Here is a 71,350-nt window from a genome sequence, read left to right as displayed (position 1 = left end):
CAGCCAGCAATGTTGCTGGACACCCATACCTCAGGTTTTCCTTCCTGCTGCTATCCTGTCTGCTTATCAGAGAGCATCACCTGTTTATTTGAGACAAGACAAACAGAGTTTGCTCATCAGAAGCCTCTCAGAGACATCCTATGAGCATCCTTTGTAGCTGAAACTGGACAACCTGCAAGCAACAGGCTCAGGCTGGTCAGGTTTGCCATGTTTTGAGCTGCATTGATGCGAATTTCCAAGCAGAACTGAAATGAAAGCTGGGCTGTGCTCCACCTGGAGCAGCTGACCAAATGTAAAGCTTCAGAGCAGAAGGAGGAAGGAAAAGCTGTCTTCCCATCAACGTCAGGGGGAACTGGTGCCTGTCCCACCTGACCTTGATTTTTGGCCATGGGAGTGGGCATTGTGGCCATGGGAGTGGACATTGTGGCCTTGTGTGCACAGATTGCTGCTGCCCAGATGAATTGGCTGGTAGTGCTGTGTGGTCCTTGGCGGGACTAAAGCCCAGCAGCAGCGAGGGGCTCTGCCCTGAGTGTGCTGAGCTAGATGCTGTGGAAAGGATCTGGGGAAAGAGAGAGAGCAGGGAATGTGCCACATCCACCCAACCTGTCCCCCTAATCCACATCCCCTTCACCTGCTGCCACCGGCACAGCCTCACCCCATGAAACCCTTCTGAGGGGTGTCAGGGGACAGAATGTATCCTCTGTGTTGCTCACCGGGGTTAGGACAGGGAGAGTGCTTTCAAGTGCAGACCAGTCCCAAGAAATTTATCTTGCCAGCTTCCCTTTCGTAACAGGAAGGATTGCAGGCAAACAATAAATGCAGGAAATGTGCGACTGACCCAGACAAAGGTAGAAGGTTTGCTCTGGATCAGCCTTGTGTGCAGATGGAAACAAGGAGAAAAGCCAGTGCTGGGAGCTTGTGAGTCTTCTTCATGGATGTTTTTTAGTTGAGAAATGTTAGTTTGTCACAAATTAAGTGTTGTGGAAATGTGCCTGTCTCCACAAATCTAGGGATGTAGCACTGACAGCGTTACATGTGCTAGAAACCAGCTGGAAAAGATGAGATAAATCCTCCACACCTCTGGATAAGGCTCTGCTTCAATCTCAGTATCATTTATCAGATAATTAGAGGGTTTTTTAAATTCAAAGTATTTTCCTTATATTTCCTTCTCTTGGAGACCCTATTAGAAATTCTCATTTAAGGTCCCAGAACAGGATATATGTTATACAGCATGTGATGAATTTCAGCTGCAGGCAAAATCCAGCTTTCAGCCGCCTCTAATCTCAGCTATCTTCAGTCTCCATTCCCCAGTCCTTCAGACAGATTGGACACTCCAAAAATTGGGCTGAGAGAGAGCCTGTGAGGTATCAGCCCTTCTGTAAGGTTCAGCATGTTCAGGGATGTGGGACTGAGGAGGAAAAACTCCAGAGGAGGAGCTCCACCTGCCAGTCCATAGGTGTAATTGTCATCTCTGTCCCCCTTTGTCAATGAAGGATTTCTTTTTGTGCCAATGAAGTTATGTTGGTGCAAAAGTGGAGTGAGAGAAAATTCAATAAATATTTCTGTCCTTTCTGTTCAGCTGGGACCAGTTATAAGGTCAAACCCACGCCCAATGTCAGCTGAATTTGCTGAATGCCCTCTGTAAGCTGAGTGGGTTTATTTTCATATACACAGTCCACTGTTGATATTTTTAATCCATTTGTGTTCTAACCATTCAGAAAGAACCACCTTTGTGTTGCACTAAGAAAAGGGCCAGGTGTGTTGGTTAATAAACACAGAGACCTTTTAAATCTATAAACAGCATTTTTGGGATGTGTTAACCTGATTGTTTGGTATTGCCCATCCTGCGTTCTTCTTTCTCCCTTGGAGAGGTTTTTTGGGATGTGCAGTAAGAGTTTCCTGCCCAGATCTGTTGTGTACTGAGCCACAATCCCACTGGCTTTTCGTCATTCCTAGAAGTGAGTTCTGAAAGGCTATTGGGGGAAAACAAGTCTGGAACGTGCAGCCCAAGGTATTTGGCTTGGCCAGGATCAGTCTGTAATCCACACTAATGCCTCCCTGCATGGATAACATCTGGATCTGGTGAAGCTCCTCAGGAAGGGACTCTCAAAAGCATATAAAGCTGAACCTGGATTTATCCAAATCAGTACTGAGCAGGCAGAGGTGTCTATAAGCTTAGACAATGGCTGATAAGGACTTTCAGAGCAATCAAGAGTGGCATCGTTGATAAGGGACACAGAACTTGGCACCTGAAGTGACAATTAAGTACTGACATCCCTATAGGCATTTAGTTTTGGCCAGGGAATTGTTTATTTTGAAAAGCACAAGCACATTCCAGCCAAAGCTGTTTGTTGGACGCAGCACCTCATCCCCATACCTGCTTTACCTCAGAAATACCAACACAGTGCAGTCCCAGCAGATCCAAGAGATGTGAATGAGTCTGTACCACCATCCTCATCTGGCCCAAAGCCTTTCAGGTTCAGTTTCAGCAACCCCTTCATCAGCTCTGCATGGCTGGCAGATGCCAGGCTTAACCTAAGGGGTCAGACTGGTGTGATTCCATACCACAGACGTGTTTTTGGTGCTGGCAAATGAGAGAAGGGCCAAGCAGAAGCCAAACTTTGGTCTCAGATCTGGGGAACTGAGTGTCAAATCAGGGCATTTGACCCCTTTGGTGTTTACTCCTTTGTTCTCTCACACTGAGATGAGTGTTTTCCTTGCTAATAAACTAATTTTTTGGCTGTTTTGATCTGTCTTTCCCCATCAGCCACTTTCCTTTTTTTTCTTACTTTTCCATTACAGAAAGTCTGGCAAATAAAAGCCCCCAGTGCAATCAAGGCCCCCACCAGGGGAAAAGCCTCTCAGTGGTGGTGTTGAGAGAAGGATCATGTATCTAGCAAGGTGTAAGTGAGTGGGTACTCAAATACCTGGTGTACAGCACTTTGCTCTTCCTTCAGCTGGATCTGAGCCCCAAAGCAGCCACCTCCTCTCTTGTATAGTGGGAAGACATGACACAGAACTGAGGGCAAAGTGTTGTGGTGGGAGCAAATGCTCAGAAATGAGGTGCTGCCTCTTGAGATGTTTGGTTTAGGTAACTTTGAGTTTTGCCACATAACTGCATCTCGATGCACTGAAATACCCTCAGTAGTCAGTTCCTACAAATTCAGATGTCTAAGAACTGTTGTGGCTCTGAGAACACTAATTTTGGAAACTCTATGTTCCCCTGAGGCTTCCCTCTGCCCAAGGTCAGCTCTGCAAGGGTACAGCTGTGTAACCAGGGAGGACACTGCTGGGAAGACAGCTAAGGTGTGAAGAGCTAGGAGACACCTCACTGGGAACCCTGCCTTGGGTTGGAGCCACATTTATGCTTTTCCTTGGTCCTTGGCCAAGCCACATTGCATGCCTGCATGTGCCCAGCCTTATACCCTGCTAATCCCAAGAGGGACTTGCTGAAGTGATCTCCCGGCTTTACCTTGGACCTGCAGCTTTGCTATGGGCTCATTTGGTGGGACTGAGGTCTAAGCTGGTCAGCCGAGCTGCTCTGTTTTCCTTGTCTGGGTGCCACAGGGCTGTGCCCATCTGTGAGAGTGCTGCCATCATGCAGAGCAGCCGGCTTCTGCTCCCTGGCGCTGGGTCTCTCCTTCCCCTGTAAACTGTAATCCAAGTTCCAGCCACATAGGCTGCTGTAATCCAAGTTCTAGGTCTCTCAGAAGATGCCTTTCCATTGGTTTGTCTGGGAATTTCTCAGGTGAAACTTCCTTGGGAACATCCTGTTGCAAGTCAACCAGGAGATGTGCTGGAGATTCCATGCCAATGGAAAGCACTGGAAGGTCCAGGGTAACATGTTGTCTAGAATTTGGGATATCTCTTGGTGGTTCTGATCTGCAGTAGAATTCAGTTTCTTATGGTTCATCTATCTTGAGTAAAAATCAGCAAATGGACTCATGAACATCACAGATCAAGTACAAAGCAAAGACTCTTCGTGGAAGTTTATCCAACACAAACGTGCCAGTGCAAAAATTCTACGAAGTGGTCCCCTCTTGTGAGGAGTGGGAGTGGTTTTGTCAGCATTCTCTTGATAAGCAGCTAAACTGTAACAGATTCCTTTACTCTATGAAGAAAATAGACTTTACCCTTCCTTATTGCTCTTACCGGACCAAGTTTCCTCATTTCATAGAGCTATAAGCAAACAAGGAAATCTGTTAGAAGATGGGAATTCAGGTGAACTGCCTCTTTACCTCTAGTATGCAGATCAAAATCTGCTTAAATTCTCCTCCAGGGGAGCCAGGGTGCCTTTATCTGCTGCTCTGGCTCCAGGCTCATTGCTGCACCCCATATTCTGGTTACTGGCCTGGGTATCTCTCTCTGGATTCCTTAGGGTGCAGGAGCATTTGGAACTCTTCAGCAATCTCCCACCTGCTTTACATAGAACTGTAAAAAGAAAAAGTTGTTTTGTGAAACATAGAAGTAAGGAATTTTTCCCCAGCTTTCTATCCAACACCTTCTACTGCAAGACCTTGGAGTCCCAGCAAATTCCCTATAATATTCCCCATAGCAACAGTCAAGCCCCCTCACCTTCCCTTGACTATGCTCTAGTCCTTTTGTGTCTCTAAGTCTCTGTTTCCAATTTTCTCCTGCATTTCCAACAGATCTATCCCTTACCTCCCAATGGTGCCTCCCTCCTAACATCATCACTCCCATGACTCCTGCCTGGCTCTGTCTGGCTGCTGGCCTGACAACTGTCTTCACCATGTAGTTGGCAACCACTTCACTGTGTTTGACTATCTGTACAGCTTTTCCAGCTGCTAAGCAGCCAGATAAAACATATTTGTCCTTTAGGCGTTTGTTCTTTAGCCTGGCCCTGGGAAGAAACGCATAGGTATTTATTAACTTTGAGATTGTGCGAAATGGCAAAGTGTCTGTGTGGTGGTGCATCCCCCACTCCCTCATGGGATTCACCATGGTCTCAGAAATGCTCATTAAAACTTGGCCTTGCCTAATAGCCCTTTGGTTGAGCTCCTCTGAACTTATCCGAAACACTGTCTGCTCCCAGGAACTTGCGCTGGCTAAGGAGCCCCCTGGGTTTTAACAGCCTTGGGAACTGATTTTTCTTCCCTGAATAACCACCCAGGTGGAACATTTTTGGTTTTGAACTTTCAAAGAAAGGTACCGACCTGAACTGTGGCCAAGATGGAAAACTACTGTGACCAAACCAGCTCTGTTGTGACTCTCTGAACAGTGCTCCAAATTGAGACCCTCTGAGCTCTCCAGGACTGCAGTGGGCTGAGACCAGCACCTCCCTCTGAGTGGGGCCTCTCTGAGCCACACAATTCCCACATTGGAGATACCTGGGGAACCACAGCTGAGGGACAGTGACAGATCCTGAGGTGAGATCCCCACTCCTTGAGACGTAACACTTCACCTGTTGAAAAAGTGCAAAGGTGTCTGGCATCAGTACTTCCCTGAATTCAGGAAATTTTTGCAGGTATGTACCTTATACACCTTCCTTCAGGTGTGTCTACTTGTGAGTGCGAATATGCAAACACACTTTGAATGTTGTGAGCGTGAATGTGCAAACACACTATGAATCACACTATGAATCTGAAGTGCTTCAACATCTCTTAGATGTTGAAGCACTTCAGATTTGTAAGCAGATTAGGCCTATAAGTGAGTTACTGTTGTGTCTGTAGGAAATTCTGTATGAATGTTTTGTTAAATTGTTCAAATTAAGCTATAGACTAGGTGCTGTTAAATTTAAGTGCTGTTAAACCTTTTAGGCCTAAACTGTCGGTCAAGTCTGGGGCTTAGTTTAGAAAGGGGATCTACTGTGAACCTTGTGACTCAGCGGGAAGCTCTTTCTTAGTCCTTTCTATCCTTAACCTTTTTCCTGTTGTGGTGCGTGTGCTGTTTGGTCGAGGGTTCACAGGTTTCCTTAGTTCAATGTTAAATGTTAAATGTTTTATACGTTTTTAGCTTATTTTATATTAAATTCTATATACCCAAGATGGCCCCTGTCCCGGGCCCCCCCTCCCCCATTTTTCCTCAGCCACCCCTGTCAGTCTTGCAGTTGCTTAGTTACTCCCGCCTTTTTGTTACATATTTTATATCAATCTTTTAACCCCTCCTATGTTGCTATGCCAACCCCCCTGTCTGTCACCCTCAGCCTACTGCCCTAGCCCCAGAACCTTCCATCTGGGGCCGGGGGTGATTGGGCAAAATCCCCAAGTCCCCACCCACGCTCTGCCGCGATTTGTTATTATATTTTGTTTATTATATTATAATATTCTGTTATTGGTCTAGGAGCGGGTTGATGCCTCCCCCTGGCCACCCTTTATAAGTTGCTTCAGTCTCTGACCTTTTGGGCAGATCCCTGCAGCTTTCCTAATTTTCTGTACCCCTCACCCCCCCCAATAAATCCCCCGCTGCTGTGACCTGCCTGCCTCCTGTCCATCATTACGCGACTCTCATCAGCTGGCGCCAGAAAGCTTCATTTTCCCCACACAGATTCTCCATCAATCTCCATGTAGATAATTTTTGGATGAATTTCAGGTTTAGATTGATTGATTTTTGGTTCTAGTTTGCTTTTTCTCTGTGTGCTTTAACCATCCAGTTAAGTAGAACAGTGAATATTGCCAACAAACTTTGTTGCACTTTCACTTTTTTATTAAATCTGCTTTTGCCGATACCTTTGGTGGTGATTCTTTAAGAGACCTTAAAACACTCATTCACCACACTCTGTCCTTCAGAGAAATTGTGAGATCAGCCTAAAAAGTGTTATAGAAGAAATTAAGAAATGTCACAATACACAAATCTAAAAATCAGTTTTCTTCTCCCAATACACATGGAGTTGTCTCTTATGAGTGCCAAGGATGTGTGGCCAAGGGATATTTGTGGCGTTGTTGTCTTCTTTTTGACAGCAGAAAGAGTGCTTCTTGTCCCACAGCAAGGAAAGACAGCAAAGAATAATTTGATTTAATAAAAAAGACAGGTCTGGGTGCTGGACCTATGTGTCAGAAGGAACATGTGATGGTCGCATTCATGTCTGCAAAGGAGAAAAAAGATGAGATTCACACAAGAAAACTGCCTTTCATATGGAATTGTACCAAATACAAGGTTTCTGTATAGCCAGAAGTTTGTGCTTTGCCTAGACATTTTCTATGCAAAAGAGTAATTGCCTTGATGAATCAGCGGACTATATATATATATATATATATATATATATATATATATATATATATATGTATATATGTATTTATTTATTTAAACATACTGACTCTGCAAGCTGGAATCAATAAATCCTTTCTGAATTTGCCTTTCTTTGTGCTCAATTACCTCTAGTCATCTATGTGACTCCAAAGATCCCATGGAGAGATCTCACCACCATGGACATTTGGTGTGGTGGACATTTGGGGCAGAGGAGTGACTGGAAAGCAGCTGTATGACCAGAATGCTCTTTACCAGCATGATCCACAAAGATGTTCTGACTGGGTCAAAAGGTCTCTTTTCACTGGAAAGGACATGCAAATCTAAATATATACACAATGCCCTGACAAGCACTTCAGTCAGTCTGATGGCAATCAGGCATCATTGCATGGCTCATGTTCTTTCAGCTTGGAGTCTCTCACAGATAGCCAATCCCTTCTTCTTCACCTTCTAAGCTTGGAAAATGCTTTGGAGACCTGCCCAAGGTATTGTAGCTTAATCTCATAGGTGACATTTGCTGTCAGAGCAAGGATTTTAAAGACACATCTTCCTAGACAAGTTTATTTTCCCAACATTTATCTGAGCAAGAGTTCCTCTCCTGTAAATAAATCAATACTATGTAAATTGAGTACTGAGTGAAAGGACATGAGAACATAAGGAAAGGCAGTTTACACATAATCTATCTCCCCACTTTTGTTGTGCCTTTCATGGGGACAAGAGGAGAGGAAGAGTTCCTGGAACTCTCTCCCTACACCCTCCCACCCCTTGCCCCAGGAGAAGAACAACATTTTCTTGAATCACAGTTGAACACATGAACTTTTCCACTATATTGGACTATGTGCCACTAAAAATGCAGGTGTTAGAATGGTGGACTGAGAGCAGAGGGTTCATGGGATGCTACATGCCATATATCCATCAGACTTCAAAAGAAAGGTCTTGGCCCTGAAAGCAATCCCAGCTGAGTTCTTCATGTGTGTGATGAGCTCCCATGCCAAAGTCTGTGCGCTGCTGGAGCTTAACACTTCAAGAGATTCCCTGCCTAAGTCCTGCAGGTTCTGCTGGACTCCAGCACCAGGAGATAGCCTCTTCCCTCCATCTCCATGGGTTCTGTCCATCTCACTGGTGGCACCTCCTGGTGATGACAACATTTTTCCATCTCCTTCTGCTGGTGTCTGCTCTTGCACACGTGTCTAGCCTGAGCATTGTCCCTTTGACATGTCAGGACCAGGACCAATCCTTATGAACACATCCTGTCCCATCTGTGTGTCTTCAGCTACTTGTCGCATTCTCTTGGAGCTCTGGGTCTGCACACCTTCAACACAAAGGTACCGTCCTTACAGCTGGGTTTCTCTTTGTTACTACTAATTCCATTAATTATTTAAATGAGCAAATAATTACAATTATAAGTGGGAATCCCACAGAATGCTGCATTGCATGGAGTCTTGAAGCCCCATGTTATGTAGGATACAGCTTTACAGAGCTCTCCACACCCAAGCCTCTAGGGTGATGATCATTTCTGCTTGGTAGCGCACCATTAAAAAAGCATTTTCTTCATTGTCCATTGTCAGATGAAACGATGGGAAAATAGGCCATTGCCTGCACCCATCCATTCTAAACAGGGCCCAGCTAACCCAGAGGAAGCTGCTTGAAGTTTCAGAAAGGGATGGGTGGGTTGTGCTTTGTGGGAAGGGACTCAGAAATCCCTGGAGGAATTACCGCATGTATTCTGCTAGGGAAATCCAACAATTGCACGAGCACAAAGGCTACCAGTAACAGGCGTTTTCCACTTCCTTGATGGGCTTTCACAGAAGCTCAACGAGTTCTCCATCATTCTCCACAAATCCCTGCTTTGGCCTGGGTCTCTGCACTGGGATTTCCTATCAGCTGTGAAGGCCCTTGGTTGCCTATTGTCAATAACTGCTTTTAGCAGATGAAGCTTTACATAACCTCAGACAAAATGTTGTTAAAACCACAGTCCACTGAGGCAGACAGAGCCCTAATTTAATAATTAAAGAGCTCAGTAAGTCTGAAGGCTGAAAGAGTATGTCCTTTATTGAGGATGTCAGGTAGCTATATCTCTATCTAAGCCAAAGAATGAAGAAAAATTAAGGAAAGCAGCCAGCTGTTACACAAATATGTCAAGTATTAGCGAATCACATTGAGGTTTACATGTAAGATTGATTGCTGGGATTATGAAAAATATGGACCTTTGCTTTTCAATTAAGTTTCTCAGCTTCAGTTTCCCACATTTTCTTTGTCTGTGCTTTTTTTTGCCCCCTAGAAGATTAAATATCCATTTATCTTTTTGGCCATTCACAACTAGATGGTTACATTACACATTATTGTAGTGATCATCCTGCTATAATGAAATTCATACAAGTGTGGCAACTAGCCTAAATATCCTCATTATAAACCCAAATCACCTCAACCTAAAAGAAACCCATAAAACTGAGTGATGGTAGTGTACAACCAAAGTACTCTGAGTACCCAAATTGGTTGTTCTGTCACTGCAATGAATTCCTGATTCTTCAGGAAAAAATTTAATCTTCAGATATCTTGTTCATGAACATAAATAGTTTCACTTGACCACTGCTGCAGGGAGACAGTGCAGGGCATGTTGCTCCTTTTGGAGACCATGCAGCCTTCAGCACTAGAGTCAGTTCTAAATATATTCCTCAAGTCAGATGTATAATGAGACATTTCATTACTTCCTTCCTTCTCGACACACTATAGCAAAATGAGTCAGGAATAAAGAATTAAACTTTGCTCTCCCCAATATGAGCAAAGTTCAATTCTTTGCCATCTGCCAGGATCACGAGGACAATTGAAATATCCCTTTATTGTCCACGTGCACATTAGAGCGTTGCTAGCCATGACATTCCTTGATGATGGGACAAGCTTGTGATGAAGGAAAACACCAGCTTTATCTTCTTTCTAGTGACCCATGGCAATAATGATTTCTATTGGATATAGGTAGTGCCATGCTCCAGATACTGAGGTTGCTGTTAAATAGAAGGAAATATGGGTCACACCGTTAATCAAAAGCACATAAGGATGGGGTGTGTTGCCCAGGCTCCCCCCTATCTCTTTTTCTCCTTTTCTGTTGATAGAAAACGTATATGTCAGTGAGCATGTAGGTGAGGTGTATTCAACAGTGAAATGTCCAAATGTTTGTTCTTGCTTTTGCAGTATGAGCTGGATCAGGTAGAGTAACTTAAAAGTGATCCTGAGTGGAGATATCAGGTTGCTAAAATAAATTCTTGCTGTATGCAGAAAGAAGGGTGCTATTATATGCAAAATCTGGAGTCCCAGATGCAGTTTTCCATCTTAAGACATCCTCAGAAATATGATCCATGCATACCCCAGTCAGACCCTGAAACACAGAGGGGCAAGCTGTTCTCAGCTACTTGTACAGTCAAGAGGTAGAATCTGATACCTCTCATCAGAGATGAGAGATGCCATGGGCCATCTCATGGGTTGATGCTGGCCCATGGGACTGCAGTTACCTTGCAAGAACAGTGGAGATGGTGTAAAGCCAGGAGAGACAACAACAAGGAGCACAGTGTCCAGGGAAGTGGTGGAGGAACTTAAAAGATGTGCATGTGGTGCTTAGGGACATAGTTTAGCACTGAGCTTGGCAATGCAGCATTAATGAATGGTTAGACTCCATGATCTTAGAGGTCTTGTCCAACCAAAATATTTTTATGATTCTGTGATTCTAAAGAAGCCATTACAGTATCCTTCATTTATCAGAATAACCAGGACTGAGCTGTGGGACACCTTCCCCACCTTCCAGCGGCGCAGTCATTTGGCTAATGCTTGAAAAATCCACTCTGAGAGCCCCAGCTGGAGGCAAAAGGACCTGCGCAGTGCAGTTTATGGACTATTCCAGGAAAAGTTGTTCTTCTTGATGCATGAGCCTGCCCAGATTTCCTCTGCACTTTGACAAGGAGCCCTTGTGGCACAGCTGCATTGCTGGGGTGTTGCTGAACACAAGCTCCATGTGGAATGGCTCTCCATTATTACTTTGCATAGTACCTCAGCACCTTGGGGAAGGAAAGGCACCATAGCTGAAAGTCTGAGGAGCACCTGTAGGCTCCAGATTATTCAATATAGTGAAAACTGAGGCTCTCAGAACAGCTTGCCCTGGGTTTAAAAAAAAAAAAAAGTAATTTCTTTTACTTTCACATCCCTGAAGACCAAAAAAGTGTTCTGCTCACCTTGAAATCACACTCCCCAAGCTCTGTTAGCACCCCCGCCCAAGTGTCCCCTACATCCACTTTCCCCCCAACAGCAGGAAATCACTTAGAAAATATTTCCAGGTTCCTTCCTGGCCAGAGGTCGCCTCTGTGTTTCAAAGCAGCAGGAATCACCATGTTCTCTGACAAAACAAACGGAGGAGGAAGACCTGTCCTGCCCTTCCAGCTTTCAAGCTTGTGCTTTTTAGCTGTAACTCCACCCTGCACTGGTGGAGAAGGGATCAGTTCCCACTGATCGCAGGAAAGGGAGGTCACGGGGTTTGCTTGATTAAATCATCACAAGCCAAAAGGTTTTTTCTCTGCTCACTGAGAACTGCTCAAGGGCTGTTTAATTTGTTCTGAAAAGAAAAGCGAGACAAAAAAACAAACCCCAAGCCCAAGAAGCAACAGCACACAGGGAAAAGCAGGTGTGTCTCCAGATCCTGGGAAAACAAAGGGCAAAGGCTGAGGCAGGAGGTGACACTTGGATGGGAAGTTTCCATCCCAGCACAAGAGGACAAGTTTGGAAAAGACTCGGAGGGGACCAGCACTTGTTGCCCTGCAGGTATGGATGCTGTGCGTGAAATGTGGCATTGCTTTTATGTCTTGGGGAGGGCAAGGGTGGCTTGAAGGAATTTGATTCTGACAGATTCTGACAGTGTAGTGCAAGCTTTGCATCACCAGTAAACCTGCTGCAGGTTTTTGCCAGGGGGACTGCAATCGTCACAGGTTTCATTTTGTGGTGATTACTTGGCAGTTTTCTGTAGGATGGTTTTGGCTGTTCAGGGTATGAATTAAGCCATTCAAGCTCCTGACAAAGTGCTACAGCCTGTTCACTTGGCTAGTGAGTGCTAATAGAGGTTATGATTGCTTTAGTTTAAGCTTGGGGCTGCAGAGGTAAAGAGGGACGTGCACGGAAGTGCTGTGCTAATCCTCATTGCGTTTATTACCTCCTAAGTTGTACTGCAGAGTTTCAGAGAAAAAAACTCAACTGCAATAGCATTTAGAATTTTTTTCTTTTTTTTCCACTTTGTTTTGTACTTGCAGTGGCTGGAATTTGCAGTGCAGATGCAAGCACTGTATTTTGTTAGCTGTATAGAACGGGTTTGTTTCTTCTAAGAGCAATCTCCCTTCAGTTTCATATTAGGTGAAACTTGCTGACAGGGGAGAGGGACTTGGGGCAACTAGGGCCACAGGCTGAGAAACTGCTGTATACTGTCTTTGAGCATCACATTTATCTTGTTTCTATTCTTTTCTATCTGTGTTTTCAGCTGCTTAAATGAAAGCAAATTTTATGGTGTTGTACTGGAGTGCTGCTGCCAGTGTTCAGTGTCAGGGGGGATACAGAGAAGCTTTCTGATGCTTTCACCTCCATTGATGTCTATATCCCCAAAAGTTCTGCTCCATTTCCAAACATCTCTGGCGTAGAAGTATCCACTTTGCTTAAATGGTCATGATTCAGAAAAAAGCAGTGCTGTGATGTGACCCTGTACAACCTTGTTTCTCTCTCCCCATCGTGGGAAAGCAATGCTCACCTATATGCATGAGGAGCTTTTGGATTTGGGGGAGAAAGGTGTTTTTGTTTGAATGCTGTAACTCACACTTTCAGTGGCAGTCAGTTTTACGAGGCAATGGGCTTGTGACAAGAAAGGAAATAGCAAAGCAAAGGATGTTGTGAATATGAAAGCCTGAGGCTCCATTTTTTCTGCTTCTATCACTTGCTGTTGCATGATGAAAATGGTATTTTGCAACCCATAGATTTTCCTCTCACCCAAAAAATTCCTCATCTATTTCTGTCACTTAACATGTCCAGTGATGTCTGGCAACATTGCAGAATGAAGTGATATTTAAATAAATGTAGAGGCAAGTCTTTAGCACCTGAGTAGCAGCGACACTTAACTGAACTCAGTGATGGGTCAGCCAGCTCAGCAGGAACCTGCTGTGACTATTTGGCATCTGTCACTATTTAGCTTCCCTAAATTCATCTGAGTTTGCCTCCGGTGATCCAGGTTTAAAAAACAAACACAGAGAACATGCGTAGGCACTGGGAAGATATCTTTGTCCTGATCTTCTTGGTTATTTTTATTTTTTTAACACCTCTTAGGCAGGCTTAATAAAGTTCTCCAACATCTGAATTGGAGACGTGGGAAATTCCTCAAACTAGGCAGAGCTTCCTCTCATTGTTATAACACAAAAGACCAGTGCAGCCTTTACTAGAGTTCCTTTTTTTAACCCATTCATCTTGACCAAGAAGCCTACCTGCTGCTGCTACTGTTCAGGGCTGTGATTCACAGTTTCCCAGTAGACAGCAGATAAGCATGGAAGTTAATTTCATCATCCACAAAGACGCCATTATTCTGGGGTTTCATTGCACTTGAAACTGAAATGGTTTGATACTGGAATGAATCTCAGCCTTGAGCAAGAATCATGGCTTTTCAAGATCAAATGGGATGAATCTACAGTAAAACCAAACTCCTTGCAGAAAACCATTTCCAGTTTTCCATGAAAGAGTTTCTTAGGACCGTGATCTTCAAAAGGGGTTCAATTGACATTCATGAGCAGATCCACCCTAATTGCATGTTTATACAGAGTTTATTTCTCAAATGATTCGGCATGTGGCTCAGCCTGCCCGGGGGCAGTTACCGCCCATGGGTTAATCTGATCCTGCACCTGCCCTGCTGGTAAGGAGCACTTACCAGCTCTACCCCTTATCTATGCTGGGCAGCATCCTGAGAGGACTGAGCCAGCGCTGGGTGAGGACAGGAACTGTGGGGCTGTGATAGTGGCCCTGAACTGGTTGTATTAAGAATATGGATGAGATGGACAAGGTGGGTGTGCAGGAACAGGTAAAACGGGAAAGAGATAGCAAAAGATTTGCAATGGCTTGTTTCTCTCTGATGGACGAATGTTTGATTCCTTGTTTGTTCAGTTGGAGTTTTTTTAGAAAATAGTAGCTCCTGCGGAGCAGATAATTCACTGTAGCAGGTTGTCTAGTAATTACACTGCTATATTTGCATGTTATAATGCTGCACCAGTGGACTTTGTTAAGAAGTTTTTGACTACATTTGCAGCCTATTCCAAGTGCTTATCTGCTGTTGATGGTGGCTGGAAGAAGTTTCCCTTTCACAGCCATCCCATGACATGACACGAATGTTGTAGCCTTAATTCACCATGTCTACACACAGTTTATATCTTTTCTATAAACTTCAGTTTATTCCTGTTGAAGCCTGCAATGGATTCTGCCCCAAAACCCTCCCCTCTCCATCATAATTCCCATCTGAGCAATCCAAACAAGATGGGTGTGATGGGATTGAATTAACTTTCCTCATAAAGTGCTTTGTTTGGATTTGTGGCTGAAACAGTGTTGACACCATACCAATGTTTTGGCTATGGCTGAGCAGTGCTTGCACAGTGTCAAGGCTTTCCCTTTCTTCCCACTGACTCTGTAGTGATTGGGATGAGGGTTGGGAGGGATTGCAACAGGGAAAGCTGACTAGAATTCACAAAAAGGATGTTTCAAACCATATAACATCATGATCAGCAACAAAAAAGTAGTGGTGGAAGTCAGGGTTGTCTTCCAAACCTGCCATTGCTTGGACATTTTCTGGATATACATCTATTTGTGGGACGTAGTGAAGGATTGCCTTCACATCACTTTTCTTTTTCTTTCCTCTTTCTTTCCTATTAACCTTTCTTTATCTCAATCCACTAGTTTTTTTACTTTTTCTCATCTTATTCTCTCCTCCATCCCTCTGACAGATGGGAAGTAAACGAGTGCCTGTGGGGGTGTTTAGCTTCAGACCAGGGTTAGCCCATAACAACAGGATATCTAGTCTACCCTTCAGACACCTTCCAATGGACCACTTTTGAATAAACAGAAGTTTTTTCCCAGCCCAGGAAAAGAATCTTTAAACTCCCTTGTATCATCTCCATTGGCTGATTTACGCAAAGTAATACTTGTTTCAGGAAGACCTCAAAGGTCATCTAATATCCTTCTCCTGGCATTGAATTCCTTCATTCTGGATGAAAAGGGAGCCACATCTCATTTGCCTTCTAGGTACTTCCACAAGTTTTGCTTTATCAGATCATTAGTGCAGTCACTGATGGGTTTTTCCTGTCCCAGGGTCTCTCTAAGCACCCTGTGAAGCAGAGACAGCAAATATCATCCTTGTTTGGCAGCAGAGAACTGAGGCACACTTATAGTCAGAGTCTGCTTACAAGGTTGGCTGCTGCCAACCCTGGGTCTGCTTAAACTCACCTCACCAGCATGGAGAATGCTATGGCATCCAGGTTTGAGGGTGCTTGTGAGCAGCAGAGCTGTATGCATGCCCCATTTAAATCTTAATATGAAATATTAATTTCCAAATGCCTTCCCTCAAAACATAATAGAGCTGTGATCAAGTATGTAATTTACTGTCTTCGGAAATTCCTCAAAACGACAGAGCTTCCCCCAATTGTTCATGCTCAGAGGAAAAGCTCTACTAGAGTTCCTGCTTTGGCTCAATCCTGTGAGCACAGGCTTGGTCCTCCATAACCATTAAACTGAGTGTGCGAAAGCCATCTTCATTCCAAAGATGTCCCTACGTGCCTTATGACAGGCTACTCACAGAATGCCCCTTGCTCCTGAAATTGTTTCACTGTGCCTTCTTGACAGAGAAATTCTTTAAATTCCTGCATATTGTCCCTAAAATTTGGGTTGGCTGATCCTAGGCCTGAGGTCTGGGATAAGCCTGTGCATGCCTCAAGTGTCTCTGGCAATTAAACAGGACTGATGGCACTTCCTTCCTTCCTTCCTCCTGTTATCCATCCTGTTTCAAGTCTGTGGCTTAAAAGGTTCAACTGCTGTTCATAAACACTGTCCCTTATTGCAGTTAGGACACACTGCATGTAAAATCATAGAATCACAGAATGCTTTGGGTTGGAAAGGATGTTAAAGCTCATCTCATTCCAGCCCTTTCCATGGGCAGCGACACCTTCCTCTAAACCAGGTTGCTCCAAGTCCCATCTAGCCTGGCCTTGGACACTTGCAGGGAATGGGCAGCCACAGTTTCTGTAGACAACCTGTGCCAGGGCTGCGTCACCTTCACAGGGAAGAATTTCTTCCTAATAATTAATCTAAACCTGTTCTGTCATCCATCCCCCCCTTGTTCTGTCACTCCAGCCCTTTTGTCGGCCCTTTAGGTACTGGAAGGAGCTCAAAGACCTCCCTGGAGCCTTCTCTTCTCGAGGCTGAACAGCCCCAGATCTCTCAGCCTGTCCTTTTAGGGGAGATTTCTATGTTACTATTGAAAATCTGCTTTAAAAGCTGCCTGCTCTTTTCCTGAACACCTTGTTTCTGAACAGCCTTGCAATGGTTCTTCCAGCACTGCTTCAGCATCATAGTACCAAACTTTGCAAATGCCTAATCCATCTGACAGCAGTTAATGGAAGCTTTCTTTGTCCCTAATGTAAGTCCAGGTGCTTTTGAGGGTGTTGAAGCAGAGGAGGTTCCTCCTGAAGCAAGGCCTAGACTGCCTGTAGAGTCAGCAGAGAGAAGCAAAAATGCCTCAGAAAATTTCTTGTGGGAGATGCAACCAAAGTTCAGCACCAACTTCATCCCGTTGAGCTGGGGGGTGGGAGAGATGGAAGAGAACTGGAGAATCTTCCTGTTCTTGAAATATGCATTTTATTTTAGGCCATGCTAGAATTAGGAGAAACAGTGTCACAGCAGCAGGGCAGGGTGTGTTAACCCTGAGGCCATCAGCAGGGCACGGCTTCTCTCCATGGGCCTGAACTCTCCTTTTCTCCCTAAACAAGGAGCCCAGGCTGTGCTGCTGACTGGGAACAGCCCCTGGCCCATGCTGTTCTTTGAAGGATTCCTGTGAGTCTTGGCGTTAGCACTGGCTGAGACAGGGAACATGGTAACTATGGACTAGGCCTCCTAATGAAAGGCAGAAAGAGACCTCAGCAGTTCATCTACTCAGGCCCTACATCTCATGGCAGGTGCTTGTTTAAGCTCTCCAAAGGCACCCTGTGGCTGGAGAAGTGCCGTCCCTTGGTGCTGTATCTCATGGTCAAACCTGCCATCAGTTTTAACTTGTCTTTGCAATGCTGTGTTTTTATGCCGTGTGAACCCAACAAGCACCACAGGGGTTCACAAGTCTGGATCATCCCTGGTCTCAGTCTGAAGATAAGCATCTTCATTCTTGGCATCAGGTGTGAGATCAAGCCACAGTATCATCAACACAGATGGGACTTGTTTGTTTTACTAGTGTTCAGAAGACTTCAATGAATAATAGACTTTAGACATGCTTATCTTCAGACTGAGAAAAATTTGAAAATATTATAGACAGGTGCAGCCTTCCAAGAAGTTAAATAGTAGCACTTTTTAGCCTTTCTGAGTTCTTCTGTGCTCTGAAAGACAGATCAGTAAAAAAATAGTAAGGCTGGAAATGAAATCAGAGGAACAAAATAGAAACAATTATTTTTTCTCTCAGGCTTCATCATAAGAGAAGGCAATTAAGAGATATGGACAACAGAGACCTGCCTTCACTGGTTTGAGGGATTTCCCTCCATTTATATGATTCTATGCGCCAAAGGTGGGTGCTATTTTGTACTTCCATCTTTTTGTTGCTAGGTGTGACAAGCCAGGCCCTCCGGCAGGAAACACCTTCTGTCCAGAGCATGATTGTACAAACGCCAAAAGGCTGACACCTACACAACTTACAGAAGCTTCCTACACAGCCAGCTGCAGTAATAACAGGAAAAAAATCAAGAGGTTAATAAAACGAAATGAGCAGGAAGCATGCCGTCATCAGACTTTCTAGTATTTTAGTCTATAGAAGTAACCCATGTCTGGCCTGACTCAGGGACCCAATCCAAAACTCATTGCAACCCATGGAAATTCCAGTGAAACGGATATTGTGAGACCTCACTCTTCACTACATTGATATGGGAGTACCTGGCAAGTTCCTCCTTCCCCAGTACTCCCACAGTGCTGAGCTTCAAATATCTTGTTGTGTTACCTCTCACTGTGAATCAGGACAGCACCCCACTGCAGATGCTCCAAAAAGCACAAGGAGAAGATAAGGTTCATGGGCACATCCCTTCTACTATCCCAGTCATCAGAGGTGAGCTGGTGTGTGCTTTTCCACAGTCTTTCCAAACATGTGGTACCCAGCTGCATACAAAGGGCTGAAATAGGAGGGTGGAATTAATTGGCTAGATTTTTTTTCTTTTTTTTTCTTTGTTCCTTATCTACAAAACTCTCACATGAAGGCCAAGGAGGAGGACTTAGCTGGAGTGGAGAAAAACCCAAGTGGAAGTGAGAAAGAACTGCTAGGAAGAAGACAAGAATTAGGCAGGGCTTTCTTTTTCCAGTAAAGTGGCAATTTAAATGCCATTTCACTTTTGTTGCAGCTATCACTGTTTTCAGTCTGGCATATTAACATGCCATGTGGCATGGGGAACATTCATCCCTTCACTTATGAGTGCCGTGACATCTATTTGCACAAAACCAACAAAAATAAGAATTACCCCTCTATTCCTGCAGAAAACAAAACCTCTGCTCATGTCTGAGAGATCCCTGAGCATCCCATCAAACTCAGCCCCCTGCACCATGCTGGGCACAGAGCTGGAATAACACAGCTCCACAAACATCACAAAGCATGCCACAGCTTGTTTATTGCCTGTTTGAATCCTTATCACTGAGCAGTTCAGTTTTGTGTCCTTGATTAACTTCTGTTTATTTTATTTTTGTTCTCATTCAGATGTGTTATCTAAGGTCAGTGCAACTTCCCTTGTCCCCCCTTTCCCTTTCAGCCAGCTCTCCCATGAAATATTGTTGTGCCTGGGTGTGTGTTTCTTAAAGGCATTGTGTGTTTTCTGTCTGAAACAAACATTGTCTGATCATCCAACTTATTACGCACTACCCAAAGGTCATGCTTTATGCAGAGAAAGGAAAGCTCTTCTGTTGTGGCTGAGGAATAACAAACTGGACAGGCACTGAAAACAAGGCTTTAGCCCCAGAGTTCAAGACTCTGGGAAAATGTTCCATAGTTGTTTGCAAATGGTAACCAAGGTTCAGCTGCTACAGGCTACTGGGCAGCCATAGAGCCAAACTGTGCCAAACTGTGCCTGTGCCAGCAGCAGATCTCCCTCTTCATACCTTCTAACCTGTAGAAGCTCCTGGTTCCTCTCTTCAGGCATCCTTCACCTCCACAGATCTCACAGCACCAAAGGCCTCATCCAAAATACCTAGAAGGAGGCAGAGTTGTTCAAGCCACGGGAAAATGCTGGCATGGGGGTAACTGAGCTTAACTATATTACAAAAAAAATACAGCCAAAGTGGAAAGATATAGAACAAGTACCAAAGAGGCAGGAGGACTGCTGTGCTAAAATGGCATAGGATTCTTAATCCTCAACAGCTGATGGGGAGTGTAAAAGAATCATACGGGGTAAAAGGCCATGGAAAACTCTGCACTATCTAGTTTGACAGTTAAGGATCAAACTTGACCCTAATGAGTGGTAGATTCAAAGCAAACAAAGGAATTCAGACCTCCTTGCTCCTGCAAATTGTGTATTCTGCACACTCTCGTAGATTTTCCTGTAATTGACTTCATTTGTCTTAATAGGCCATTGGGGTGGTTAAACACCAATGACCTGCCTTTGCCTCCAGAAATCCCTGTAGCTCTGATAGCCAGAAGTGGAAGTAACATTCTGAAGATGAGCTGCTGCAAACTTACCTCATTTTTGTAAAATTCTTCCGAAGGGCCTCTGCTATAGCCCTTGTTGGATAAGAACCAACTGGGCTAGACAATCCTTGGATCCAACCAAGGGCAAATCTGTTCAGGACATTAAGCTAGCAGAACCCATTAGAAAGGAGGGAGAATGGTCTCTCAGTGTGGACAAAGGAGCAAAAAGCACAGAGTTGAGGGCTTTTACAATGAGTCTTTAAAGCAGAATATGTCTGCCTGACCACACAGGGAGCTCTTGGCCTCAGTGGCCCAGGACATGTCCCACAGCCAGAGCAGAGGGCCAAGAACTGAGGCTGTGGACTAATACCCACCTCACAAAGAACTGCTGGTTGAAGATATGTTGTGCCTGCAAGGCTGTTTGTTTTCTTCTTCCTGCTGATGCCAAAAGTCTATTCACCTCCATTTCAGTACAAGAGGGGCAGCTTTCGCAGACACATCATGTAGAAAGGTTACAGCCAACAGGAAAAAAATACTTGTATGTGGGATGGCTGCATGGGGAAGCATAACTCTGTGTCTTCTAAAACAGAACTGCATGTTTCCACTTCTGCGTTTATAACCCCTTACCAGAGAACCCACTCCAGGGTGGGTGTATCTTTAGGTCCCCTCATTGGTTATTTTTAGACGTTGACAAGATCCCCCTGTGCCTTTCCTTTTCCAGGCTAAGCAGTTCTCTCAGCCTTTCCTGGTATGACAGATGCTCTAACTTCTTAATCATCTTCATGGCCCTTTGCTGGGCTCACTTCAGTGTGTCTCTCTTGTACTGGGGAGCTTAGGAGCTGGATATTGTGCTTAAGATGAATCCAGAACCAGGAAATCTTTTTCTTAAGTCTAACCTCTAATGAGAAATGTTGTCAGAAAGATTCTAGAAAAAAGACATGACGGGCAGGATAAGAAAAGCTTACAAATATGGCTGCCTGTGAGAGACAGAGTTGGTGAGTCAGACAGAAGGATAAGGTGGAATAGGCCAGGTCCCTCTGAGTGAACAGAGGTTGCCTGAGCAAAGGAACCCAGGTAAGGAGCCCCACGTCTGAGAGAATGTCTATAGAGGCAGCCGTGATGCAAGGGATTATACAGAATGCCAACAGCATGTTATTTCTGGTTCTGGTAGAACCCAGGTGTCTTTATCATGCTACACTGCCAAGGCCACAGAAGCCATGAGCTATCGCAGAATCACAGTAGAAGCTGAGTTGGAAGAGACCCACGGGGATCATTGAGTGCAGCTCCTGGCTGTGCACAGGACCATCCCCAAGAATTCTGTGGACATCACCACCCTGCCAAAGATGCCCTTTCTGTCCTAACACAGTGATCTGGCTGTAAGTGCAGATGTATTGTCACCCAGCCCCACGGGAGAGGCTGGCCACAGGTCTAGCCTTGGTGTGGTACCTTCCCAGAGGGGTCAGCTGTACAGCTGTACAGTAACCAGAGTGGTGTTCATGCCTCTCCAAATGTGCCAGGCTGTTTCTCACCTTTCCCCTTCCCTGAGACAGTGCTTAGCCAGTGACTGTGGCAGTTGATGCTTATGCATGCATGAATGCCCTCACTGATCTGGCCGATTGCTGTTCTCCAGTGACAAGCAGTAAGTCCAACTGTAAACTGTGCCAGAAGGGTTAGGAAAACATTGCAGGGCTGGCTGGCACTGTACAGAATGTGTTAAAAACACTCAAAAACTTCTTTTGGCTGCTCTCAGAATATTAGGAGTGCCTGGAGAATGTGATAATTTGGACATTCAGCTGGGCAGTGTTCTCTGTGCTCCCAGTCATACAGCTAAATGGTTGCTATTTCAGCTACTGTGCCCTGCAATCATGAGTCCTAGAGAGTTGTTCTCTCCTTGCAGGAAGTCCTGCATGGTTGTGGTATGATTTGAGCCTGATTGCTGGGTCTAAATTATTTTCATTTTCCATGTAGATTATTTGGCTATGTAAAAAGGTCATCAACAATTCACGGGAAGGCTGACAGAGGAATAGAGGAATCTAAAGTCATAATCATAGGTCAAAAGGAAAGATAAATACTGCACAAACAAGGATGGAAAATGTGAGCTGATGTGAGCTGATGTAGAAAAAGGTGTGAACCATAGCCCTCCTCTGGAAATATTGTTTTGGGGAAACCCTTGATAAGGCTGTAGGTACAGTTTACCTCCTCTCTGTTTTAACCTGTGAGAATATTGTGCTGCAAAGGTCAAGAAAGGAATGCCTAAACCTGGATAAGGTAGAATAACAGATTGGAAAAGAACTCTAAGCTCATGAGTCCAACCATTAAGCCAACACTGCTAATCCATCACTAAAACATGTCCCTCAAGCCCACATGCACACATCTTTTAAATGTCTCCTGGGATGCTGACTCCAACACTGCCCTGGGCAGCCTGCTCCACTGCTTCACCACCCCTTCCTTGAATAACTTTTTCTAAGTGTCCAATCTAAACCTCCCCTGGAGCAATTTGAGGCCATTTCCTCTTGTCCTGTTGTTTGTCACTTGGGAGCAGAGCCCGACTTCCACCAGGTTTCACCTTCCTGTCAGGGAGTTGTAGAGGGTGAGAAGGTCCCCCCTGAGCCTCCTTTTCTCCAGGCTGAGCTCCCTCAGCTCCCTCAGCTGCTCCTCACCATACTAGTGCTCCAGACCCTTCTCCATCTCTGTTGTCCTTCTCTGGACACACTCCAGCACCTCAGTGGACTTCCTGTCATGAGGGACCCCAAACAGAACACAAGATTTTTGATGTTTCACCAGTGCCAAGCACAGGGGAACAATCATTGCCCTGGTCAGTCCAAACACAACTCTGAGAACACAGATATGTGCTCTTACACATCTCCTCTGAATCTCTTCATTGCACGAATCGAAGTGTAGAGATACACAGGTAATTAGAAGAGATCAGCAAACAATCTTACCAATCACCCCACTGCCACAAACCCACGTGGAAGCAGTTATCAAAGGCTCTTCTCTATGTCAGCAATTGTATAGCCTGTTTTTAAAAACCTCCACTGAAGAAAACTTTGCAGCCACCCTGGGTAGGCTAATTTTGTGCTTCTAAATGTTATAATTACATATTTTCCATAATCACCAGCATATTTACTTTTGCTTCAGATTGTGTGACTTCAGCCAGCTGTCGCTGTGAACATCCATGTCAGTCCTTTTTCAAGGGACAAACTGTTATTGTGTCCATACCTGAGTCTTGTCCTATCTAATCTGAACAACCTTCAGCCTGTTCACAAGATTATGGCTTTTGTCACTGAGGTTATACAATGCTCTTGTCTTAGCTCTCCTTTGGATGTTCTCCAATACAGCAATATCCGGACACAGGGCTCCAGCCAAAACATCAACATCATCATACAGTGCACTTTTGTTACCTCCCAGGTCTCCAATTAAAAATATTTGCAAAAAAAAAAATTCAGCATTGTTACAGTGAGTGAATTTAGATAGCAACTTCTTAGGACTCCCTTCGGAATAATTTCTGCAAGACTGAGAGGAGCAAAACTATCTAAAACAGATAGAGATAATAAATGAAGCCCCAGGTATTGTCAGATTCACCCCAAAAACTGTTATCTCAAAGTAAACTACCTATTAGCTCCAATATACTTGGGATTCACTCTGTCCTCATGTTAAAAACACAGTTTTGGGTGTCTGAACACACAAAATTCAGACTCAAGAATATCAGATGGTGCAAGAATCTGCAGTGTTGCATCCAGTTTCTGAGAGTTTCTGGCATCTTTTTTCTGCATTTGGATGCAGTTGACAGTGGGGTTTGATTACACAAATTGCTGAGATTAATTTCTAGACATAAGACTGAAGTGTGAATGTCCAGGACGGGAATGAGGAAGGGTGAGTCAAGAGAGCTGCAACAGCTTCATTTCTAAGTTCTTTCCACATTTGCTTTCTCTTTGAACAGTATCTCCCAGGGTGCAGCTGTGTGGGAACCTTACCCTGGCCTGTCTTTCGTGACAGATGAAATGTGTTCACATGCTTTTGCAACAGCACATTTCCAGTGAATTACAGGATCCCTGTAGCTCTGCCCTGCTTTGGATAGAGCAAGTGTCCTCTAGCAGACCTCTTGCTTTCTTGAGCCTGTGAAGGTTAATTGTAGACTCAAATGTTTAAATAAAAATGTTGTGGGGTTGAGACTTTAGAGTCCAGGAAGTTCACAGTTTCTGGTGACATGACAGTACATGATGAATGAGTACAGGAAAAAACATCAGGACTATCAGGACATCCCCTGTGCTCACATACCAAGTTGATGACATACCTAATCCTCTGACATTGTATAATTTTCACATTCTCCCGCAAAGTAAACCAAGATTTCTCATACCTTTAGGCTGCAGCTTGATGATAAGCCTTGAGCAGAAACTCTCTTTTAAGAAAGCCTTGCTGACATTCTTTCCCATTCTCACACCCCAAGATGCTCTTTCTTAAAATTTTTTGAAAGAGAAACCAACAACAACAAAAAAAAGAAAATCACAAATAAAACCACCCAAAAAAACCCCAAACAAACCAAAACAAACCAAAACACAAAACAAAAGGAAAAAAAAAAACACAAAAGCTAAGAAAAAAAGAGGATGTTTGGGGAAAGCGGGTTTAACACAGGACCGTTTTCCAATCAAGGCCTGGCAATGTGGAAAGTGTGACTCCACCACAGGCACAGGTAACTCAGCCTAAGCCAATTATTCAGCCTCTTCATCTCAACCTCTGCACTGGCACTGCTGCTCATTCAAACCTACATGCAGTCAGCCAAGGGGGCAATTTTGGGAGCAAATGATCAGCTTTTTCTGTAGGGATAGAGCATGAACTCGTGTTGAGCAGCTTGCCAGGGCAGAAAAGAAGAGGTCCTCCTTGTCCTTACCCTCCTGCCCTGTCTGCCAACCCTTGTTCCATCTCCCTTCCCTGCTTGGGGCCGCTTAGGTGCTCCTCTTCTTGCTCTGGCTCTGGCACTAACTGAGACCTTCTCTAAGCTGATCAGACTCAGATGAAAGTGAGCTGCACACCTTATTGCTGCTTTAGTTTTCTGCAGGGACAGGGAGTTAAACTGAGTAAGAATCTGGAAGGCCAAGGCCATCAATAAAACCAATCTACAGAGAGAGAGGTGGTGGCATTAAGCGCTGTAGATGTAGCCTTGGTCTTCTCCTTGTTCAGATTCCTGAACCAGCTTGAGTGGGCAATAAATCAGACCGATGGCACCACAACAGTGAAGACAAAGACATGCTGTAAGGGTAACAAGGGCATCAGTCATGCCAATTTAATCACCTTAAAACTGCTGCAAACAGCTGAGGTCTGACTCACCACCTTGCAGGGAACAGCAGGTGAGCAGGTTTGCAGAAAAGGAAACAGACCTGTCTCCTGAATTAACCAGTGTTTAAAAAATAATTTCCCCACAACATGAGCTTAATCCCAGGGGTTTCCACAGAGCTCAGCCAGTTGATGCCTCACACACTGCTGAAGAAATAAATTCCATTGATAAACCAACTGTTATCAAACACTGTAGGGACAAGGGTTCCACTGTTACTTGGACAGATGTCCCCTGTTTGTGTGTTCTTGGCTCCAGATATGGTTCAGCATAGGAACACATATAACACATCAGAATTTCCCGTGATTTCTGGGAATTCCCATAGCCATCAGAGTCACAGGTCTGCGTCTCTGTGCAGCTTCTCCAAGGGCATAAATGTGTCTCCACAGAGCCTTCCAGGCCCAGCCCACAACAAGCATGCTGCCAGCTCAGGTAGGAAAATTTTAGGAATTTCCTCCTTTATAGTTTCAGTCATAGCCCACAGATATTATGCCATTGCTACAAAACATGATTTTGCTGCTTTCAGTTCTCAACACCCTCTTTTGTTAGAACAAAGAAGGTGAGTAACAGCAGGGGAACAAGTTAGTCCACTGTAATCTGCAGATAAGACACTGAGGGACTCAGATCAGTGCAGGGGGAAATAATGAGTACAATCTGATGAATCAGGAAATATCTCCTCTTAAAATGCCTTGTGGGTTTTCTGCAGTGGCATAACTGCTCAGCCTCACACTTGAAATTTGACTGCAGGCTCTAGAGGCAACTTCTTTTCTGGGCAGCAATAACTTGTTCAACTAATCATAAAAGTTCCTGTGGTTTAATATCTCTTTGAGAGAGCAGACTGGGCTATGGTAGAATGCAGATGATGTTTAAGATGAATCTAATTAGAAGATCTTCTCTTTGAACCACCTGAGAAGGTAAATCATACTAAATCTCTGGGTGTTATCTTTATTTTCTAAAATGTGTGATGGTGACTATTGTGCTGGGTGGATTTACAAGAGAAGGTGTAATTATTTTACAGCATTCATGAAAAAGAGATGTTTAAAGAAAAATTAATAAGAAGGTCATGTATCTCCCTTATGTCCTGGGTTAAAATGAGACCTTACTATTTACCTCTAGGAATCCTCTGCATTTTAGTATTAATTTTAAACAATATTTTCCAGCCTGAGTGCTGTGGAGAATGAGCATTTTATAGCAAATCTGGACTTCTTTAGCTCTCTGGGTCTTTATAAGTTGAAGATACTTATTGTTTCCCAGGAGACAGTTTGTATGAGAAATGAGGAATTTGTCTTCACGTGTGCTTTGCCCACTGAAGGCAGACAGATACTTGAGAATTTGCTCACTAAAAGTTTTACACCAATGCTTTATTCATTGAGAAATTAAACAAACAAAGGGAACAGCCACATTGCTCGAGAAGAACATTTAATACTTTTCCCCATTTGTAACTTGTTTGTTGGTTTTCTGGCTTTCTAGATACTGGCTTGGAATGTTTTGGAGCTTTAAATAGCTACCAAAGCCTGAGTAGCAGCCCAGCTCTCATTTACATGAGTTGTCCTCTATATGGTGTCTGACACGTACAATTAACAGGGTGTTTGCTGTTAGCTGCATAAAGTCACACAGAAGATGTGTTTGAAAATAGAGGCTGACCCACAACATTTGAATATGAAGGCAAGTTGGGGAGCAGGGCAAAAGATAGATGCAAAACTGCACCAGATGTTGTTTACTCTCATCATAAATTTTGTTTAATGACCCTTTTGCCTTTCTATTATCTGTTTCATTAACCTGTTACCGGTGTAACACAAACTCTTCGTGCAGATTAAGTTTTTTTACCATATGTTGTGAGAATATGCTGAATATACAATGCTACCAGAGACCTTTGTTTAGTTAGTGCTTCAATTATTAAGTCATGTCACTATCTCAGGAACTTATGTCACAGCTTATAATGTTACCCTCATGATCCACTTTAATCAATTGTGATCTTGGGATCAGCCAGATCCGTGGAAGTCTTGAGTTTGTTACAAGTGGATGATGTCTTCAAAATAGGAAAATAATCTCAAAATAGTCTCTTTTGTAGAATTCTGGATGTAGTGACAGACATGCCCAGGAAACTGAAAAAAATTCTCCACATTTTTCCCCCAATTCTGTTAGCCATTCATTGGTTGGATTAAAAAAACCCTGTAACACTCTTTTATTTTAATTGATTTTGGAGTCGGGTAGGAAGATACTTTGAGTCACTGCGATGCCCTTTCTCGTTATTCCTGTATAGGGGTATAAGAGCAGCTACACTGTGTTAGCTCAGATGTCTAGATAAAAGAGGGGCTTTTTCTTTGTTTATTTGTTTTATTTTGTTTTTATTTACTCTTGTTTTGTTTTTGTTTATGTTGGTTTGGAGGTTTTGGGTTTTTTGTTTTGGTTTTGGTTTTTTCCCTCCATTAATATGCTAAAATATCTTAAAATTAATTTTCCTTCTTTAATTGCATCTCAGAATTCAGTTGACATTTTCTTCAGATCCCATTTCTGAGTGGTAATTGTTAGTTCAGAGTCCATCACAGAATGCAGACTGCCATGATAACTTCTTTCTACCTTACACTTATGAGTTCTGAATTTCATGATCAAGTCACTCAGTCTTCTGTGACCTCAATGCAGATCTTCACAGGCAGACTTTGCTTTTGTTAGTCTCAACCAAGTAAAATTTTCTACGGTATTGCATCACTGATCACTGCCTTTTCCACATCACTTGAGAACAGAGAGTAAGGTACAGGCTTACACCTCATTCCTGCCGAGCTCTGGTGATAACATCTCTGTATTGGAAAAGAAAATAATTTATCCCTCTTTTAAACAGGTCAGTACCCAGGTGAAGTCCCGCTCCAGATGGATCTCTCTAAGAACCACAATTGGTGAGAAAAGTCACGAATCCCTGCTGGGCACCCACCTTGGTGATATCAAATACATGCTTGGCTATAAACTCCTTGCCATCCTCTTCCAATTCACAAGGTGAGACCACAGATCATGTTCATATTGTTGTTTTCTGTCATGGACTCATCTGAGAACGAAAAGTGCCAGCAAAGCCCCAGCCTGGCTGGGAGCATCAGTTCTGATAAATGATGGTTGCAATAGGCAGCCACTGATCTCAGGAGGTGCTGATTTTTCTGTTTTCCCCTAGTGACTCATTGCCTTGCAAAACTTGAGTTTGGATGAACAGCCTTTTCAATGTGAAAAGACTGTAATTTTACAATAGTTCATGATTCTAATCAGGCTGACGTTATCCATTCAGGCCCTGTCCAGTACTGTGCTTAGAGTCTTTCCTCAGTGCTTAAAATTATTTTCATAATCATTTGGGTTCTGCCTTTTTACTCTTTTTCTTTAGCTCTCGACTAGCTGTTAATTGTGGAACTAAGAAAGTGCTTTGTTTGAAATAACCAGAAAGTGCATATTCACAGCAAAATATTTATCTTTTATGGATTCTTCACCTCCCTTTCTCTATTCCTCTTGGTTGCATAAATGTGTTAGCACTTGTTATAAGGGTCCATGAATGTTTTACCTCTCCCTTTATGTTTCATCATCCAGTCTGCTGTGTGACTAAATTAGCTCAGGAATTAATGAAGTAGAAAATGTTATTGGGGTGTGGGGGTGTGGATATGTGTGTGTGTGTGATTTCAGGCATCACATTATTTTCTTGTGTGACATTGTCCTTAGATTCTAGTTTACTTATTTGTTAACTTCAGTGCAATTAATGGAGAAGTTTGTTAAAACCTCAAGATAACACAGATTATTTCCAAGAGATGCCACTCTTCATTGTGTCCATTGCTAGCCAAGGGGTAACAAACACACAGATATCTGTACCTGAGCCCATGGTGATGCTACAGCCCTCTCCAGTGGGATACAGTCAGTAACAGAGCTCTCCCTGCTGCAAGAGGACAGGCCCTCACTTGCAGCAACATTCCTAATTGCTCCCTCATCTCCTGGCAGTGCATTTCCCAAGTACCACCAAGAGGTATATTTGAAGATCTAAAGTCAACTTTTCTCAAGGCAGATTTTTAGCACCTCCATTGTCCCTGATAGGAATTTGCTCAGGACTCTGCTTTCTTCAAACAACTTCTTTCTCCTATTTTGAGTAGGTACAGCTGACTTCAGGCTGCAGAGCGAAGTCACCAGGCAAAATGCCATCCCCAACCACTACAGGTCTCCACTGCCTCTTCCTGCTGGTCTCAGCCTGCTGCCAGATACCACAGAGCTCAAACTTCTATCCATTGTCCTATGTAGTGAGTATCCCTCTCTACCCCCACTGGTTTTCATTGGGTGTCTGCTTGTATCAGCCTGATGTTATCCTTTACACCCACAAAACCTTGGAAGGAGTCAGAATAAGATGGGAGGGAGGGGGGGAGGGGAGAAATCTGAACCCAGAGTGTGTAAAAGAGGTGGAGAAATCCAAAACTGGGCTCTTCATGTTTCCCAGTTTAAAGTCTCTCCAGTAGGCACTGAACAAAACACATCTTGTTTCTCACTATGTTGGTCTGCAAGGGGTTTCAATTGCTGTCCCTGGAGCTAAGTCTACATAACATATATGTGGGCACTGCTCCTGGATGGAATTCACCCATCCTAGGAGAGAGGAACCAAATATATCTAGAAGTGACATGTTTGCAGGTAGGTGACAGGACTGTCACAACAGCAGGACAAGTGCACATGACCAAAACTCCACTCCTGGATGATTTGTGTTTAGATATTGCCCATGAACTGAGATTTTACTTTCATCTCCCGCTTTTTCAATAATCCTCACAGATCCTTTCTGTTTCACCAACAGTATGAATTATGGAAAGCCATTTTTTGCTTCATCGTGTGTTTGTTAACAGACAGTTTCTGCACAGTTTTCCCTAACAAAAAAAGACAAATTTTCCCTAACAAAAAAGACAAAAGAAGAACAGAGAAACCAAGGTTCTAACCAAATGGAAGTAAATATAATCTGGTAAATCTACCAGTTCTTGGTCATCACAATTAGTATTAGACCAGACAATACTTCTTTTATCTTCTCCATTGTGAGCAAATGGAGAACCTCCTTCTTTGAGAAAGTTGAAAAAAAGGAAAGGAAATGTGAAGAGAATGGTGGGAACTCCTTAAGCTCTTTCTACCACTACCCACTCCTTTGGCAAAACAAGATATGTCTGGTTGCAGCAGGCCATCTGTGCTTCAGCAGATGTCTAACAGTGGCCAAATATCTAATTTGGTCAGATTTTTTTTTCAAGCTGAGTCTTCATCTCAGCACTTAGGAGTTTTCATGAAAAAAAGCAACACCTCTTTTTTTAGCACCGCTGATCATGGGACAGCCTGGAGATGAGTCATTACTTAATGGTGTGAAATATGTGAAGTATTTAGCAACCTAGCAATACCCTTTGGTTGTTTGGGAGAATAACTGAAAGAGGAAACTACTGAGTCCAAACCTGGAGGAGGATGTGGGTCACAGGGCACTTTCTGTAACTCCTGCAGCCAACCTCTAACACGAAGGTACATCCCAGCAGTGCAAAAAGTGCCAGCACTCCTTGGGATCCTCACCCCAGCACAGCTGTGATACAAAACCCAGCTCTAATCACACACCAGATGGTTCCTTTATGTAAAGAGATGACTCAAGAGTTGCCAAGCTATTCACCCTTCTTGTAAATAAAGGTTTCAGTAGGAACCAAGAAACTGGCAAAGCTGCAAATTTCCTGCCTGTGTCTTTGCTTGTTCTTTAGCCTTTCTTGCTAACAGTGGTGCCAATGTATTTTTAGGGCACAATTAAAAAAAAGATAAGATGGTCTGAATCTGACTTGGCTGCAGCCTGTGTAAACCCAGCCAGAGTGAAATGGTGCTAACCCCTGCCATGGTCAGCTGTGTCTTACTGATGGCCCCAAAATAGCTGACCTGGAAACTGAGCTGGAGCCAAGGCTTTTCAGTCCCCTTTCTTCTCCTGCTCAGGCTGGCTCTACTGCTGCAGAGGAAAGCAAAAGGTGATCAAAGTGCAGTTTCTGGATTCAAATGCTGAGTGGCCAGGTTTCCCAAGCAGTTCACAAGGCTGGCCCAGGACTAAGTACACTGTGACAGCCCCGTGGAGATCTTGAGGCTCAGACACAAAAATCCTCCTGAACTGGGACAGTTGGCTTGCAGAGATATGCAAAGAGGCATCTGCAAACTCAGTACATCCCTTAGCTGGTGCTTAACCTTTCCCTGCTTGGATGATAGAAATTTGCTGTTTAAAGAGGAAGATGGGGTGGGAGGTTGGAGACGTGAGGCCAAGTTTAGTGGGAAAAAATTATCTATGTCAGTATTTTCTTCCCTAATTTATTTTGCCAACAACAGCAGCTGAAGTTTCACTTTGTTATTGTCATGGAGCTTCACCATTTTATTTTATTTTTCCCACAGATTGACAGCACGCTAGGGCAAGAAAGCTTCTTCCCAGAGATGCAAAGGCAGAAGCGAAACAGTACGTACACAAATGTATGGTAACAGAGCAGGTTTCCTGTAAGCCCAGGGTGAAATCACTGTCAGGGACAGCATCTCCTGATGTACTGAACTGGGAGTATCAAGGACGAGGTGCGGTTGTTGTTTAAACCCAGCCAAGCACCACAGTGCCCCTCACTCACTCTCCTTCAGTGAGATGGGGAACAGAATCAGAAGGATAAAGTGAGAAAACTCACGGGATGAGATAAAGATAAGATAATTCTATATGGCTCAGTCTGTGGTTGGCAACCCATTAACTTACAGATTCTAAGGAGAGAAGGGATGAGACAGCTCTTCTATGAATATATTATGTCATTTGTATCAGCTTTCTGTGCTCTGACACCAGAGAAATCTGGCTTTTGTCAGACAAGGAGCACATAGAATAGAAGCAGAATATCTGTTGAGTGGGGAGCATGAAGATTTCCTAAGCAGAATGCCACACTAAGCTACCATTAAATAGCAACAAAGACCCCAAATGCTAAACTAGAGGCCATCAATTTGTGATTTACCCTCAAACACAGCTTTGCAGTCTCATTCTATTTCTCTTTCAGTGCTTATTCTTGACCTCCCCTTTCCGGAGTATACTTTTGACATTGAAGTAAGCCTGCAGGATTCATCTTACCTGGAGCCAATCAAAGATTATTTTAAAAACATTGATCTTCCAATTAATATTTCAAATGTACAAGCAACAGTTTCAAACATCAGCATTACAACAGGTGGGTTGGTTATTGATTTGTTTATTATGGATAACGTGGGGTCTTGTCAGTATTTGATGTCTCCCACTTTTACCACCCGTCATGTTTCAGAATCAGCAAAACTGAATCATCTGTGCTCCTGCTGAAAGACCCAGCAAGGCTGAAGCTGTAGCACAGAACAGCATATTTGTTATCTGTTTCTCACCACTCCTCTTTATATAATGTTGGCATTGGGAATAGCTCTGAATGCTTTTCCTAAGGAAAGGACAAAGCCAGAGGAAGCCTGACCCAAAGAATTTTGCTCCAGCTTGGCTAACAAGCAGTCTGAGTTACTTTCAAGTTTCAGGAAGCTGTGACAGCAGTTATCAGACTGTTTACTTCCCTCCTCCTGTATCTGGAACATAGATGGCTGCAAGAGGCTGTACTCTGACCCTGACAGGGAAGGGCTGCATGAGATAGAGCTCACTTCACCTATTCTTACAGGGTGAGACAGGTTTTATTATGAGTTGTGGTTGTGTAACATCACATCCAAGTAATACACCAGAGCATATACAAGCACACCAAGCATTTACAACAGCAGAGGAGATTTGATACCTTCTTATCACTGAGCCATAAAGCAGCAAAAGGAAGTGTTCAACAGTTTCCAAAGCAACATGCAAATGCATCTTATAAAGGCCTTCAGGCTCACATGTAATGTGTGAAAATCAATTTGTTAATATCTTACTTTGCAAATGACACATTAAGAGCAGAAAAATTTACAGTGATGTGCTCTGTTTTGCCTTTTTTTGGTGGGGGGGTTGGTTTTGTTTGTTTGGTTTGGTTTGATTTTTTTGGTTTTGGTGGTTTTGGGTTAGTTTTTGTTTTGGGGTTTTTTTGGGTTTTTTTTTTTTTTGTTTTGTTTTGTTTTGTTTTGTTTGTTTTTTTTTTATTGGTTTCTTCTTTTTTTTAGTGCTTTTTAAAGCACTTAGTGGCTATGCTACCTTCTCTCACATAGCATCTGCCAGGGGACAGAACAACCAGAAAAACACAACACCTCATTAGCCACTGGGACTCTGAATGATCTCACTCTTACAATCTCTAAAAGCTTATACACTTGCTTTCAGCTCAGGTGACATAAAAACATTCAGTCTGAAAAGTATTATGGGACCCTGGCCAGTATGCCAGGTAAACTTTTAGGATCAGACTTCACATCTCCATTCAGTTACTTGAAAGCAATTGATCAGACTTTTCTCTGTGCCAGTCTGGTTCCCATTTCCTATTAGTAATTTACAATTAGTAGAGTAAAATTTGAAAGCTGTCAGATCATCATTTTGGCATCATTTAAGTGAAATCACAATAAGGGCAAGCTTTTGAGATCCCTGTCATGAAGACACAGAAAGGTAGATATTTATCTTGCAATGCTATGCCCCATTTACCATTCTCATGGTATTTCTCTGTCTGACTCCAGTCTGCCTGCCCAGTGGTGAGATTAGCAGCTGCTGTTTCTGTGAAAATGGATATGCCTGGCCGAGCACAGTGTGCAGTGATGTGATGCCCTGCCATTCTCTGAGCCTGGATCCAGCCCTGCCCTGTGGCTACAAGCAGAAAATGCCTTTCTATGGACCCTACTGTGAGCCCCAGACTGAAGGTGAGGAGATACAGGGCAGAACTTTATCACTGTGCAGCTCACACACTGCTTAGAGGTCAGAATAGTGATGAAAGGTGTGATGAAAAAGCACATCAGGACTGAGCTGGCTACCACACAGCCTGTGAATGTGGAAAGTCTGCAGAGATGGTCTAAAGCTCTTCTCCCTGTGATATGGGCTCACCTTGACCCAAACACTTGCAGATATTTAGTTGCATTTGGAGCCCCAACTCCTGGAATCACTCCCATGCCTCTTTGGGACTTTCAGCTTTCACTGAGCCAAGAAAGTTTAATCTCATCAGAATTTAGACAGATTTTCACCTCATAAGCATTGTTTTTTATTATTTTGCATTTATTTTTCTGTCTTTGCTTACAGAGTCATGTGGCATGGGAGAGCCCATTGTAATGAATATGTCAGTCAGACTTGACTCAGACTTCCAGGATGATCTCAAGGATTCTTCCTCTCTGTTATACCAAAAATACAAAATGGACCTTGAAAAAGCAGTAATGACTTTATTTTTTTAATCTCTGAAGGTTGAGAGCCCCCTAAGTAATGTGGTGTTTACCCCAAGTGCCTGGGTAGTCAGTGTCTCTGTGGGGAGCTGGGAAGTGTGCAGCAATGGGAGCTGCAAAGTGGGGCAAAGCCGACTCCATTGATGGCAATGAAAATATTCCCATTTTTTTTAATACACTGGGAAGTATTTAGGAACCTTTTGTATGTAAAACATGAAAAAAATCTTATTATTTGTCCTCTCTTAAATCCATGTGGGTACACATGGAATGAAACCATGAACAGAAATGTGTTCCATGACACCAGGAGAGCACCAGGCCTGTTGTATCAGATTTGTTACATGTCCTTACTCACATCAGGAATTGAGAGTTTCCTATTTTAAGCACACTTCAGTAATACCCAGAGGACTTACACCATCTCACCTGTCTTTGTTTACAGTTTAATGCCAGCTACAGATGTCTACCAGGCTTTGTATCGGCAACAGTAACAGGTTTTAGGTAAGTAAATAATTTCATTTTTTCCTGGGAGACACAAATCTTCCTGTCCAGTCTCAAGGAGACACAAGTCAGCAAAGGTTACATTCACTCTGCCTAGAACCCACTTCCAGCATGCACACACTGAATAACAGAATAATACTGCAAAGCAAAGCCCAAGTATGAACATGGAAATGGGATTGTGGGTAGAATTCATCACTGTGCAAAAGTCCAAGAAACACAACCATTAGCCATCTGGAGCAAAGCCTTTTATGAAAAAGATTGAGCTCCACCCAAGGGAGAAAAGAATGCAAATAAACCTAACATCACTTTCTAGGCCATGAGGAAGGTGAATAGTACACTGACTCTGGATACAGCCTTGGATAAAAGAGACATTGCTGCTGTCCACACATATTTAAATGCAGCTGCATTTTAGATTTCTAAGGAAAGTTTACTAGAAATAAACATCAGACAAGGAAGGTGTCACATAAAGGTGTTCCTTTTCAGGGAAGAGCTGTAGCACAACTTTCTCATATAACAGAGCAAGTTTTGAATCCCAAGAGGAGTCTCCACAGGGGAGTCCTGTGAGGTCTTCCCATCCATGCAAGACGGGTCACCACAACAGAGAAAAGCACTAATATACAAGGATATTTAATTCTGGTGCTCATGTCTTTCTTGTATCTGTTTAGCCCTGGAAGTGTTTTTGTGAACTTTGAAGTAAGAACAGGAGCAGCAAGCTTCACTCAGGTTGGAGATTCCAACAGAGCTGTACCGCAGTTTCTGGATTCATCGTACCAGCTAAACCCATTTACCTTCACAAGAGTAATCACTAGTAAGTTCAAAGCTCTCAATACTTTCCTTCAACCTTTACTTTAGTATTTTTAGCCTGAATCATGTAGCTTCCCTATACTGTTGATGATTTGGTACTGGACTTTCAAGAAACATTTATTTCTTAGCTGTTTCATTTTATCCTGCGTCACCAAAGCTTAGGACCCTCATGAGAGGATCATGCATGCAGTAACTCCCATGAAAAACTGAAGGCTTCCAGCTACTCCACTGACCAGTTATTGGTTGGAGTTGATTATTTCAGGGGTCTTTTCCAGCCTAAATGATTCTAAATGATCCCTGATGTGGTCTGTCCAGGGGAGAGAGATTGAACACCCTTAATTCACCTCCAGAACCGAGACAGCTCTAAGAATGTCAGGCTGTCAGCACCTCCTACCCTTTAAAACAAAACATAAAACTCTTGCAGTTTACATGACAACACATTCCCCTTGGCTTCCTTGGCACATTTTCCGTGCTGATGCTGGACAGTGTGTTACAACTCAGCTGCTGATCAAATGCCCTGGAGGTGTTCTGTTCTCAGTGCAGCAAGTGCTGGACTGTCTGTCCCAGAGGATGACTTCAACCTGGTTTCTTCTCCTCCCAGCTTATCTAATTAGAAAGTAGTGGTGGTGGTAATAATATTTCTAACTCTGCATAAAACCTTCTGGAACTTTTAGCTGAGAAAGATACTAAAAGAATGTGTTGAGGGAAAATCCTGTGGCCTGTATCAGAGGTGGAACCCTGCAGCTGATGTGAAGCACCTGGGACCCCTATAAGATGAAAGACACGATAAAGATGTGAGCTGAAGTGACAGTAATGCAGAATGTTGCTCTCTGTCTTCCCAGATCAGACAAACTTCACCGTGAAACCCTCGAACATTTTTGAAGGGGACACAGTAAGACTGACCTGTGAGATAAATTCGACATTTTCCAATGTGACCTGGTATTACTTTGACCAGACCATCTCAGCTGGCTCCCGGTATTCAGTAGAGACAGTTTTAGCATCCAGAACATCAATTCTTAAAATTACCAACGTTACAACGAAGGATTCTGGTATGATTTTCCATTGTTAAAACAGCAGAAGTAAATCTTTATTGTGGCCAGTTCTATAAAAAGCAAAGATGAATGCAGTGGCTGCATTTTCTAGAGAAAATGTGAAAATTACACTGCCCTTCATCATTTTCCTGGTAATTTCATTAATGATCTATGTATTGACTGGCATTGCCAGTAAGATGTGAACTGACTGAAGTGATTGTACCTGACTGGATGTTCTAAGTGCCAGGCTTCATTTTCATATCAGGGAGATGGTGGTGACTGCATGGCTATGAGGCCTTCCCACCCTTTTGGCATGGTGACTGGAGGCTGTAGTTGAATTTGTCCTTTATGCCCTTGCCCCCTATATACACATGACCTAACTAAATCAGAGCTCAGAGTTACAGTTTTGCATGTTTAGGGATTTTTGAAAATCAGTAATAGGTGAACTGGTGGCATTTTTCTGGGAGGATCTATCAGGGGAATTAATATGGATTATCAGAGTTTGGGCTTAAGCTTCCACTCTGTTCATGTCTTTGAACCATGAATTCTACATTCAACTTCAATTCCAATACCTGAGACCAGGTATTTGGGCACATGTACGTGAGGTAGGAGTAGTGGATCCAAAATTCTTCGGTCTGAGGATGCCCTGAATCTGGGTGTTTCCACTCCTGTGTAAGTGGTCTGCTCATTTGGCTATCCCAGTGGGGAAGGAAAATCCACATACTTAAAATATGTGGGAAATTTGGAGCTCCTATTGCCAATCTCAAAACCAAGCCTGGCTGCATCCAGGGGACTCATGCCTGAGAGAGTGGCTGATAAAGAGAAAGGGACCTGTGGGTCCTGGTCAGCGGCAAGCTGAATGTGAGTCAGCAGTGCCCTGGCAGCCCGGACAGACAGCCATGTCCTGAGGGGACATCAGGCACAGCATGGGCAAGGGAAGGGATTGTCCTGCTCTGCTTTGGTTTGGGGAGACCTCACTTCAAGTCGTGGGGGCAGTTTTGGGCACCAAAATACAAAAAAGTCATCAAGCTTTGGGGAGAGTCCAAAGGAGGCCACAAGGATGGTGAAGGCCCTGAAGGGGAAGCTGTATGAGAAGGAGCTGAGGTCACTTGGTCTGTTCAGTGTTGAGGAGACTGAGGGGAGACCTCATTGTGGTCTTCAACTTCCTCATGAGGGGAAGCAGAGGGGCAGGTACAGATCTGTTCTCCCTGGTGACCAGGGACAGGACCCAAGGAGCTGGCACGAATCAGGGAGGGTCAGGGAAGGTTTTGGATAACTGAGAAAAGTTTTTCACCCAGAGGGTGGTTGAGCACTGGAACAGGCTCCCAAGGGCAGTGGTAACAGCACCAAGCCTGAGAGCTCAAGAAGTGTTTGAACAAAGATCCCAGGCACATGGTGTCACTGTTGGAGTGTCCTGTGCAGGGCCAAGAGTTAGGCTCAATGATCCTGACAGGTCTCTTCCAACTCAGCATATTCTGTGATTCTGAGATAAATACTCTGCTCTGTTTGGCAGTGCCTCTGAGCAGCTTAAGAGCCTCCACTCTGAGGCCAGTTCTGGTGGAGTCTACCCTGGGCACCTCTCTGTCATCTATTCTCTGTAGGAATCTTTTTACCGTGACATACGGCTGCCAGAAGGACTATGGGCTGTATACAGATCCCAAAACCACCTACTCAGCCGGATTTGAAGTATTTTGGTCTGAGAACACTGATCTCAAGTGCCCATCAGCAGTGAATCCTAATCTAGATATATTTGGTGCCAGGAGTTTCAGAAAGCATTCTGCAGGTGACCTGAGGATACATATTGATCAGCAAGTAGCAGAGCCACTGCAGAGCAGGGACATGTGAAAAACTACTTCCAGCTGTGGAAGTAGTTCCTAATTCCAAAATAAAGGCAAACTCAGCAAAAACTGTTGTTTATGCTTCACAGGTTCCTATAGCTGTGTATTCATAAGGAATGGTCTGTATCACACAGAGATACACAATGGCACAGAAACAATATCTGTCTTTCCACTTAATGTCACTCCAAACTTTGAGGACATCGATGTCACATGTAACAGTCCTGAAGTGCAAGCAAAGGGTGTTCAGCTGTCCTGTTGCATTGACAGACACTTGACATCACTTAAAGTATCCTGGAAATTAAATGGAACAATCAACATTACAGGTAAGATTAACAAAATTTTGGCTTTCACCTGCTAGGTTTGCTCACTGATCAAAAGTGTCCTCCTAAGTGGCTGCCCCAAAGTCCTAGGATGAATACAGGGTATCCTCCAAAGTGGCAGGGGGAAGGACAGACTCTGTATGTGTTGTGCAGGTGCCAGTGGGGTTTCAGGCATCTCCATAGGCTGATGCCTTAAACTGTGCCATCCTGGATGGAAACAGCTGCCTGGACCAGCAACACACCAGCTTCTCCCAGAAAGTTTATTTCTGCATGGTCTAATTTTGAGAGCAGGGATGAGTGCATCAGTCTGTACTGCTATCTCTGGAATCACCCTTGGGGTACAAAGATCTTTCATGTACCACATACTGAGATTTGGCAATCATGAAGTACAAGTGCTGCACTGTGAAACAGCTGCAATACGGATAAATATGAGCACTATTTGTCTCTCCACCCGTAGCTGTGATACTTCACATACCAGTTGAGTCAGAGGCATTCCGTAAGGCTTTCCAATATACAGAGTTAATAAGGCACCAAGTAAATGTGCTACAAAGAGCTACAAAGTAACATTAACAGAACTGCTCATACACGTCTATGAACCATCACCCTAAACGGTCTATTGCCCCTCTTAATATTTTATGAATATGAAGTAACTGTTTATTGTTAACTATTGGCCGTAAATGAAACTTTGCAGAAAGCAGGACAGCAAACTGAGATAAAATCTTCAAAGCTCATGCATGCAGCCACTTCCTCAGAGGACAGTTACCAGAGTGCAGCAGTGCTTGCAGGGAGAGGGGATCCTGGCCCACTGCAATGGGCTGTTTTACCCCTCATTCCCTGTGGCCAGGCTTTCCCCCAGGAATTCTGCTCTGCTCTCATGTCAACTTTGCTGTCAACTGCAGCATGGGACAGCTTTAGTGCTCGCAGCTAAACCAGCACTCTTGAGATTTTAAGTTGAATGACTGTCAAGTACCTCCACATTTTTATTTCAAAATTAGACAGCATTAAAATCTGCAGTGTTTATTCCTGTTTTACTTACCTTTAGTCACCCTAAATACCACAGATTATGAGGTTAAACTTAACCAGAATACTCTTCATTTTGATTGACCCTGAGATTTCCAAGCAGTGTGGCTGCGTTCTGGCTGGTTTTGGCAGGAGGAATCTCAGCACAGAGCTGTGTGCTGCCGCTCTGTGAATGTTACCACAGCAAAAGGTTTGAATGAACTTCAGTGATGATGAGTTAAAAGTGCCATGATGTCAATACATACAAACCCACAAGGGTTTCCATGGCTGGAGTAATTGCTTGTGCTTTCCAGAGGTATTTTTGGGCATCTGTAGCCCTTCAAACAATGTTTATTTCTCCCTAGGAGTAACCATCTTGAGTGGAAACTGCACTGGATACCAGCTCAACATCAGTGAGTCCCTGTGCCCCCCTGAGAAGTCAGGTGCAGTGACCACATACACGTGTGAGATGGAGACCGGGCATGGAGCCAGGCGCGCTCGAAGCATTGCAGTCACGTACCTGCGGAAAGGTGAGGGGCAGGGACTTGTCACAGAGCAACAGCTCTTTAATGCACAGATGGCCTCTGCGGCACACAGAATTTGTGAGAAAATGATAAAAAGTAACTCTCACTAATGTGACTTTTGTCCTGTGTTGTCTCAGCCCACATAACAATATCTTCAAGCACAAACTCAACAGTTTCTGAGGGACACGGGTTCAATGTAACGTGTGAAAGTGATGTGAGCAATTATGACAGCATCAGTTGGAAAATCCAGTCTGGAAATGACACAAAAACAGTAGACTGTGATATGTGCATCAAAAATAGCAAATTCCCAGCCATGTCTGTGCTCACAGTGAAGTCTGCCTCGCAGGACTGGAGAGGTGAGTAAATCTGGTCTCATTGGCTACAAAGGCAATGGAATCTCTGTACCAGATCATTTATAGCATCCCGAGCCCTGCAAATCACTATGCAGCCTGGCCACAATAAATAAAAAGCCCCCACGGTTAAAATTTTAAGTGTTGGAGAACACCAAGGCTTAATGTTGCCAACTGTATTTGTTCATCATTCATGACCATGCAAAAGCTGAGGAGCACTTCTGTTGACTGAGACATGGTTTTGTATCACTTCTTTTAGGCACCTACATCTGCACATTCTCCCAGAAAAACCTGGACAGTTCTGCCAACATTACCATCGAGGTAGTTTCCTTGCCCCTGAAGCAGAACATCCTGATAGACCCCATTGAAACATCGATACAGTGCCAAGTGCCACACGCCCTCGAGTGCTGCATAAGTGCGAAGACTGTGAGAGACTACAAGGTTACGTTTGTGGTTCAAGAAAATGAATTTCAAGTTGGTAAGACACAATAAACTTGCAGAATCATTAGTTTCACTCTGTGTCACAACCCAGTCTCTGGGTTTTTTGTTTTCAGTCAGGTCTGTGTAAACAAGTCGTGTTTACTGCTTTCATGGCAACCCAAGAGCACTTCTGAGGGTGCAAAAAAAAAAGAGAAGTGGACTTCTTTTAGGATGTTGAGCATGCCTGGGGAACATGTCTAGGATTAATACTGAAGTCGCTGCTATAGTGAAAAATACATAATAGGTAAACTCAACATTTGGTTTGACTTGCCAGACAGGGAGAAGTGAGCATCCTGACCCTTCTTCAGATTGGAAATTGTTGAACTCTTTTTATTTGCTTTTATCTTCCATTCTGTCACTTTTTAAAATGAATACTGAGAAAATGTTTCTTAAGAAAATCTACTAATTATTGAAAAATGTTGAGTAACCCATTAAGAATGCAATTAAAAAAAAACTACTCCATTTTTTTTGAAGATACAGGGAGCACATCTTTAACAATACAAAAGCCTATGCTTCTATGTCTTCCAATTTAGGGCAATTCTGCAATTCTGCAACTTCCCTGACATGGTTTTATACACTGTAAGTTTTCAAGCAAGTTGCTTTTTATACACCAGAATTTTTTGAGTGAGTTATAAAACTGTTACTTAGAAAAGAAAAAAAACAAACCAAATACAATCCATCAAAAATAACTCAGGAAACATGCAGGAGCACAAAAACAACAGGCTGAGTAGTAAAGCAGGTGGAGACTGAGGAGGCCTTCAGTAGCTAAGAAAAAGGCAAGGATGTCATTGGAAGAGACTGCAGCTGGAGACCCACCCTCAGGCACAGGCATTCTGAAGAGCAGTGGAGTGTGGCACAGATCCTGAGTTCAAAAGAACCATGTAAGAACAGCCAAATACTATTCCAGCCTAACTGAAACACCTGTGATAAAGGCAGGAAGAGTATTCTCAAAAATTATTTTCAAAGCAAAGTTTGGTCACTGCACAGTTAAGAGGGTTTGGGGAGGATTTGCTCACACAGCAGTAAACGAAAAGGTATTGATCATGCAGCAGCTGCCAGATTTATTACAGAGGGGCAGATCAGCATACAGAGAGGGAGCTTTTTCACAAAGGAAAGTTATTTTTTTCTACTACCCACAGAAAATAAAGCATTGTCAAGGCTTTCTGCTGGTTTTAATTGGCTGACCCCAAATCTGTGTTAACCTGTCTTCATCCATCCGTACAGAGAAAAGGAAAAAAGACAATTTGCTTTGCTACATGTACAATCACACGGAAAAAGAATGCAACAAAGAGAAAAAGTTCATGGCATATTGCAAATTTGTCAACCGCATCGGACAGGGAGTTGACAGTGAATATATAAGACTGCACTTGATACCTGGTAAGGAAAAAAGTTACTGCTTATAGCTGCTATATAGGACATTACAATATCTTTATTAAATCAGGTGCCACAAATTCATCACCAGTGACATCTAACAGAAACAGCTTTTTGTTATCCAAGAACTTTTTTCTCCTTTTCTCATGGGAAATTTTTACACACAGAGGAAAATATCAGTTTTTATGTAATTTAAAAAAAAATAGACAAGATGCGTTGTCTTTGCTGTATTTGAGAGTGGACCCAGTATGTTCCAAAACAGTGACAGTTTAATCACTACTGCAGGCTGCACCACCAAGCTTCATCCACTGTGTTGAAATGTGGTCATGCAGCTTCCAGCTTCCTTGCTAACAATTTAGCAAGGATCAAAGACTGTGGTGCCTCATCAGGCTCAGGAGGACAGCCTGTGGGAGTGCATTTCCACTTTGAACACAAGAAGGGCAGCCTCTGTGAGGTGCTGCAGAGACCAGGGCAGCTTCCAGTCAGCTCTGCGGGGAATGTTTTGCAATTAGAATTCAGCATTGCTAAATCCAGCTTTGATGTTTAGTTCTGACAAGAGTTTGGATATTTCAGCTCTTTTTATTCTAAACTGGAAAGGAAGAAATCTTGTACATCCCCCTGATGCAGAAATGTTCTTTTTTCCACAGCAGTGGTACCTACAGTTGAATCACTGTATCTGCCAGATTTCACTCTCTTAGGCAATAAATATGCAGACACTTTAATTACTTTAATCACTTTAATCAGCAGATACTTACTGATATGACTAAGCCAATCAAAGACAATTAGCAACACCCACGGTTCATCAAAAAGGTGTTGAGGCCTCACTATGAAGGTCTTAATGAATTTCCTGTTAGTGCTACAGCAGTACTGAGTACCTTAACAGAATAAATTTTGTATTAATTATTGTTCACTTAATGTTCAATATAATCCCACTCCAGCTCTGTCTAATCCTGTAGTCTAACAGATAAATCTAAGTCTTTGGGTGTTGGTTTGTTGATTGGATTCAGTACTCAAAAATCGGAGCTTTATTAGATTGCCTTTTTAATTTCCTGATTCATAAAAATAAGGAATGTGCGACATATACACCCTGAAAAATCATAATTAATGAAAACAGTAAACTGAAATCCTAATTTAAAGATCTTTGAACAGACCACAAATTTTGTGGAGGAAATTCATTCATCTTCCTACTTCTTATTTTCTATCTCTGTCTCCTCTCTCTACAGGTAAGAAAATTTCCTGCTCAGACAGCTTGGGCACTGGAACAGAAAGGGCCATATTAATAAAGCCATGCTGTGATGTAAAAAATCCAAAAGGTTTTACTCGAGGCAATATAACTTACCAGTGCATCAACAGCTCATGGAAGGTTGCAAGGAATGACTGCCTGTCTGGACCAATAAACGACCTGCTGAGTGGTGCTGAGGTAACCCTCATGGGTCTGTGGAGGTTGGGCTGGGGAGCTGGGTGGGAAGAAAAAGTAATGGTTGCATGATTTTTGCTTATCATAATCTAAGATATATGAAGCATTTGAAAGTTTCTTTTTAAAGATATGGAGAATGTTTGGCTTTATTTACACCAGCAGCAAAAGAGCCGAGGTCCCTCCCGGGACACAGAGGGCCTGAGGCACTGCATGGATAATGTCCATACACATGAATGCTCTGTTCCCAGGCAAGGTGACCTTGTCCATGGCATCCATAAGGAGCCGTTCCTGGCCTGGAGCGTTCCCTGAGCTGTGCTCAGGCACAAGCCCAGAGCATGTTACAGAGCACACCAACAGTGAGGCTGTAGGATTAACTCTGGACCACTACCCAGCCTCATCTGTAGGCCCTTCCTACAGTGCCCATACCCTTGACCACTGCACTTGACAAATGGGTGCCAGGCCTTGATTTTCAGCCTTGGTATCATCCCACAGTGCTTTTCCCATCCACAAACCATCCAGAGTCACCTTTATCTCAGCCAGGTTAGAGGATTTCCTATGTGATGTGCTGTTATCTTCTGTTCCAGTCCTTGGTCAGCAGCCCTGAGGCAAAAGCTCAACTACCCTCCTACCTTGCACAGCTTAAGGAACAGACAAAAAAGGAGCTAAGCACAATAAACAATTCTTCAGCAAACCTAGGTGCAATTGTTACCATCCTGGATATGGTCTCCTCTATCCCAGTTGAGGCAGAGGAGGTCCCTATGCAGGTAAGGCTTTATTTTGTCTTATCTACACCTACCAAGCCCTTTGGCCCCTTTTGTCAGAGAGGATGATGTTTTCCCTGAAGTTTCACACTTGCTTAGGATCAAGATCAGGACAGTGTTAAAGGAATGAGATGAAGTGACAGCAAAGATACAGAGAAGTTTATGAAAACTCAAAATTATGAGGACAAGGAGTCTATGCATGAAAGACAAGCTGCTGTAAGCTTAGCAACTAGAAATATTTTAGGAACACATAGATATCTCCACCATTCTAAGACAGGAAAGGACAAGTGATGATGGAAAAAAAATTGGACATGAGCCAGCAATGTTCTCTTGCATCCCAGACACCCAAACATGTCCTGGGCTGCTTAACAGGGAGTGTGACCAGCAGGTGGAGGAAGGTGATTCTGTCCCTCTACTCTGTTCTGGTGAGATCCCACCTGGAGCACTCCATCCACCTCTGGGGTCCACAGGGCAACAAGGATGTGGACACGCTGGAATGGGTCCAAAGGAGGGTCACAGAAATGGTCGGAGGGCTGGAGCAGGTCTCCTGTAAGGGCAGGCTGAGAGAGTTGGGGTTGTCCAGCCTTGAAAAGAGAAGGCTCAGGGAAGAACTTACTGCAGCTTTTCAATACTTAAAGGGGACTTATAAAAAGGCTTTTTAGCAAGGCCTGTAGTGACAGGACAAGGAACAATGGTTTAAACTGGAAGAGGGCAGGTTTGGATTATGTATTAGGAATGAATTGTTTGCTGTGAGGGCAGTAAGGCACTGGAATAGATTTACCAGAGAAGTTGTGGATGCCCTAAACCCTGGAAGTGTCCAAGATGAAGCTGGATGTCCCTGCCACCTGGAAGGGGCGTTGGACTGGATGACCTTTAAATGTCAAAATCATTCTGTGATTCTATGATTCCATGAGTAGAAGTAGGAATAGAAAAAAAAAGGGTGAAATAGGAATGGGGAGAGTAAATTCCAGGAACCATGATCAAGCAAGGAAAACAAGTTGGCTGTAACAAATTAACAAAAGAAACCTTAGAAATAATTGGGAGCCTTGATTTTGAGGTCCAGAGGAAAAGCACTGCTCTTCTGACCAGAAAAGTGCAAAAAGGTTTGATAGTCGTAGATAGAGAGCCCTACATGAGACACCAAGAAATCAAAGACAGCACGAACACTGAGAAAGAAAGGAAATAAGGCTGGAGATACCAAAAATGCCAAATAATGCCAAAATACCAAATAATATATAAAAAAATAGTCACACAGCTCTGCTTTTGGAAACCTTAACTTGCAAAAAGAGTATGCAGAGGGTTAACGACAGAAGACTTGACATGGACTGAGCAAAATAAGAAAATGCTGGGCTTTTTCAAAAGGCATTTCTAGGACCATGCATAAATTACCATCAGAAACAACAATTAATTGTGTGGGATTTCAGTAACTGCATTATTCTGTTATTGTTCCAGAATTTCTTATCCACAGTGGATTTAATTGTTGATGATTCCACAACTGCAGCTTGGGAAGACCTGAATAAAGAGAAGACACGACAAAGTTCTTTGTTACTACAGTCGGTAGAAAATTTTTCCTTGCGCCTCCAACCAGTTAATAACACCATTCCTTCTGTCTCTGCAAACACTGTTCAGCTCCAAGGGGTAGTTGTTAAGGAAAATAACAACACAGCTTATAACAAGGACTTCCGCAGTGCAGGAAACCTCACAGTCAACGTGCTCATTAGTGAAACTGAAATCCAGACTCTAACCCAAAATTCAACCATTGTCAGTGTGATGTACTCAAAACTTGGACATGTTTTGCCCCGGAAAACATCTGAATATGTGAATGGTTTATTGATAACAACAACTTTGAGCAGCAACAAAAGCCAGAAGTTTGATATTAATATGACATTTGCAAAGAAAGACTTGTCTCTAAAGATGCCCAAGTGTGTCTTTTGGAATTTCACACTCAACAATCACAGGGGGGACTGGGATAATCATGGCTGCACACCCACAGAGTCAGAAAATTATGTCATTTGCTCCTGCAATCACTTGACATCATTCTCCATCCTGATGTCACCTGATAGATCCTCTGAGCTAATCTTTGAAAATTATATTTCCTATGCTGGCCTGGCCATTTCAATAGTGAGCTTGGTGGTCTGCATCATAATTGAATCCTTGGTCTGGAAGTACGTGACAAACAACACAACCTCCTACATGCGCCATGTCTGTATTCTCAACATTGCTACATCCTTGCTGATTGCTGATGTTTGGTTCATTGTCACTGCCTCCATCACTGATCAAAACCAGCAGATGAACAGAGACATCTGTATCATGGCCACCTTCTTCATCCATTTTTTCTACCTATGTGTCTTTTTCTGGATGCTGAGCCTGGGCCTCATCCTTTTCTACAGACTAGTGTTCATCTTACACAACACGAGTAAGACTGCTCAGAAGGCAGTGGCATTCTGCCTGGGATACATGTGCCCCTTTGTCATTGCAGTCACCACCATTGCTGTCACACTGCCAAAGAACAGTTACACAAGAAAGGATGTCTGCTGGCTCAACTGGCAGGACAGCAAAGCTCTCCTGGCCTTTGTCATACCTGCCTTGATCATTGTGGCCACGAACTTGTTCATTGCCGCGGTTGTTATAATAAAAATACTTAGGCCAACTATTGGGGATAGGTCAAGCGGGCAGGAGAGGAAATCTCTGTTTCAGATTGGCAAAAGTGTGGCCATCCTGACACCACTGTTAGGCCTCACCTGGGGTTTTGGCCTTGCCACCATCATCAAAAACAGTCATCCAGCTTTCCACATCCTCTTTAGTCTGTTCAATGCTTTGCAGGTGAGTTGTGCGCATTTTTGTTTCCTCTATTATGATTTAACATGGAGACATTACTGCAGTGCTATGCTTGGCAGGGCATAAGAGCACCAGGGAAAAGCTTAAATTTGCCTAACACATCCTTATTCCAAAAGGGCTCTTTGGGAAAGCCATTCCAGGAATTCAGCAGTATTTCATATTCTCAGCTGCCTTAGCAGATGTGCCATATAGACAAAGCTGGCCTAAAGATAACTCCCTACTTTGCCAGTAGTTTTGGGATCAGCTTCACTGCTGAAGACCAGGAAAACAGCCCTGTTTATGTTCAGGTGGGCAAACTTCAGCATCCCTGTTTCCATTTATACTGCAGCTGGAGGCATCATGTTATGCTTTTTTGGGTTTCAGTATAAACCTCAAGGAAGTCACCAAGATCAGCTGAGAAGTACTAATGATAAAGAGAAGAACTGACAAAAATATATCCTTGAGAGTTTTCAGTCAATATGACTTTTGCCACATATTTAGGTGGTCAGTAGGATCCCAATACAAGGAAATTTCTTAAGGACAATATAGTTATGTGTACTCTCTCTTTAAAGAGAATTCTTAAGATTTCCCATTGTTAAGAGTGGCATCAAAACTGTTTTCTTCAAACCAAACTCACTGGCCTTTTTCTTGGAACCTACTAGTTTGTCTGGAGGGCACAGGTAGGGCACATCTTCCATACACACACATTCCTTTTTCCAAATACATTTAGTGCTACCAAACTATCTATGTCAGTTTGTAGACCAGATCAACACAGAATTTAAAAAGACCAGGCCTGGGGAGCTGCCAAATGAGCAGTCCCTATGTGATAAGCAGTTAGAAAAATGCTCTCTGTCAAAGAGTTCAAAGTTTAAATAGTTTAAATGGACAATGTCAGAGATATTTATGAGATATTGAAATTAAAGATTGCTGTCATCAAAATGAATGTAATTATCTGTCTCCTAGGGATTATTCATTTTGGTGTTTGGGACTCTCTGGGATAAGAAGGTAAGGATTCCAACTATTTCTTACATTATGTCAAAATACTGTTGGAATTTGAACAGAATTTCTGTATTTACTGATTTACTAATTTTTTTAAACAAATAGATACAAGAAGCCCTGTTGAAGAGGAATTCATCATCCAAATGGAGTTCACAGCAATCAAAGGTTAGAATCTTGACCTAAAAATGTATTTCAGTTACTGCTGAGTAGTCTAATTTTGTCCAGTGCACTTTAAATTCTGTATTATTTATTAGAACAAATCACAGAGGATACTAACAACATAAATATGATTATATCCCCTTTTTAAAAGTTCATTATTTTCACTATAATTGGTAAAAAGTGAGAAGGCAGTTAGAGAACATTTGATTTAAATTCCACTAGAAAGAAACTAGAAAATGTAACTGAAAACTTTTAGTTAGAAAACAGAAACATTTTTTGCACTAGTATTTATTCACAATCTGAGAGAAATGCAAGGGGAACTTCTTGGGGAATTATTGTTTCAATTTACACTTCTGCATTTATAAAACTCCTTAACAAAAAGGTGTGTAAGGATGTCTAAGAAACTTAGAATGCTTTGGGTTGAAATGGACCTTCAAGATCATCTAGTTCCAACACCCACCCACCCCCTCTTCCTGAGCTGCCAATGGTGCTGGCAGCACCCATATATGACAATAAAGCTTGATTTTATATTGGTATCTGAACAGGGTTTGTTCAGAAGAGCCTGTACAGGTATTGCTAAAGACCTAGGAAGCCGACTTAAAAGCAAGGATAATTAAGAAGATGAGAGCACAGGCTCAAAGGAATTAAGGAGTCCCTTAAGGTTGAACTGTCAGTTCAGAAGAACAGCATTGGATCCAATCACTCCAGTTTTTGCAGGAATTGCTGAAATTGGAAACTACTCTCAGAGATCATCTTGCACCACATTCCCATCAGAGCACGGTCAGCTAGAGCTCAGAGCTGTGTCCAGTTAAGTTTGAGTAGCTCCAAGAATGGAGACACCACAAGCTCTATGTGCATCCTTTTCCTGTGTTTGACCACCCTCACAGTGAAAGAATTTCATCTTAAGTGGGATTTCCTGTATTTCTATTTGTTCTCAAAGCCTCTTGTCCTTCCACTGGCACCAATGAGAAAAGTCTGGCTCTGCCTTGACTCTGTCCTAATCAGACAGCCCTGAGTATGTCCTGGCATTGGGTTTGTTCCTCCCCAGGGGCAGGAGGACTTTGAACTTCCCTTTGCTGAACTTCGTAAGATTCCTGTCATTCCATTTCTCTAGCCTGTTGAGGTCTGAGAATGAGCAAATAAAGCAATATCAAAGTCTTTGATTAAGCGTTTTACATGTGATTCATTTACCTTCTTTCTCTATCACCTTATGATACGTGACAATACACAACACTGCCTTATTTCCCCCACCAAAGTACAACTAAATAACGAAGAAGGACTGAACAGAAAAAGATGTGGCTTTCATGCCTTTTTTTTAATACATCCTTGGAGAAATCACGTTAAATTTTCCAACCACTCCAGAACCAAAAACGAAACTTAATTTTAGCAGCAAAAAGTTCCTTCCTTCCTTCCTTTGTATCTGGACTGCAAAGAGTTGTGTTCTAATGCCCTCTAGCGTGTCAAGTAAAATTTGCCTAGGATTATCGCAGGCTGCTGGCTGTCAGGAACAATCCCCATTCACATAAATCTTAACTATTGTGGCTACCTTAATGGCCATACTGGCACAGCTAAGAGAAGGAATCCCATACTGCCTGTTAGGACAGACTCTGGAGCCTAAACCATGCCCCCCTGGCCAAGAGTTAGAGACAAACAGGTTGTGCCCTGTAGTTTCTTTTAAAGTTGATCTCCTCCATCACCACCATAAACATGCAAATGTGTGAACTTGATACCTCACAAACATCTAGCTTTGCCTTCTGTGGATTGTTTGCTCATACTACTGAAACAAAGTTTATTGGAACCTTTTTTTTCCCCTAAAATGGGGCTACAAAGAAGGTTCTTTTGACAAAAAGTATTTTTTTCTCTTTCAGTCATCCTCCCTGATCCTGGTGACACCAATGCTTGCTATGAGCTACCCATTTTCAAGAACCTTTAACAACTTATGTGGGAAAACAGGTATGTGATAACAGGTCTCCCTTACTGAAGCACAAACAGGATTTGGCCTTCATTCTTGCTCTCAGGGTCTGTCTGTCCTGATATCCATTTATCTATTTGTCTCTCCATGCATCCATAGATTGTTCCTAATCTTCCAATGCAAAGGAACTGCAATAAGTCTATTGTAGCAGTAGCAGTGAAATTGTCTATCTCTAAAACAATTATTGGATGTTTCACCAATTCTAAATCCCACTAAGTGAGCTTTGTTTTGAGCTAAATGAGATCATGGCACAGTTCATCTGTTGTTCATGTACTCTTCACCACCTTGGAACTGTATTTCTTCAAATGTTCTCTGGTTGCCATTTTGTGGACATCACCATTTTAGTTATGACTTCATCTTGCAAAAACCATTTCTGGAAATAACATTTAATTTCTAAGTGTCCAATCTTTGTATCCACACATTGTTCAGAGAAGATAGTGACACTTGGGTCTTAGTTTGGAGCCTTGTGGACTCTAAGGAGGGAGGGAGCTGGGATTCATCTCAGGAGCCTGTGGATGTGTCCCTGTGCTCCAGGAGAAGCACTAGTGCCTTCATTTGTGTGAGAAAATCATTGCCCTGTGGCATGATTGGGAATTCGAGCTGACACATCCTGGCTGTGTCACCAAACACGCTGAGTTCTGTGGTTGCTGGTATTGCTGAAATCCTGGTAGTGCCAGGGCTGCAGGACAAGGCAGAGCCACCTTGGCCACCAGCGCAGCTGTCACTGTCCTTACTTTGCAGTGACAACTTGTCTAACCCCTGCGCCTTGTTTTGCAGGCAAATACAGAGTATCTTCTTCCGAGCCATCCACCTCTTCCACTGAAAATACTTCCAAGGCATATTCCTTGCTTAACTGAAGCACTGCCAGTGCTAAATCATGTAACTCTGAAAGGACCTCTTCAAGACACGCACAAAAAGTTCGAGAGAGTCACCAGGAACCAGCCTGCTTCATTTTGACTGAATTGTGCCTTGGTGAATTCTTCTGGAATAATCATTTCTGGTTAATGTGTAAGGCAGGGAAGCTGGGAGAGGAGCAATTTTACAAGGTCTGCCAAACCCAGAAGAGATTACAAGGATTTGAAGGCCTTCATGTGCAAGAAAGGGTATTGGGAGTGAAAAATTCTCAGCCCTTAAGTGGGTGCTTAGCACTATGCAGTACTGAGACATGAATTGCAGTGCTTCACACAGTTGTTGTCCAGTGGATTTGGTATTTCCCCTATCAACTCTCTGAATGATCCCAAAGGCCTGTGTAGATACACAAATACCTCACAGCTTCTCTCCTGCCCTCGTATTAGAGTCTGAAAAGGCCATTGTGGTTTCCACTTTCTATTTAAGACTTTCTGGAACTAAAAAGTTCCAACTGAGAAGGCCCATTTCAGATCTTCAATTTTGACTTACATAAAATGAAGACCATGATGATTCCTGCATGGTCTTCTTTCAGATGAAAAGACTGAAAGCTCCATGTGGCACTTTTTTGAAGAAAAGGAAGATTTATGCCCTTAACAATATTTTTCTTTCCCTTGATATGTAATGTGGTAAGACAGATATGGTTACTGCCCTCTGCCACAGAGGGGACTGCATTTATTTAATGCATACAATTGTTTAGAATGCAAGGAGTGCCTTGTGTAAAGTCTGTATGTTTGGGTCTTCTCTCAGAGGAGAAACACACTTGAAGGACTCAGAGAATAAGCTCTATAGTGAATATAAATCATCATGTGCCAGGCAGGATGAATGGTTTTATATAAATTATTGCTCTAATACTACATTTGTGGAACCATTTTTTTCAAGCCTGTACACCTTTAAAGGCAGGACCCCTGTCTTGAGAAGAACCTGAAAAGTATTTATAATGCACACAAATGTTGCAAAATTTAATATACAATATGGTAGAATCATGAAGATTTCCATTTGAGGTCAATATCAAATACTCGGCCACGTGGTACAGTTCTGTTTGTTTGTCAGGGAATCAGGCCTGTGTTTGCTAATGGTGAACCTGTTCCTGGAACTTTGGGGTGAATCAGATGGGAAACTGTTCTCTACAGTTAGAAGCACTTATGATGGCTTGGTATGGGCAAGGTGGTATGGGCAAGAGTTTTGAATTCTGTGTAATAGCTAATTAGCGTAAGTACGCCAACACAGCTCCAGGGAAAGTGAGTGATGATGTACTGACTTACATAAGTATCTGTACCCTCTAGGATTCTTGAGCAATTTTTGCCCGAACATTTCCAGAATCTTAATACAGGTGTTTTGGAGTGATTTTTAACAGTGTTTTAAGAGATTTAACCAGTTATTTAATCTAATTTTGAACCATGGCTGAGAGTAAATGCATAGGCTCTCAAGACTTCTACTTGCTATGGGATGAAAAAACAAAACTTTCAAAATACACAAAGAAAGGGAGTGTATGAATTTTTATCAGACAGCAGCTCTACTTGACAACACTTTAACTGCCACATCCCTCAGAAAAAAACAGATTGCTGCCAAGCTGTTGGCAGAGCTTTTCATCCATATGATGACTGGTTTTCTCCAAGTTGCATTCATCATTTTTCATTGAAAATGGGTGTCTTATGAACCAGGTTGAAATTTGTGCCCGCTGCAGTTCTTTATCTTCTAGCCATCATGGAAATGAGGACAACAGTTAAGACAATGGTTCCAGCAATTCCACCAATGCACATTCCCAGGATGTTCCCATGGACTTGCCTTGACTGACACCTCTCTCCAGTGAAGAAGAAGGCTTGTCCTGATGGGCACCTGGGAAAACAAAACACAGATTCAATGGATCAGGAGCCTGGTCATGCCCTTACCCCAAGATCCTCACAGTCGCTATCCCAGATGAGCAATTCCCATTGGAGGGGCTCATGTCACAACATTGCTGCCTTGTTAGGAGGCTATTTATACACCCTGGAAGCACCACAGAATGGGGCTTCTTTGCTATATGCTGAGAAACCTGCCCTCCTGGCTGCTAGTAGGAACTAGCAACTGTGGCAAAATATTTTGTTTCTACTACTCCTTGATGACCCGAAGGCTTAGACCTCTGATGTCTGTAGCTCTGAGTACTTTTTATCTGCATTACTTGAAGAAGAAAGCCAGGACAAGGAGGGAGGAGGTCTGTGGTACCTGCAGCTTGCTTTTCCTTTCACATTCACACAGACTCCATCATTCTGACAAGGGTTTGGGTCACACGGGTCTGGTAGATAAGGCATCTGGTCTTGGATGGGCTCCATGTCCTGGGCTGCTCTCTTGTGCCTTTCAAGCACGAGGCCTTCCATGAGGGCAGAGTGCACAGGTTCAACAGGAACTTCTGTGTTATTGAGGTGAATTATATCTTTAAAAAAAGGAGAAAGACATCAGAATCAATGAATGACGCTATATGTAGCATGCCTTAAATCAGGGGCTCACAGGATGCTTTCTAGACTGTGACGGTGGTCACAGGGGTTTCCAGGTGAGGGAAGAGACGAGAATGTTGACTCCATGTTCAGAAGGCTTGATTTATTATTTTATGATATATATATAACATTAAAACTATAATAAAAAGAATAGCAGGAAAAGTTTCATCTCAGAAGGCTAGCTAAGCTAAGAATAGAATAGAAAGAATGATAACAAAGGTCTGTGGCTTGGACAGAGAGAGAGAGCCAGCTCTGCCATGACTGGTCACTAATTCCAAACATCCACATGAGACCAATCACAGATCCACCTGTTGCATTCTACAGCAGCGGATAACCATTGTTTACATTTTGTTTCTGAGGCCTCAGCTTCTCAAAAGGAAAAATCCTAAAGAAGGATTTTTAATGAAAATATGTCTGCGACACTAGACCAGAGGATGCTCCATCTTCCCTTTACAGAGCTCTCGCTGTACCACCACAAGTTCTGGGTATTTAGAGCACAAGATAGAAAATAATATTGAAATTACAGAAACTAGTTAGGTAAATCTGTGATGTTCTATGAGGCTGCTCTATTTGGAAACAAACACAGTGGGGATGGCCTTTAGTATGTTCGGTGCTTAGAAAGGACATAGCTACCGGTCAGGGTGCTTAAAGGTGTCCAAGAAGTTCACATTTCAAAACTCACTGCCATTTAGATCCCTCTTAACTCACAATCACTTCAGTCAACCTCACCCACCTGACACTAAGACACAGAAATGCTTTTTAAAGTTGATCCCCATTAGAAGAGATCTTGGAGACAGGTGTCAAGAGTTATTTGAATGTATGAACATAGAAAGAATCACCTATTTTGTAAGGAGAATCAGGAAAGGGGTCCTTACCATTAAATTCTGCAAAAATAATAAGGTCATCATTTTTCAGGAAGCTTCTCCGCCTCAGCTGGCTGTGAGATATGAAATTACTCCAACCCCAGGCTACACTTCTGTTGCAATTGCATGACTCATCAAACCTTCCAGCAATGGATGGTTTATCCCATATTATAGTTCCACTATCTGCAAAGAGAAAATGAGAACCACAAAGTTGTGCAGCTCAAAGTACGACATGACTTTTTCCTGCATTACTGTGTTAAAGGCGATTCATGCTATAAAATAAAATTCAGGCCTGAAATTCCCAAGCAAATCCCAGAGGACTGACAAACTAAAGGTGCCAGGTGATCTTCAGGTTAGGTCTGCATGAGGATTCTTAGTCTATGTGATGCTGAAATTCCACAACTTCTGTTTCACTGAGAACTAAACAAACATAAATTGCCTCCTCATTGTTACCAGCTCAGAGTTCCCTCCTGAGTAAGGACACTCCCAGACCAGTTTGTAGGTACCTAGGGTTTAGAATTTAGCTGATTTTTGTCATGACTATGATTTTGTTAAACATATTCATATTTAGGGTTCAAAAGCTCCTACTGAAAAAGTATGTACTTAAATTCCACTAGAAAAAAATAGAAAGAGATGAAGATTCATGTGTAGTATTTTATTCTGTACCAAACTCAGTTTTGTCCTATTATTCTTATTTCTATCATAGAATCACAGAAAAGTTTGTATTGGAAGGTACTTAAAAGATCATATCATTCCAACCCCCTGCCATGGGCAGGGACACCTTCCACTAAAATAGATTGCTCCAAGTCCCATCCAGCCTGGCTTTGAGTCCTTCCAGGGATGGGGCATCCACAGTTTTTCTGGGCAGCCTGTTCCAGTGCCCCACCATCCTCACTGTAAAGTATTTCTTCTAATATCCAATCTAAACCTGCTCTCTTTCAGTTTGCAGACAATTCCCTTTTGTCCTGCCACTCTGCGCTTTTGTAAATTGTCTCTCCCCATTTTTCTTGCAGGCTCCCTTCAGGTACTGGAAGGCCACAGCTAGGTCCCCCGATTGTTCAGCCTTCTCTTCTCCAGGCTGAACAATTCTGAATTAACACATCCATGAGAAAGGGTGAATGTTGTGCATTCAGACCATGTAGGCTGAGGTTCCCTGAGTGTGTGTTGAAGTTGACTGAGCCTCCAAAATACAGTTTTAACTTAAATTATTGTTTAGTGACAGGATACTGCACCATGCTGGCATTCCCTCAACCTGTGGTGATATGTCACCTATCACAATGGACAAACCACAGGTAGAAAGGGAATTGCCAGCTCTTGGGAAAAATCTATATTTAGAGTCAAGCTAAGATATCCCAGGGGTTGTTCATAATAACATCAACCTTATATATATAATTTTTCCTGTTATACCATCCTCCACAGGCAGGAATTCTGAGTCCCACACAGGGAAGATGTGCACAGCAAAGTGTCCCAAATCAGGAAATATGGCCAAAGTTTCTCAGCTCTGAGTCCTACACTCATCCTCTAACTCAGATTCCTTGGCTGTCATTGTCAACATTCCTCCATGCATTAATGACACCCCTTACCTGAGCTAACATGGTCCTTGCTTGTGGTGAAGCTTTTGCTCGAGGACATCCTTTTCAGGACATCGGGGTCCTGGTCCAGCACTGTGAGTGTGACCTGGCGGTTCAGAGCCGGCCACTCCAGAACTGCATCATTCTCTCCACTGCACAGGTGGAAGGCAACACGAGCATAGCTACTGTTCTGGTAGTTGGGCAACACGCTGATGCCAAACCCATAACCCTCAGGGCTGTAAAACCGGGGGCTTTCAACAAGGCTGATGGATGAGTTCTCAAGGATTTTGCTGAAGTTGCGAATGACCCACACAGCTGTGGGACAGGGGGTCTCTGTCAGAGTCACATCATCAATAGCAATCCCACCCAGTGAAGAGCTGGGGTTGCCCTTCAGTCCTTGGAAGAGGTAACGGAATTTCTTCTGAGCATTGAGGGTTACGTGGGCAATCTTCCAGTTGGAGTCACTGTCCGCTTTGGTAAAAGGAAAGAAAAACATTTCCATCAGTGGGATTAGAGAAATTATGAAGCAACCTGCCCCTAACTGTCCATCCCAGCTGGACTTTTAGACAACTGGACCCCTCACAGAGTCCTGAAGGCCAGAGATCTTAAGTTGATACTGTGACTATAATATATCCACATTGTTTTGTCATCTAAATGCTTTGGACATGTTGTACAAGGAATTCCTCACATGTTAGGGAATGACAGCCTCCAATACAAAGGATAACAGCCTAAGGGCTAAGATTAAACAGGAGGATGGGAATCAATGACCCAATATGTTCCTGACAATTTTTCATGTATTTATCCTTTACTGTAAACTGCTGCAGCCTCATGTAGGCAGGTTATGACAGGCCTTTTGACCACATAAATCACATGGAGCTTCAGTGGCTGAGTTTGTCCTATTTAGCAAATCACCCAAAGTGGGAATCCAGTTCACATTTCCAAAACTGCATATGCTTTTCCCAACTATCTAAAAATCAGTCTGGGATTCTTATTGACTGCAAAGGAGCACAGGTATTTTACATCTGAACAGCCTACTCTTAGATCTTATAGCAGCCAGTGGAGACACAGTCAGTTGGTCTCCAGCATGGCCTGGAGTCCCTCTCAGTTACTGAGTGCAACTTAATATTAGGAATGTTGTAACTTTTGCCGTGAAGCACTAAAATTACATTATTAGAACCCACAGTTTCTCTGCTAAATGTGCTCATGTAATACCAAAATTCTTAGCTGTATTGCAAGGTATTCTGGTAACTTTGGGAAAATCTTTTGGTTTCTGAGTTAGTCATGGGCAGAGTAAGACAGCTCCTCCTCTTTACTCAAATATTCATCTTATTTCCAGAATTACCTTGAAAGGTTTGAATTTTCCTCATCTTACGAATGTTCCCAGTGCCATCATCCTCCTTCAACCAGATGATCAGCTTGTCAGAAGGGCTTCCTGTGGTCCTGTAGAAGAACTGGAGGCACTGCTGAGTTCTCTTTGGATAAAGGATTCGGGACTCTAGGATTGCCACCTCATCTGCCTGGCCAGAGTTGGTGCTGAAGTACATGAAGTAGCCAGCATCTGGGAATAAAGGGTAGTCTGTCACTGCCTGTTTACACATTTCCTGCAAAGCTGCATGGTATAAATTCATCATTTCATCTACACTCTTTTAGTAAACAGAAGAGCAGTACTTAACATGAACAATAAAGGAAATGACACATGACAACCATGCAAGACAGACTGGGATAAGAACAGGAGTAGCAGTTCAGCATATATATGGAACTCACTGTTGTCAGCTCATGTCAGTTGTGCATTTGTTGGTCTAATTGGAATTTGGATTCCTCAGGAATGTCAGAGATATATGAAGCAGAGAATTCAGTGTTGACCACAAGCAATAAGGAGATACATTTTTTTTACTTGATTTATACTGAAGATCATCTAAAAAGAGGATCTTAGAGGTCATGGGCTATATTACCTTGTAAAGAGTAAGATAATTTCTTATCTGCAATAAAGATAATAAACAGGGGTTGGGCACAAAACACTGTCCTGATCTTGAATATGCAAAAGGTCTTTTTTTACAGCTTGCCCAAACACTTCAAAAGTCAATGACTCACCATAAGAAAATTACTTTAAAATTCCTGCTCCTCTATTTCCCATTAACATTTTTGAAGTGTTCTTTAATTTTGAAGTGTATACTTTTATCGTCATACTTACAAGGATTCACCATTTGCACACCTATCATATCTTGGTATCACACAAAATTACAAGGTTTTATCTATATTGTGTTGCTTTTTAGTTATTCAATTTAGTCAATGATTAAATTAATAAGTTAATTTTTTTAGCTGTTGTGTGAAAGTTCCATGGACTCTTGTCCAAGATATCATATCTTAGAATCACCGGATGGTTTGTGTTGGAAAGAACCTTAAGATCATCTTGTTCCAACAGTTATACCTGCAGCTGCATAAAGGCAGTGCAGCTTCCTGCAGGGTTAGTGAAGGGTCTTGAGCTGCTTATCAGGTTCTCTCTAATCAGTCAGGTGAATTATCTTCATTCCCTTCCATATCGTAGCAATATTTTGAACTCATGTCCACAGAAACCTTGCTAGAAATTGTTCTATGCAATTATGACACTTAACCAACAGTTAAACTTATTTTAGTTTTAATGGTATTAAATCCAAGTATGATCACTCTTGCTCCAAGTGAGAAGCAGGGCTATGAGCCTATTGCTGCAATTGTTATAGTAACAAACATCCAAATGATCTAGACTCTACCTCCTTTTTGATAAGAAAGTCAAATAAAGGCAATATTAAGTACCTATGGCAACTAGAATATGGCAGAATTCAGCAGACTCCCTAAATGTTTAGCTGTACTTTCCCTCCTTCGGTTTAGCCAGCAATAAGTCAAATACCCAGAATATCAAAACTATGTGGGGAAAATAGTATTCATCTATGTTAGAAACTTAGAATTTTCCCCCACTCGAAATGATTGCAGAACCAGTTCTCAAAAATGTCAGAAATTCCTGACGGTGTCAGTGACCCTTTGGAGGTGCCAAAAGGAGAGACACTCCCTTCCCATGCAATTAATTTCTACACTCTGGAGATCCTCTGAGGTACCCACCCCTCTCCATTAACTCTTAAAAAAAAATTGATGCTTATTTTGTACTGAGTCACTGGATGTTAAAACCTAAGGGCACATTAAGTGCCCAGTTCAGGCAGATTGGATTTTATGTGATAATCTCAAAAACTCAGTTAAATTATCTTTTTCAGTTACAATTGTACTGTATGGGGTAAGAAAGAGGAGAGAAAGAATTAAGAATTCATAATGAGCTGAGGGTTAGAAGCATGTATTTCTAGAAAATATCAGGTGGTTTTCTTGAGTTATATTCTTGGGCCTGATCCATGGCTACCAGCATTATAAAAGGTTGTTAACAACAACAATTATAAAGACTGCTAATAACATCTGTTATTTCCTGTTGATGGGTCATTTGAGGGGAATAAACTGAGTGCAGCAAGACAAAGAGTAACAAAGCACAAGGAAATGTGCTTTAAGTCAGGAGTCTTTCCCCCTCTACTGAGGCAAAATTTACCACAGAAGTCACTTTTATCTTCGAATTGTGTAGTCGTTTACCCTGTCTAAACAATGACAAATTAGGCTCTTGCTTTTCAGAACTGCCTGTTGGGATTTAACCTTTATTCACAGCTGTAAACTAGCAGCCTGGGACTGGGACTAACAACTCTATTTTTAAGAATGTCTTCCTTAGAAAAATTGTGAAATTACCACATCAAAATAAAATTTATGCCTGAACTCCTATCATAAAATCTTTGCAACTCTCTTCTACTTCCAGAACTAGAATTCCACAAGCTTAACTTCCCATTTGCATTGCAAACACAACATTTATGAGTGGCTACAAGTGCTGTTTGATTCTTACCATGAGGTAATATAACTCTTACACAGACTTTGGGAGTTGCAGTAAATTGTTTTCCAGGTTATACTTAAAAGACCTCTAGTTCAGATTGTTCTTTGTCCACTTTGATCTTCCTGGTGTGGACAACATTCCACTACATTGAAAAAGTTTGGTGACAGTGGTAATGCAAACACTGTCTAGAGTCTTTACCAACTGCTCTGAACCCATTATCGTAGTCAACCCTGGGGAAACCCAGCTCAAAAAGTGTTTTGTTCCCTTCTTTTACCTCTACAGTGCCCAGAAAGTGTGTGGTCCTCCTGCCCCATCACACTGCCCTGTTGGTGGATCCAGTCTTGGTCATGCTTGGTGCCCTGGATCATGCCACAGATGTTTTCAAGCTCAAAAGAACACTGGTCCAAAAAGGTGTGAGTTGAAGCTGAAAAAAATACACACATGGTCACCTCAGAGTGAGCTTCTAGCTCATTAAAATCTCTTCTTTAATTTTGGGGGGGTTTGTTTACAGTAGTATAACCATCCTGCAAAGACAACCCTCAGATTAGTAGATGTGAGCCCAATGACTCAAAAGAGGAAACATTTGATTCCTGGAGGGATTCCTTGGATAAAGACAGCAATCTTTGACCTCTTTGCAGAAGATTAATAAGCTCCCTGTGGAAGTGACAGATGGTGACTGTCTTTGTCTCTCTTTGCCAGCCTTGGGGTATTTAACCACTCCTCGGCTGAGGTTATTGTTCTTCATAGCAGTTCTCTCATTAACTTGAGCTCCATCCTTCCACTCCAAGCAAAGTCCACCCAGTTACCTTGGGCTGGTTCAGATGAGTTTGCCTTCAAGGTGATGTTTCTGCTAGCAACACCAAGGGGACAATAACTTCTCATGAACAACCATGATCAGTGATAACATCTTCAACCAGCTCAGCAAATACCTAGGCAGTGTGGGACTCTAGACCTAGGCAATCTCAGGTGCAAAATAATCTGATTAAGTCCAAATGTCAGTAAAAGAGGACAAAGTGCAGTTACATTCACCTCAAAAAGTACAACAAGGCTGCCCACACACCACAGGCAGAACATAACCACAGGTCTGAACTCCCGGGAGCAGCACAGAAGAAAAAGTATGGATGGTTTGACTTTCCTTGACTAATCTTGGAACTTGACTAAAATAATGACAGTGAGAAGAGCCAAAAAGGGATGAGAAGGGAACAAACTGATTGTGTTTATCTGCACACTACAGGTCCTGTCCCATGCCGCTTCAAGCACATCTGAGAAGAGCTTTTGTGAGTTTAGAGACATAAGGGAGGTGAACCAGCCTGGCTCAAGTATAACCAAAGAAATTGTTTGCCATGGTTAAATTCTGACTTACTGCAGTTGTACATGCGGTTCAGTCTTTCCAAGTCAATGGCACTGAGGTCTAGACGTTGTCCAATAATGTCATCAAAGGCTGGTATCTTTGCTGTGATTGTGGGGACACTTTCATTTTTGTTAAATGAAAGTGGTGCATAGTGCATCAGTGATTCGTAGTCATAGGGGGTGTTCAGATCAGTGATGTAGGTGTCATCATACTTCACAAAATTGTGCTCTGTGCCTGGTAAAAGAACAGAAAATGAACATTTCCTTTCCATTTTCCTTTTTAGAGAAAATGGAAAGGAAATGGCATTACCATGTCCCCTTTGATACAGTTTTCTAAGGCACAAATTATATACCCCAAAGCAATTACTTTGCAACAAAATATTAAAACTTAGCAATATCTGTGTTTGTCATTTGGACAACAAAGCAGTGCCTTTGGATTGCACTTCCATTACTGAAATCACAGGTGACTTCAGTAAATTCAAAAATGAATAGCAATGAGCTGTAAAGAACGGGATACATAGGAAGTTAGATTAGAATTAATAGGAATGGTTTAACAGTAATGATCCTGAAGGATTAAGTTTAAGGATTAATGTACTCCATTCCAGAATCTGTGAATATTGATGCAAACATTTTCCAGGTATTAGATCATATATAGAGAAGGAGAGTCCCTGAAACTCATAAAGGAAACACATATGGAAAGCCCAGAAGTGTCTTCAGGTTCTGCTCTTCTTTGAAATAAATAATGCCCTAGCAATCTCTGGGAAAAAAGGAAGATATTTTTACCCTAGATTTAGAACATTGATATGATATTTCTACTGAAATGGCTTTTGGACACAGGTTTCTCATGGTTTCTTGGTGAAGTAACTTAGAGAAAGTTTTTCATTATGAAGGTGTCTGCTAGGGCAAAGAAAGGGAGCCATTTCACATGCTTTGGTATAGAAGTAAAAAGAGCTTGCCAGCATTTACAATTGCAAATAATGTTTTCAGAGTATTTGGCATTCTTTTTCAAAGACAAAACAGCACAGACTGTGCTGGTGGGTAATTACACTTTCTCTGCTTAATAGCTGCCCTCCCCTTCTGCAAATCACAAACGTCTTCAGTTGAAGGCTTGAGATTATATGGAGCTTAGAACTGTTTTCTTACAGAGACTTGCATTGCACCTTTTATAAAAAATTTTTTAAAATCCCTCTTCCAGTCACTGCTTTTCAAATATATCATTGTTATGTAATACAGAATCAGATCTCACAGGGAACAGCAGGAAAAACTGTCTAGGGATCAGGGGGGCTGTGAAGAGTTTGTTGAAACTCATAAAGCTCCTGAATAGGGTGATACTAAAACTGAAGGCAAGAGCCTGCAGACACACCTGGGTAGGAGAGAGCAAGACAGAGGCCTATTTCATATTTCTCATCCAATCTAATAATTTTAATGGTTTTTTCACGTACAAAGTGAATATTTTCAGTTTCAGGAAAGCCTGAATCTCTGAATATAAAACCTTTCAGAATTTGAAAGGATCTTGGTCTACAGAAGAGCTACCTCAAAACTCATAATCTAAATAAGTTTACAATTTGCATTACATGGTAAAAGGAAATAGATTCATAGAGGGGAAGTAATTTGTTTAAAATAAGAGAGCAGAACAGTCCAAGAGCCAAGGGGAAGTAAAAGTCCTGATTTCCAAGCACGGCCTCTCTGTTCTGGCCTTAAACATTGTCCAGGTTTGACCAGAGAAGTTGCACCAAAATTCCTTAATTTACAGTGGTCTCAGGTGTGGCTCACAGTTTTCTAAAATTCTATCCTTAGGAAGGTCTTTAAATCTAGAAGTGAAACTGGGATATTGATAAATCTACAGTTTGCAAAATGAAACTTGAACGTTAAAACCCACCTGCAATAATTTCATCCCACCAGATATTGACGTAGTCATCCCGGTCCATCCTCGACTGCTCATGGTAAAATCCCAAAGCGTGCAGGATCTCATGTTCCACAATTGCTCTGTAGTCACACCCTGACCCAATTGAGAGGTTCTGTCCAGTCTGCAGGTCCCCCACCATGGACCAACACCTGAGAAAAAGGGAGAGCTTACTCTCTGTCCAGTAGTTTTCTTCTCTGTATTTAACTTTTCAATCTGCTCACTGGATTTAGAGTAAGATTGTAAAAGTTTTTAATATGAAAGGAGTCGCATAAATCATTACTTGGATGCTGACCACATGCCTTGATATTCTAAAAATACTCCAGCCTGAAAGCAGACTAAGCCCTAGAAACTATCACTTCATTACTTATCCTCTGTGTCAGGGAAGATCACCCTGCAGTTTTGAAAGCCACAGAAGTTTTGTCCTGCATCAGCTGCCATTTGGCCAAGAAACATAAAACACACAACCTACGTGGAAACAGTAAATTCATCGAAACAGGCTGAGCATTTTTGCAATAACTTGGGCTAGAGAAAAGACCCAGGAATATTTAGAACAGCAACATTTGGTCCTTTTTAACAGCAACTATGCTTTGCATTGGCCAGAGGTGTGAAAATACATTTCTAGTATTAAGATCTTCAACATTGACTTGTCAAAAATCATGGTGCTTGTAAACTTGTAAGAGAAGTGTTGTAGGACACTCAAGGAAGAGTTGAAGGCAGAAACATGAACTTCTGGGAAAACCAGAAATATTCACAGCTGATACAGTGAGATTTTTTTGCTTTTCTACATTTTCTTCCAAAACATACTTAGCTGTAGGAAATAAATCCTTTCAGTTCTTGAAAAACTTGAATCTCTGTGCATAAAACCCTTTCAGATTTTGAGAGACCATTCATTAACAAAGAGCCATATCAAAACAATTGAAATATTATAATAGATTTCCTTTCCTTTCCTCCCCTCCCCTCCCCTCCCCCTTCCTTTCCTCTCATTTTTTCTTTTCTTTTTTTTTTTTGTCTGCCTTCAAAAAATTTCCAGACTTAACTTCTAGTTATTCACATTCACATTCTTGGTAAGTTAAAAGGATGTACATGGAGATCTACATCAAAATGGAAAATAACCCTAGATGGAAAAGTGAAAGTAGTTGATGAAAACTCAGAGGGCTGGGATTCACCTTCAGAACTCATCCTCCAAACAACAGTCAGCAGAGGGAGCAGCTGCTTGCAAGCTTTTTGTCTAAGAATCTAAGATGAGTTGTTTTCCTGGTGGCCCCTTTTTGTCTGCTGACAGCAAACTTTTAGACTGCTGAAGCCAAATGGAATGAGTTCCCAGCTGATTCTACATGGCAAAACTAAACAGAAATTGATATTATCCTTACCCATCTTGCTTGCTAAAGAAAATGTAAGTTCTTTCTCCTTCATATGGCTTGAAATCAATGCAGGACTTCAGGCGGAACATTTCAAATGCCTGGAGAATGACTCCTTTGGCATTCAGGTCTGGAAAACAAGGACTGAACCTTTACTACATTGCAGTTTGTTCACCTTGGAGAGGTAAGATATGTACAGATACACATGTGGAACCAAAGGAAAAATGATTGAAAAGAGAAATTATTGAATTTGATTAAATTGTGGTTTGCTATGTTATCTGTAGAAGAAAGAAAAAAAAATTGATATAAACAAGACTACAATAAGTAGTTATTAGTGAAGTTTAACATTTTTAATTTGAAACAGTTCTGAAAAAGGCAAAATTTTAGTCATAGTGTCTGCAGTGCAAATAAGCATTGGAGATAAAATCTGAATAAAGTGTCTGCATTACCTAGGTCATCACCCAGAATATAGGGAATGGGGAACTTCCATCTGTAGGTCTCATTTCTTAAGGCATTTCGCTGATTTTTCTGAAAAGGGAATTAACAGCTGGTGATGTACCTACTGCAGGGAGATGGGCTGATTTGTAGCAAAAATACAATTAGGACAAGCAACAGAAAGCTTTTAATTACTTACAGGGAGCAAGATATCACCCTGAAAGAGGTCCAGTCCAGCAGCTGAAATGGTATTTAATCAAAGATGGTGTCAATGAATTTCAAATATATTTCATTTCATAAACCACATTGAACCTGCTTATACAAAGTTAATGTCCTTGGGCATCTGCAGAAAATAAACAAGGACCAGCCTCTATACACTGAGTCACAGGTAACAATAAAAATAACAGCAGTTTCTAGTTTCTACTCAATATTTACTTCATGGCAATGTCTCCTTGGCAGTGCCTTTGTGGTGGCACAATTATCCATGGTAACCTTTGATGAGCTCTGCTTGCTCTCAGGCAGTGACAAGAGTCACACAATGGGACAGTGATCAATAAACATCTAAGTTGTGTAGCAAAACGTTTGCAGTCCCAACTGCATTTTCTGTCCACCTCTATATGATTTTTATAAAGTATTACAGAGTCCTTCCAAATCATACAGTGTTTTTCTGCCTTAGCACCATGGGTCTGTCCAAAATTCAGAAACAAAAGGCATCTGCATCCTTTGTTCACATACAGTTACAGTCCTGGAAATATTCAGGTGTCACAGAGAGTTCTGAGCTCACTTGATTTTAATTCTCTTGTTACTGTGTGCTACCTGACCATCAGTCTCCTTGACAATACTGAAAATTTAGCATTATGCTCACAACTCTTCAGGCCTCTTGAGAATTTAGATGTGAACTCACCCAGGTTGATTTGGGGAATGTCTTTGAATATCTCACCAGCTCCAGCATCTGCAAGACAGTCAAAACATGTTCAGATGTGGTGGCTCACAGCAAGCAGAAGGAAGTGCTTCAGAACTCAAACCAGCTCACACAACACTTACCAGCTTCACTGGAGAGCTGTCCCACCTGGAGGAGAATGGAATACAACCAGTATAAAGTATGAGATGCCTCTGAACTGAGAGGAGCCTATAGAAATCAGGTTTTACTTACAGAGACTGGAGAACCATAGACAGAACGCAGCAGAAGAGTCAGGCAGAGTGGGAAGATGCTGGAGCCCATTTTTGCAGTGGGAACAGAAACTGCTCCCTCTCATCTCTGACAATATATAGGGCACTTTGCTGAGCTTTCCATTGAGTTTCAGCCAATAAGCATCAGACTTCCACCTTTGAAACATTATTATAACAGTTAGATTTCTTCCTGAATGGTACATGCTGGCATTGCTCTTATCAGCTACCTAAGTCCATTTGGAGGAACATTGCAGAGAGGAATGTGGTAACTTCATGTCTTCAGTGCAGCTGGTGAAAGACCCACCCAAGCTTCACATAACAGCTTCTCCCTCTGGCCCAAAGTTGCTGACTCCTTCCCTTGCGCTTGTTTTCTGTCAGCATTATCACCTTGACTGCGCAGGAGAAAAGCCATGCTCTTAGGCAGAATTATTCCAGGTTTATAGCACTCCAGTGCCATTAGAATTTGGCCCAGTGCTGCTTTCAATTAATAATTAACACCACATTGTAAAGATCAGAAGTAAGAGATATGATTATGAATCCCCTGACAGTGTCTTTCCTCAGCTGATCCCATCCCAGATCTGGCACTCCATGCACAACCTGCCACTCTCGGCCTCCAGAACAGTCACTTAGAGCAGTAATCCTTGGCCTTCCAGGTGGGTTTCAGAGATCACAAACTCTTGTCCTGTATCTTGCTATCTTCTTTCTCAGGAACACGGGTCAGGAAGGGCTCCATAAATCTCTAGTTTGCTGTGCATCAGTATTCCCACAGCTCCCGTGTGCCCTGGAGTGCCTGAGTGCCTTTAGTTAGGCATGGAATCCTGCTCCTCCATTTCACATCTGGACTTAGAAGTCATGGATGTGAGGATGTTCACCTCTATGTTCAGCAATTAGGTAGAAAAGGGCTTGTGCCATGACACCACCAGCCACAGCACAAGGCAGAGAGCTTGAGTAAGTAGCTTTTGAGTAGGAAATGGACCTGTCCTAGAAAGAAGTCAGCTCTTCAAGTTAAGCAACATTTTTTTCTCTAAACAAATCAAAGTAGGAATCTATTCATAAGAGATAACATTGCAGAGGAAAAAGTACAGAGATCTTCTCTTGTTTACAGAAGAACAGCCCCAGAGCACTAATCCTCCACCTAACATAAATGAATGTTCTTTAACACTTTCTTTTAGAAAGGATTGTTGCTGACACCTAAGCTGAACAGGACATACTACTAGCAAAATAAGCATGTCTCAAGATACAGCATGTCAAGGCTGTTTTCACAGGCAAGCAAAGAGAGTCAAAACACAGCACCAAGGCCATATTTCCACATGTTCGGCAGTGGATGTGAGAAAGAAAGCAAAAAAATTAAGCAAAAGCAGAGCTGTGTGAAAACGCTTGGTTTTAGTACCCTTCACTTTAAAACTCAAGAACCTAAAGCAGATGTCTAAAGATAAGTCATTTTGAGAGCATATATTTGGTTTCATAGATATATATAGGGAGTCTCTTGGATGCCTTTTAGGCACTGTGCTAGGTTCTAAGGTCTCCCTGGAGCTCTCTTCTCCAGGCTGAACAGCCCCAGCTCTAAGCCTGTCTCCACAGCAGAGGGACTCCAGCACCAGTTGCATTTTGTCCTCCCTGGAGGGCAATGCATGCACATTATTCCATTTTCTGCAGTTCTGGGAAAAACTTGGTGACAGGAAAAGCTGCTGCTCTTCCACTCTGGGAAGTACAGCAGGTGCCTTTTGGTCTCTTACTCCACATTGTATGAAGTGCCCAAAATTGCTGTGCATCAGTATTCCCACGCCCAAGGGCAGATCCACCCTGGATTCCTAGACACAGACACTACCTGGTGTCACTAAATGCAGGTAATACCTTTTGTTAATCTGCTTGCACTGGTTTTAACTCCACTGTAACACAGAAAAACTCAGACAGAGAAATGTGCTGAATTCTATGTCCGACAAAAACAAATGACTCCTGAGCTGGAAAAACTGGCATATCAAAGTGGCACCAACCACATTTTAATAAAAAAATTACCCATGAACCTTCCTAATTTTTAGGTAAGTCTATTTAACTTTGCAGGGCTTGAAATCAACACAAGACTGAACTTGTCAAATGCCTACAGCTCCAGCATTCAGATCTAAAATACACAGCAGAGGACAACAACAGCAGTTGCTCTGCTTTTAAAGTATTATAAATACCTATCATTCTAGATAGAATAAATGAATAAGTGTACATGAAAAATAGGAGCACATATATAAATATCTGCCTGGATGACAGAGCAGAAGGCAGTTAGCAAAATTCCCTGACAGGAGTAATTTTGGCAAAGGTCATAGAAAGATAATATTTTATCAGATAAACTGATAATGCTGAGAAAAACAAGCAGGCATTTGGACATTCAGGGCATTGTTCAGGTACCACTGGAAAATTTTATTGCGTGATATAATGTAATCTGAAATGTTGTCAACTTGGAGCTCAGGGCCAGTAAAACAAGATACAGGACAGATACATTTGATTTAAAAAGCAATTTACTATTTATTTTTAATCTTGTATAATTCAAAACTTAAAATAGTGTCTAAAATCAGATGGCAACAAAGATAATGCCCTGAACGACTTTATGTAGAAAATATCTACATATTCCCTTGGCCTGTACTGAGCTCAGGCTGGTAGGAAAAGACACAAAGGGTAGAGCAGATCAATAGGAATGTTTTTCAGAATAGGATTTCCTGACTTGATCACTCATCTCAAAGCTCTGGATGTGCTTTGCACAGTGCAAACCCCACTCTGAGTGACCATCATATGCAAAAAAAGGGACAGAAGAACCCAGATCCTGAAGCCTGACACTGATCAAACAGGGATCAGTATCAAAATCAAAACACTCTCCACCACAGAAAAACATCTCCGCTGTTTGTGTCACCCAGCACAGCCCCCTCAAACTAACATTCAAATAGTCAAGAGTGACACTGGCCCCAGGTAAGGGGATACCCAGCACATTTACATCCCTGCACCTGCCCTGTGCCCACAGCAGAGGCACCAAAATCCCCCCCCCCCCAGCAGCAGCAGCAGCAGCAGCAGCAGCAGCTCTATAAAGCTCCTCTTGCCATCCCTGGCATTCCACCAACAGCAGCCACTGACCTGCCTCAGGCTCTGCTGCCACAGCCCCTTGGCCAGCACAGCTCTGCTCCCTAGCTCGCACCATGGAAGCTTCTCACCCTCCACAGCAATTCAATGTCACTTCCTATGGGGCCATGGCTTTGGCCATCATCACCCTGGAGGTGTTTGTGGGCATGTGGATAAATGCTTTCATCGTTTGTGTGCTTTGCATTGCCTGGGTCAAAAAGAAAACCCTGAATTCTAACGAGAAGATCTTGCTGCTGCTGGGATGCTCCAGGATTTCCTTTTTATGCTTTGCATGGTTATACCACTTCATTTCAAAAACTTTTCCCAATTTTCTTCATGTTCAAACCATACTTCAACGTTTTACCTCATGCCCAGTGCCATGTGTGCACCTGCCAAAAAGCTTCCTTCCCGCTTCTAAACTGAGAGGTACAACCATTTAGGCCACAGCAACCTCTCAACCACTGATTCTAGCAGGCTGCCTCGCCAAACTACCCAACTCTCCTTAAACAGCAACTGCCCAGAAACAAGCAAACAAATAATTAATGCCACTTTATAACACACCAATCCACCTTCTGGGGCTAGGAAGCATTTGAATTTGAATTTATATTTCCATAACAAGTCCATGACACTGCCCTGAGGAGATTTAATTTTGTTTTCCAGGATTGTATCCTGAAACAATTGTGGCCTTCTGTGCATTGAAGTCCAGTTATGGATGGAACATGTCCCAGCAGTGAGGACCACGGAGTATTGTGAGAAACATTCCTGAAGAACCAGGCCAAGGAAGGGAGGGAATAGGTTGCTCCATGTACTGGAGAAAGAATTCCCCTGCAGCCTGTGAAGAGGCCCATGGTGAGGCAAGTATGCCCTGCAGCCCACGGAAGTCTGCGGTGGAAAGGAGAGGCACCTGCAGCCCCAGGGGAATCCCCCAGCACAATTGGTGGGGTGGGTGTATCCTGAGGGATGGCAGCACATGCAGAGGCCACACTGGAATCAGCTCATGCTGAAGGACTGCAGCCCAATGGAGGGACCATTCCTGGAGCAGGGGAAGAGTGCAAGGACAGAGTGGAGGAGACAACTTGTTAGGAACTGACCCCGGGGGGGGGAGAAAGGGGCACGGGGGGGGGGGGGGGGAGAGGGGGAAGGGGGGGGGGGGAGGGGGGAGGGCTTAAAAAGGAAAAGATGAACAAATAAAATAAAATAAATTGTTTTTTGTTCTCTAGTATACATTATTTTAAATGGTGAGTCGT

The 71,350-nt window shown here is 42.6% G+C and overlaps 2 protein-coding genes across 4 annotated transcripts; one reads left to right on the top strand and one right to left on the bottom strand.

Annotated features, from left to right (window-relative positions):
• Positions 1-11,772: 11,772 nt before the first annotated feature.
• On the top strand, positions 11,773-52,625 carry ADGRF5 (adhesion G protein-coupled receptor F5). 2 transcript variants are annotated; one of them, XM_030945437.1, is made up of 22 exons: positions 11,773-12,006; positions 28,282-28,433; positions 29,558-29,701; positions 31,833-31,893; positions 32,462-32,626; positions 34,053-34,232; positions 34,606-34,733; positions 35,179-35,237; positions 35,903-36,045; positions 36,884-37,090; positions 39,000-39,233; positions 40,595-40,759; positions 40,891-41,109; positions 41,363-41,581; positions 42,808-42,960; positions 44,178-44,374; positions 44,956-45,135; positions 46,585-47,955; positions 48,913-48,954; positions 49,054-49,113; positions 50,976-51,060; positions 51,857-52,625. In XM_030945437.1, the coding sequence occupies exons 3-22, from the start codon at positions 29,600-29,602 to the stop codon at positions 51,934-51,936; spliced, it is 4,050 nt and encodes a 1,349-aa protein (XP_030801297.1). In that variant the 5' UTR covers positions 11,773-12,006; positions 28,282-28,433; positions 29,558-29,599; the 3' UTR covers positions 51,937-52,625. The 2 variants fall into 2 exon arrangements, with proteins under 2 accessions (XP_030801297.1, XP_030801298.1); XM_030945438.1 differs by lacking the exon at positions 11,773-12,006 and adding an exon at positions 17,967-18,019.
• A 1,011-nt stretch (positions 52,626-53,636) lies between these two features.
• Positions 53,637-67,056, bottom strand: MEP1A (meprin A subunit alpha). Of its 2 annotated transcripts, none has more exons than XM_030945831.1 (14): positions 66,988-67,056; positions 66,873-66,903; positions 66,739-66,786; positions 66,034-66,074; positions 65,849-65,927; positions 65,412-65,529; positions 64,015-64,190; positions 62,149-62,370; positions 61,060-61,209; positions 58,236-58,451; positions 56,899-57,364; positions 55,335-55,501; positions 54,191-54,398; positions 53,637-53,824 (listed from the first exon to the last, which is right to left on the bottom strand). In XM_030945831.1, the coding sequence occupies exons 1-14, from the start codon at positions 67,054-67,056 to the stop codon at positions 53,677-53,679; spliced, it is 2,139 nt and encodes a 712-aa protein (XP_030801691.1). In that variant the 3' UTR covers positions 53,637-53,676. The 2 variants fall into 2 exon arrangements, with proteins under 2 accessions (XP_030801691.1, XP_030801692.1); XM_030945832.1 differs by having other exon boundaries at positions 55,335-55,505; positions 56,906-57,364; positions 66,879-66,903.
• Between the last annotated feature and the right edge of the window lie 4,294 nt (positions 67,057-71,350).

The sequence above is a fragment of the Camarhynchus parvulus genome, chromosome 3, assembly GCF_901933205.1.
Source record: "Camarhynchus parvulus chromosome 3, STF_HiC, whole genome shotgun sequence".
In the NCBI taxonomy this organism is placed as follows: domain Eukaryota; kingdom Metazoa; phylum Chordata; class Aves; order Passeriformes; family Thraupidae; genus Camarhynchus; species Camarhynchus parvulus.
The sequence above is the reverse complement of the archived record's forward strand: the minus strand, read 5'-3'. Positions and strand labels throughout refer to the sequence as shown.

Bases quoted from the DNA above. Each gene is read 5' to 3' on its own strand.
- ADGRF5 (XM_030945437.1), top strand. From the start codon at position 29,600: ATGCCATCCCCAACCACTACAGGTCTCCACTGCCTCTTCCTGCTGGTC. The intron at 36,046-36,883 runs GTAAGTTCAAAG...CTGTCTTCCCAG, and splicing joins CTTCACAAGAGTAATCACTA to ATCAGACAAACTTCACCGTG. The intron at 40,760-40,890 runs GTGAGGGGCAGG...GTGTTGTCTCAG, and splicing joins AGTCACGTACCTGCGGAAAG to CCCACATAACAATATCTTCA.
- MEP1A (XM_030945831.1), bottom strand. From the start codon at position 67,056: ATGGGCTCCAGCATCTTCCCACTCTGCCTGACTCTTCTGCTGCGTTCT. The intron at 65,928-66,033 runs GTAAGTAATTAA...TTCCCTTTTCAG, and splicing joins AGGGTGATATCTTGCTCCCT to AAAAATCAGCGAAATGCCTT. The intron at 53,825-54,190 runs GTACCACAGACC...TTGTTTTCCCAG, and splicing joins AAAGGAAAAGCAAGCTGCAG to GTGCCCATCAGGACAAGCCT.